Source organism: Peromyscus californicus, unplaced genomic scaffold (assembly GCF_007827085.1).
Source record: "Peromyscus californicus insignis strain IS unplaced genomic scaffold, ASM782708v3 Scaffold_5__1_contigs__length_169319896, whole genome shotgun sequence".
Lineage (NCBI taxonomy): Eukaryota > Metazoa > Chordata > Mammalia > Rodentia > Cricetidae > Peromyscus > Peromyscus californicus.
The window spans coordinates 62,085,920-62,158,008 of record NW_026294573.1 but is presented as its reverse complement, the minus strand read 5'-3'; the positions used below and the strand labels follow the sequence as shown (position 1 = coordinate 62,158,008).

The 72,089-nt window shown below is 44.1% G+C and overlaps 1 protein-coding gene across 1 annotated transcript; it reads left to right on the top strand.

Moving 5' to 3' along the window:
• Positions 1–21,796: 21,796 nt before the first annotated feature.
• Positions 21,797–62,698, top strand: Mtap (methylthioadenosine phosphorylase). The gene is made up of 8 exons (XM_052717753.1): positions 21,797–22,339; positions 34,722–34,808; positions 35,863–35,921; positions 39,315–39,482; positions 52,459–52,561; positions 53,395–53,634; positions 58,792–58,914; positions 61,850–62,698. Exons 1-8 carry the CDS (start codon positions 21,812–21,814, stop codon positions 61,886–61,888), a joined length of 1,347 nt encoding a protein of 448 aa, XP_052573713.1. The 5' UTR covers positions 21,797–21,811; the 3' UTR covers positions 61,889–62,698.
• The last annotated feature ends 9,391 nt before the right edge of the window (positions 62,699–72,089 follow it).

Here is a 72,089-nt window from a genome sequence, read left to right as displayed (position 1 = left end):
AATCTCACTCTACATGAATTATTTTACTACGTTTTAATAAATGTGTGTTGTACCAGCCCCTTCCTTATTAAATACATGAATTCCCTTTAATTCTTTTCCAGACATATCAATATCTGAATTTTAGTTCTTCATTATCAATTCCAGTGGAGCCATCTGTTGATGTTTAAAGGATTTGCCAAAGTAGAATGAGACTTCTTAAAGGGCTCACATCCATCTAAAGGTAATAAAACACACTTGGCTGAAACATGGATCACTCCTCTACAACAATATCAGAGACTGCAATTTCCCAAGAGTAGAATCTATTGTCTAAGAAAATTTAGCAGTAAAATGTAATGACCCTCAGTTGCCCTTACATGTAAACAGTCATAACTTATCATAAAGCTTTCATTAAAGGATTAAAACAATTTACTCTGTCTTCCTTTAATTTATCCTCTAGACAAAACTATAAATCGGAAGACTATAGAATCTACTGGCTAACGAGCATCCATTTTCTGCATGCCCTGGGGAATAAAAGCAGAGCTCCTTAGAGACATGTGGAAAGATCAGAGATGCCAGCATGTGTAGGACCCAAGGTAACATAGACAGCTAAATGAGTTGGGGACAATCTGGGGCCAGAAGGACATTGAGTGTCGTCCATGGAAACTGTGCTAGATTACAGAATGAAAGCATAGACAGTCTAACTTCCCTGGAAATCCTGAAAATTCAGGGTTTCTTACTTAAAAGATACCACATTTCAAACGCTGACATTTCTTTTTTGAATGGGGGGTGTTACACGTATGTGGGTGTGTGTATTTGCATGTGTGTGAGCATGTTTGTGTGCTGATGTGTATTTACTTTAGTACAGACATGTAGAAGTTGATGTCTCACATCTTTATCCGTCATTTTCCACCTCATATACTGAAGCAGGGTCTCTCAGTTGAACTCGGAGCTCACTGGCCATCTCGTCTAGCTGGCCAGTTTCGCCCCAGGGTTCTGCTGCCTCTGCCTCGGAATGACAGGTGACTACCCCATCTGCTCAGCATTTACATGGGCTCTGGTAATCCGAACTCCTGTCCTCAAACTTGCCTGGCACGGGCTTTATCCACTGAGTCATCTCCCCAGCCCAACATTATTTTTAAAACAAAAAACACTGGACGAGCCAAAGAAAACTTGTCTATTTCAAAAATTCTGCCCAGGGCCCTCCCACAGCACTGCACTCTGACCTCTGGCCACTTGCGGGACTTCATTTCTCACCACCCTCTACATATAAAGTCCATGCTCAAATCACACTCCAATAATGGCGGTTCTGTAACTCTAATGCGCTGCTTCACACTTGGGTGTCTCCACTTTATGCCCTCTAGCCTGGCTTCAGTCAGTGTGTAAAAGCCCCCTTTTTTGCCCCTTTCTTGTCTGTGAACATGTAGAAAGTCTCTCTCACCCCTAGCTGGGCTGAACGGACCATCCTTGCGCTCCTCGGCTGCAATCTCTAGAGCTCTGGAGTTCAACTATATATGATAGTTTGCTCTTACTTAACTGACACATGCTAAAAGCCACAAAGCCTCCCCAAAGTAGGGGAAGTGCTTTGTCATTCTCCATATTCACCTCTCTCTCTCCCCCCCCCCCAGTTGTTTGTTTGGTTGGTTGGTTTTTCAAGACAGGGTTTCTCTGTTTAGTCCTGGCTGTCCTGGAACTCACTCTGTAGACCAGGCTGGCCTTGAACTCAGAGATCTACCTGCCTCTACCTCCCAAGCGCTGGGATTAAAGGCGTGCGCCACCACCGCCAAGTCATATCCACAACTCTCTATGCAACTCCTGCTACGGCAACACTGTCACCACCACCACCACCACCACGACAGGTACTTATCAGGATCCCCGTGTCTCACACTAGCTCTGTAGACTCACCCTGGTTTCACAGATGAAGAAACAAATGGTCAATGTGATGAGCTTCAACAGCACACAGAGAGCACCAGAGACCATGGTTCTAGGCCAGGCTTCTGCATCGTACTTCCCCCCACATGGAACAATCAATCAATCGAATCCAAAGCTCACTCCCTAGAACCTGGCCATTCTTCAACATTGCTAGTCCCTTTCCTGTGTGTCTTTCTGTTGGTAATCAAATATAAGCCTCGGCAACAGTCTTTCCAGGAGTGATTTTATGAAAATAGAGTTCAAAGACTAACCCCAGCTAGCCTTCCTGAATCCACACTCACTGACTCAGACTCAGTGAAAACAAGCCTGAGAGGCCTGACCCTCTGATAATCCCACCAGGCAGTTTCTTTTGGTGCAAACAGCAGTTTAACCAAATACGCCCTTCTGTTTTTTCTAGTGCTTTGTCATTGCAGTGAGATCCAGGTTGGGCTTCCCAGGAGAAATCAAACAGCAAAGGCTGGGACATTTGTTTTTTGTTGTTTTTTTGTCATACATAAAAATGCACCAGAATGCCTTTTATTCCCATTCAAGCAGGTATTCCTTATCTAAAGAGAAGCTCAGTGCAGGTCTGGCCTCTGCTCCTGCACCCGGATAGAAGTTTCACAGGCATGTTTGAAGTTTCAGGTCAAGGGTGGTCACTCCCAGAAACCAGTGTGTCTGCATTTTCCTTTACACTACAAGGGCTCGGACTTCAGACACTGTTCCTCGTTTTATCTGATTACAAATATCCAACTAAAGTTGTTAAATGTTTAGAAAAGGTGAAGGCCTGAGAATACATGAGGTCCTCTGTTGACACGTGAATAATTTAGTGGGGGACGACAGAGAAGTCAGTCCACACCATTAATCACCAATGCGAGAGCATTGTGTCCGTGTGCATTGTCATTCTCTGGTTAACATCTATGAACTAGCCAGTCACAGTCTGATAAAGGAATGTTCTAAGCGTTTATTGTTGAACATACACGACTCCCATCAATCACAGTCCACCTTTTATAAGGATTAGACTTGACTTCTGATATCTTAGTTGTCACTTGCTTCAAAATGAATCATGTACTGTGGTTAAAATTCTACATCCCTTTGTCTTGCACTTGCAACATAAAAGGTTTAATCTTCTGTTTCACGTCGATTTTACCTCTCTAGTTTTTAAATAAAGTTTCATTCCCTAGACATGTTTTATTTCTCCCTCAAAATCTGTTTTTATGTTCCTGACTTGAGAGCGGTGCTGCCACCTGCTGATCATTGGGATGTAATGCCTTATGAACTTCGGTCAGGCTCAGTAAAGAACCATGGGACTGGAGCTTTACTCTACAACTAACTGAATGAAATACATTACAACAAAATGCATTTACCACTGTAGAACCAGCCTTTAGGTTAAGCACTTTTCACATGCGTTCTATCTATCTGCCTTTCTCTTTCACACAGGAAGCCAATATTACTGAAGTGCAGGACTATGTTGAAAGCCCATTGAGTAGGGGAGGAAACAAACAAAAAAAAAGCACACTTTACTGCCCCCTGCTGTTCAGGCTCCTTAACATGTCACACTATTTTTGACTGACATGACGTAATTGCGTATGTCTGGAGTTACAGTGTGATGTGTCAGTGAACCAGTACAGGGGTAGTGATCATATCATTGTGATTGGCAGGTCTACCACTCCGACGCTTGTCGTTTCCTTGTTAAGGACACGTAAAATCCTCTCTAGAAGCTATTCTGAATTATTTGATTCATTATCCTATCGTGCTGTAGAACGTCAGAAGCCATTTCTCCTAACCAACTGCACCAAAATAATCAATGGGTGCTTTCATTTTGTCATTTGTTCAATTATTCATTCGGTGAGTGAATATAAATTCTGCTGAGTCTATGAACCATTCAAGACTACTGAACTTCTAAATTGTGATCAATGTGGGGAAAAGAGGAAGAATTTCAAGACAAGATTACATGGAGATAAGTTTCAAGAGTTCCTGGAGTGACCTACTCAGTGGCTGAAGCAATGTCTGGAGACAGGGAAAGAGGACAGGAAGAAATAAGATGGGGAGAAGAAAGGAAGGGCAGGGTAGAGGAGGGGAAGGCAGAGGGAAGCCCAGGACCGATGAAGGGAGAGAAAGGAGGGCTGGGGAAGACATGATGCAGCCAGTCCTGGAGAGCACTGCTTGATGCTTCCCCTTCGTAAGTGCATTAAATGCACGAAACTCTTAAAATAAGGGCTAGAGAGGGGTAATGAGAGCAAGATCTGCCTAATATTTTAGCTTAATTATGGCTATTGCTGTCAGATGGTCTAGAATAAACTCTTGCATCTGGTCAAGATGTCTGGTAAGGCCTGGGAAACTTTTAGCAGCATCCCTTGTCTCTGTTTTTCATGTGTTGCCTAGAGGCCAAGTTACTACTCAGTTTGTGGTTTGGTGGGAAGAGGATACTGTTAACTTTTCAGTTAAAGACACTTGATTTTTTTCATAATCACTGGTCCCGTGTGGGGAAAATTGTACACACTATGAGCATGTACAAAGTAATTTCAACTTTAAAATTAAATATGCAACAAAAGCCAGAAAACATCCATAATGATAGCAAAATACTTTCAATAAAATGTGGGATATAAAATACTTTCAATAAAATGTGGGATATAAAATACTTTCAATAAAATGTGGGATATAAAATACTTTATATATATATAGTGTTCACCAGAAGAGGGCACCAGATCTCATTGCAGATGGCTGTGAGCTACCATGTGATCACTGGGAACTGAACTCAGGTCCTCTGGAAGAGCAGCCTGTGCTCTTAACCTCTGAGCCATATCTCCAGCCTGTGGGTTATATATTTTACAAAAAACAAAACCAAAAAAAAGAGAGAAAAAAACAAAATTACTAGACTAAATTCAATCAAGAACAGGTCATTTATACTGATATATCAATACTGATATATATATGTGTGTGTGTGTGTGTGTGTGTGTGTGTGTGTGTGTGTGTGTGTGTGTGTGATAAAATATACTGAGAACCATCAGACATTAGTGAAAGTGAAGATGACATATATAAACAAAAGTTTTTTGTGTGTTCTTGGATTGAAAGAATTAACATCACAGGTATGTCCATTCTACTAAAAGTACTCTACTAATTCAGTGGCATCCATATCAAAATCCCAACGACATTCTCCATAGAAAAAGATAATTTACAACTTTATATGAAAGTAAATACAAGACCCCCGAGTAGCAAAAACCAGTCTTAAATGAAAAGAAATAAAACTGGGACATCACAGTACTAAGTATAATTTAGTATAATTTGTTTGAATGTTATCACTACACACACACAGAGAGAGAGAGAGAGAGAGAGAGAGAGAGAGAGAGAGAGAGAGAGAGGTTGAAATCCATAGCTACATCAACAAAACACTATTCTCTTCTATTTTTCCCAGTGCTTCATAAGGACTACTGTGGTGTGTGTGGATATGGTATATATACATGTGTGTATGGGTGTTCACATTTGTGTGGTTATGTTGGGAGGTTGTGTGTGTGTTCATGACAGCATGCACATACAGAAGCCAGAGGTTGGACATTTTCCTTGATCTCTCTTCAACTGACATTTGGAAGCAGGGTCTCTCAATTGAGCCCAGAGCACAGATTCAGCTAGCTAGATTATTTTGGGGAGCCCATCTCTCTGAGTGTAGGCAGTCACCACATCAGCTCAGGTAGTATGTGGGCTCTGGAAATGTGAACTCTGGTCCTCAGGCTTGCATGGCCAGAAATTAGAAGACTGTAGGTTCTACACCATTGTTGCCTGTTTCTGAATCGGTACCATGTCTTTGTCTATGGTTTTGTACTCTATTTCAAACTCAGGTATGATAATGTCTTCAGCATTTTTCTTTCTGCTTAGGATTACTTTGGCTATTCTGGGTCTTCTGATTTATATGAATTTTCTCAATTTCTCCAAAGAAAAGTTAGTGGAATTTTGATAGGACTTTATTGAATTTGTATACCAACTTGAGTAATGCGTCTATTTTCACAGAATAGTCTGTTAATCCATGAGCATAGCAGGTCTGTTTCTCGTTTTGGTGTTTTAAAGTTTTCATCATAGGGATCTTTTGCCCTCTTGGTTAGGCTTATTCTTAGGTATTTTATTTTTAAGTTTTATGTTTATTTATGAACAGAATTTTTTCCTGTTTTTTTTCTCACCAAGTTCATTACCATATATAGATGAACTGTTGACTTCTGTGTATCAATTTGTATCTTAAACCTTGGCCTGAAAGTATTTATCAAATCTGAGAGCTTTCTAGTACAGTCTTTAAAGTTTATTAAGTATGGGCTCATCTTGTATGCAAATAGACACACATTGGTTTCTTCCTTTCCTTCTCTTTCTTGTCTTATTGCTACAGGTAAAACTTTGAACATTATATGTTTTGCTGCCTGGGGGGCCAGCCTCTAACAGCGCAAGTCTCAAAGGGAATCCACATAGTCTGTGTGTACTAAGACTTTTTTATCTGAAAGGGTAAAGGGAAAAGAAACACACTCTCTTGCTGGTTTCCTTCAGACCTTTTCTTTATTCTTCTTTTGCACTCTCTATTCTTTATTTTCCTGGTGATTTCCTTCTGTCATTCTTGATGTTTTCCTTCTAACTCTATCTTTATTTTTTTATTTATTTTTGTGTGTGTGTGTGTGCCTGTCCTGGATCTCGCTCTGTAGACCAGGCTGGCATTGAACTCACAGAGATCCGCCTGGCTCTGCCTCCCAAGTGCTGAGATTAAAGGTGTGCACCACCACTGCCTGGCTCAAATTGTTTTTCTTAATCATTAACCTAAGCCACAGTCTTTGTGGCTCCTCAGTAGAAACTCATGTGTTCTAGTTTGTGTAACACTTCCTCATTTTATTTTTTCTCATCAAAACTCTATTTAAACTAACATTATTATTATTAATTAGACAGTACAGTTTAGGAAGAAATCATCTTCATAATCCACAGGTAAAAGTGCCCAGTAGAATAGGATGTTTCCTTGAGATAAACACACTACATTACAGGCAGTGGGGATCTCCCCATACCCATTCACACCATGCCAGATACCAGAGGAAGATGGAAGCAGCAAACATGTGAAGACACGGCAGAAGCAAATAACATCCTGGAGTCTGTGGCCTTGGGGCCTTGCCTGTCTGAAATTCACCCATCAGGGATTCACCTCCTGGTGAGCTGACACTCTGAAGTCAACTGCCATCTGCTGCTCCCCTGACTTGGCCACTGGCAATATAGAATAACAGTGGAAAATGACCACCCTTCCCTTACTGATTTTAGAGGAAATGCTCTCACTTGTTCACCATTTAGTATAATGTAACTTGTATGCAGACTCTACCGTGTTGAGATATGTTTCTTCTATTCCTAGTTTCTTCCATGCTTTTGTGGGGAATGCATTTTGAACTCTGTCAAAGGCCTTTTGAGCTGCTCTTGAAATAATCAGGTGACTTCTGTCCCATAAGCCTGTTTATACCATGCATTACATGTACTGAAGAGATCTGCTTCCGGCAGTCAAGGGCTACTTTTCCATGTGTCCTTCACCAGTGGAGCCTAAGCCTCCGGCCAGATGCATCTCAGTTTATCAGTTTAGTCTCCTGCCCTCCTCACCTGCCTCCCAAGGCTCTCTCTTGCCTTGAGGCCATGGCAGATTAAATTCAGGTTCCTTGTCTCACAGAAGTTCTTCAAATCCATGCCCCTAGGGAAGCTTAGATTCACACAATAGATTCTTTCCTAAGGTGGTACCTAGCTCCCTGTGGTCTGAGTCCTACAGACTAAACATGGGATTTGGGTTCACTGCTGACTATCTACTAGAGGAATCATTGTCTGACCAACCACACAGTTGGCTTTGAAGCTGGTGAGGGCTGTGTGCTTGTCTTGAAGGTAGGATTTGCAGTCTCTTTTTGGCAGGGCTCTCTGGCTAACTTTTTGAAGAAGGCTTCTGATCCCCCTCTCAGACTGTGGAGAACAGTGTGGCTGGAATTGTGTTGCCCTTGGCTTCTTTTCCATGAATCTATGGTCTTTTTCTCTGTACTTTTCAGGTATCCAATCAACACCAGGCAATTTCCTCTTTCTCTCACTGACAGTCTATTATTTTTAAAATTCTGGTTTTCTTCTTTATAAGGGTGTATAAAATGATGACATGATCACTCCATTTTATGGTTAAGGGTAGGTTTTTATTATAGATATGAGAGAGAGAGAGAGAGAGAGAGAGAGAGAGAGAGAGAGAGAGAGAGAGAGAGAATAGTCAAGAGGCTTCTGGAGGAGTCCAGAGCAGAGAGAGAAAGAAGTAGACTGAACATGACCAGCAGATTGTACCTGGCCAGGGCTCTCTGTGAGAGAGGGGAGAATAGCAGGGCTATAAGGAGAATGAGTAGCTATGGGGAGGGAAGCCCATGAGCTAGAGGGAGTTCAGGGTAGGGGAGGAGGCGAGAAGGGCTAGGATGCTAGCTAGCATGGACTTTGAAATGTGTAACAGGTACTCGTGATACTGAGGGAGCCTGAAGGCCAGCATGCATTTTGATATGCTAATAGGCATAACAGGTAAGCCATATATCCCTTCTGCCAGAGGTAATAAATGATTCCTTTTGGTAGATGGGAAATGGCTTTACAAGTTCCTGAGGAATGCTGGCTTTTATCTAACCACCAGAAATCCTCCTATAGTCCAAGGTGAGGTCAATTCTGGATATTTGGTCTGCCTTTTGGAGTTTGGAAAATTGGGATTTGTCTTTGGGCCTGACAAAGAGAGAAGTACCTTCTAACCCTCCATCTTACCCAAAATTCTATTATTTGTGAGTTTTGGGGGGTAGGGGAGGTTGTTTGGGTGTGGGTTTTTGTTGTTTGTTTGGTTAGTTGGTTGTACTCTGCAACCTGGGATGGCCTGGAACTTACTATGTAGCTTAGGCTGGCTTTGATCTCCCAGCAGTCCTCCTACCTCAGCCTCCTAAAGGTTGTGATTTCATGTGGACATTTTGTACTACACTCTGCAATACTTAAGCATTAACAAATTCCACTACAACCCCAACCTTATCCCAGGTCACCCTTTCCACCTCCTTGCCTTTATTTAAGTTGCATCTGTCTTCTCTCTAAACAGCTCTATTGAAGCAGATATTCTTGCTCTCCTGACTTACCATGGGACAGCATTCTCCTGGTCCTCCTCTGCTCATTGGAGGCCAGTTTGCCTATATAACCTTTATAACTAATAGTATTAAGGAGAGCTCAGCCTGAATCAGAGTGTATCTCTTGCCCTAAATTGAACCAATCACAGTAACCTAGAGATGCTATGGCTGTGAGTATTAAGGAGAGCTCAGTCTGAATCAGAGTGTATCTTTTGCCCTAAATTGAACCAATCACAGTAACCTAGAGATGCTATGGCTGTGGACAGCACAAAGATACTATCTCCCCTATCTGATTATGTAACTCCGAGGCCCACTTCCTGTATCTTGCTGTAACTTTTCAGTACAGAATTGACTACTCATCTAAAACTTTGATCTCACTGGCTTTCCTCTGGGACCTCCTCTCTTTCTACCTTTCACATCAAACCCTAACCATACTGTTCTTAGATTTCTCTGAGTCCTTGTGTTCCTAGACCCTCCCTCCACTTTATGAATTACCCAACTTCCTCCTGGGCTCATTGTTCTCCTGAAAGTCTAGAGTCCTGAGATTGATAACATGAATTCGTACTTCCCCCAACAGCAAATTCATGTCACTTTAGACTCATGGTCCCTAATCTGACATGTCACACAACCATGCCATGCATCTACCATTTTTCCCCTTACCCAATTGTGTATCCCCTACCTCCTACTTTGTTTAGAAAATGGGGCCACCAGAACTGGTCTCCATGAGGTTCTCCACAACTGCTCTTGAGTATTCTGGTATTTCTATTCCTGCCTCCTTTCTTGTAGACTCAAGTCTCTGTCTGGATATAAGACAATGATCTCTGAAAGTGCTTCTGATCCCATTTTTCTGTGCTTCTCTGGGACCTCACCTCATTAGCCATACTTTCCTGTTGGTGTCATCCAATTTTTCCTCCACGGGTTTATTCTCTCCTGCATACAAATACATTTGAAACTCTGATCATTAAAAGGGGAAAATTCCATCCCACTGACTCCCTGTCTTCTAGTCATGTCCCAACATCTTCTCCCTTTCCATTAGACTATTTAGGAGGGAGTCTGGGTGTATAAAGAAGTGTTTTAAAGTATTTGGGCTATACATGGAGAGATAGCTCAGTGGTTAAGGGTACTTACTGCTCTTCTAAAGGACCCAGGTGTGGTTCCCTGCATTCACATGGTAGCTAACAACTCCCTGTAACTCCAACCCCATGCAGGCAAAATACTCATACACATAAAAGTAAAAAGAATAAAGATGTTTGGGTTTAGTGGCCTTCCTATATACCAAAGACAAAAAGATTGAGAAAGAAATCAGGAAAACAGTATCTTTCACAATAGCCTTAAATAAATAAATACCTTGGAATAAGACTACCCAAGGAAGTTTAAAAATATATATATATATATATATATACATATATATATACAAAATATGAATTTTAAAACACCAAAAAAAGATATTGAAGAAGACATCAGAAGATGGAGAGACCGCCCATGTCCATGGACTCGCAGGATTAATATAAAGATGGTCATTCTACTAAACACAATCTACGGATTCAATGCAATCCTCATCAAATCCTAACATGACTCTTACAAAAATTTTAAAAACAATCATAAAACTCATGTGGAAGCACAAAAGAGCCCAGAGAGGCAAACAAGCCGGAGCAATACAAACTCTGCTGGAGGCATCATCATAACTGATTTCAAATGATACCACAGAGGCATAGCAGTAAAAACAGCATTAGATTGGCACAGAAAACAGACATGATGATCAATGGAATAGAAGTGAGGACCCAGATGTCCTCACACCTACAGCCACCTGATTATTTATATACAAAGATGCCAAAATCATGCAAGAGAAAAGATGGCATCTTTAACAAATGGTATTAAGAAAACTGTATATCTACATGTAGAAAAATCAAACTTGATCCTTCTTTCTTGGCCTTACACAGATCAATTCCATATGGATTAAAGATCTCAAAGTCAGACCTTGAGTTTCTAGAAGGAAGAGTAGGGGGTACAGGTCACAATACAGACTCAGGTGAGAACTTTTTGAATAGACTCCAGTTGACCCAGATGGAAGATCAACAATCAACAAGTGGAATTTCATGACATTAAAAAGCTTCTGTACTGCTAAGGAAACTGTTCCGGCAGCCTACATAATGGGCAAAGAAAACAATCTTTGCCAACTATACATCTGACAGATGGCCAGTGTCTGGAATACACTAGGAACTCAAAAGCTAAACACTATGAAAATAAACACAATTAAACTCCATGGAACTGAACACAGAGTTTTCAAAAGAAAAAATATAAATGACTCGAAAAATTTTTTAAAGATGTTCTCACCCTTAACCAACAGGGAAATGCAAATAAAACTACTTGGAGATTTTTTTTTTCTGACTCCAGTCAGAATGGCTAAAATTTAAGAAACAAACAACAAAAATGCTAGTAAAAATGTAGGAAATAGGGAACCCTCATGCACTTCGGCAGGAGTGCAAACTGGTACAGACAGGATGGAAATTAGTGTGGTGGTTCTCCAGAAAGACAGACATAGATCTACCCTATGACCCAAATATACCACTCCTGGACATACAGCCAAAGACTGTTTCCTACTACAGAGACACACGCTCATCCAAGTTTGTAGCCTCTCTATTCACAATAGCTAGGATGTGGAAACAGCCTAGATGTCCATCACCTGAAGAATGGATAAGGAGGATATGGTACACTTATACACATTATATACAAAATGGATTTATATACAAAAATCTTATATTCAATGAATTTTTATTCAGCTGTAAAGAAAAAAATGAAGTTAGGAAATTTTCAGGTAATGGATGGAGGTGGAAAACATTCTAAGTGATATAAGGCGGATCTAGAAAGACAAACATCACATATTCTCCCTCAAATGTGGATCTTATCATGCAATCTTTAGATTTGTATGTTTAGTTTGGAGTACTTGTAGAATCCAGGAAACCAGAATGAGGTCATTGGTGGGGAGGGAAAAGAAGGATCTTAAGGGAATGTGGAAAGATGGGCATAGGTGATAGAACTGGGGAAAAGGAATACTGAGGAGGGATGTTTAAGTGGAGAGAGGGATGAGAGGGTAGGGAAAAGAAGGGGGTGGAGAAAAATAACTAATATTTTTAAATGTTTGATGTTTGAAAAAGCCATGTGTAAGCCTAAATTAATATATATGTGTTCATATAAAGAGTTTAATTACAGTTACCCTACATAAGGGATTATTCTCATCCAAGAACCATAGGTTGCCAAACAAAAATCTCGATGCCAGGTGTGGGATACTTCCCCTTGAAGTTGTTTCTCAGAGGTGCTCCCAGAGACCCCCCAAAAACAATATAAACTATTGTCACTGCTTTGGATTGCCCACCAGAACCTGATGGTAGGACCCTGTTGCTGAAGACACTACACATATTGGTCACAGGACATGAAGAAATCAAGTTGATGCTGATCAGGAAGCTTCCTCCCGACAGCTAGCTTCCATAGTACCAGGTTCCATGGAAGCTGTTGGGGAGCAGGAGGTGGTCAACAGTATTACCCAGCTGTGAACCCTGTGAAATGTAATAATGACCAATGACAAGATATGCCCCTGAGTGAAATGGTGGCACAATGTTAGTGTGATAACCAACTACTTTCTGTTTGAATTAAATGCCCACTCCACAGGAGGAAACACATTCATGAATCTGTCAATCTCGCCAAGAACCCATGTTTGGGAAACTCATGGGCCCCAGGAGAGAACCGATTACTTTCTGCTAAATGGACATAGTATCAAACTGTTCTCTTAATTGTATCTCTCTACCCATAGGTTAGTGCTGTGTAGCTAGAGTTTTCCTGCCTGGCCCACAGTCAGGACAAATCTCTGTCACCCGCAAGTCCCACAGCCGCTCAGACCCAACCAAGTAAACACAGAGACTTATATTGCTTACAAACTGTATGGCCATGGCAAGCTTCTTGCTAACTGTTCTTATATCTTAAATGAATCCATTTTTATAAATCTATACCTTGCCACGTGGCTCATGGCTTACCAGCGTCTTCACATGCTGCTTGTCATGGCAGCGGCTAGCAGTGTCTCTCTCACTCAGCCTTCCACTTCCCAGAATTCTCCTCTCTCCTTGTCCTGCCTATACTTCCTGCCTGGCCACTGGCCAATCAGTGTTTTATTTAAACAGAACGATATCCACAGCAGTGCTGCCCTAAGACCTCATAAGGAGTTTCTTTGTGCAGTGGACATTGGTTTACCATAGAAACTCACAACAGGTCAAAGTACAGAGGATGAGTGTCAGCAGAGTGCTCAGCCACTAATGGGACATCTATACTAAGTCCTCTCCCCAAGGCCCAGGAACTATCACAGAAGAAGGAAAGGAAGGATTATAATAGCCAGAGGTCAGCAAGGACCAGAGCAAAGCAATGTCTTCTGGACACGACAGGAACACTGCAATCATGAACTCACAGCAGCTGTGACTGTCTGTACAAGACCTGCACAAAATCAAGCCAGACAATATTCTAGCATGGGGTAGGGAAGGTTTTATGAGCCCCCACTGCTACCTGAGGTTCTACAGAGAGCTAATAGCTCCTGCAGGAAACAGAGTCAGTTTTCCTTAAGGGTGTGGTTTCTGGTAGGTTGACTACACCAGTGGATGGCCTCACACCCAGGATTATATGGGCAGCATAAACTGGAGTTGATAGCTAACTAATAAAAGAGAGGGCATGGAGTTGTGGGGTAGGGAGGTGGAATTGAGCCTGAGAGGAGTTAGGGGGAGAAGGAAATATGATCAAAACACATTGTATGAAATCATCGAAGAATTAATAAAAATATTTTGGAGATATTTAGATTTTTAAGTATGTTCATTTATTACTATTGGGAACAAACCAGAGCTGTCCCAAAATAGACTGATGGTCACCCCATGATTATCCTAGCATAGAGATTCACTTGTAATTTGAATAGAATTTCCTCAGTCAACTCTTCTTGATCGCTGTCTGGTTGTATGGAGATTTGAGGCCAGGACACAGCACCTGAGGACGACATGAGGATTCCATCCATGTCACACACGGATGTACAGGGTCTTTCTAGAGTTTTACCAGCCAGAGAGCTCTATTTCACATACTTTCCAGTGACTTTGTCACTTAATTCAACTTCAAGACAATGTTCTCTCTCCCTCTCTTAGCCTGATTTGAATAGGAATAATTCACCATCATCACCATCTTGGATTCTTTCCAATGTTTCCATCTGGCCATACCTTCAAAGTCATTTTAGTGCTATCTCATTGGCATTAGCATTTTGGTTATCCTGCATTTTTGTTTTTCTGGCTCCAAACGTTTTTTGTTAATCCTAAGAATTACAGCTCCTGTCTACAGAGAAGAGAGCTGGACCAAGATGTAAGAATCTACTGACTTCCTGAACTCTCCAGGCAAGAAGCTCTCCCAGTGCCTGCAAATACCCGCTGTGCTCCCCGCCCCCTCCCCCACGCTCTCTGCTCCCTCCCCCATGCAGCCATGTCTCTAAATGTACCCAGGCTCCACAGTGCATCCAGGCTTCCAAGATTACCCATATCCCTCAAGTTTACCATGTCTCCCAAGGCCCCCGTCTTTCCAGGATCCCCACTGCCCTCCAACACTCAGATGGCAGTGGCAGGAACACAATCCATACAACAAGGAGCAGCACCAGCTCAAATAATAATTGAAGAAATGCGAGTACCCAACCTATGATTTCTCCTGCCACTAGCTTTGGTGATATATTGTGTCCCCCAATATATTGTGTACCCTAATAAAGCTTATCTGAGGATCAGAGGAAAAAGCCAGCCACTATATTAAACATATTAGTCAGGCCATGGTAGCACACGCCTTTAATCCCAGCATTCAGGAGGCAGAGATCCATCTGTGAGTTCAAGGCCACACTAGGGAACAGAGCTAGGCATGGTGACACACGCCTTTAATCCTAGCACTAACCATAGAGGTCTGGAGGCCTGTACAGACAGACAGGAAGTGATGTAGCTGGGCAGAGACAGGAACTGAGATGGTAGAACAGAAAGGCATATAGGCGTAGGTATACAGGAAGTAGGTCTCTTTGGCTGAGTATTTCCAAGTGGTAAAAAACGTGGCTGGCTTCTTTCTGATTTTCTGCTCTCTCAGATTTTACCCCAATATCTGGCTCCGGGTTTTTTATTAGTAAGACTGTTTAGCAATTTGTCTTACAACTAGCAGTTAGGATTAGCAAGAACAAGCACAGGCCCAGGGCTGGTCCAAGAATGCTAAGCACAGTCTCTCCAACATCTAGAACTGTCTGCCTGGGTTGGTCATCTGCAAGGTGAGGAAACAATGTCAGTCACCCTTGCTGCCCTCAACATATAGGGAGGCTTGCGTGTCCCACAGGCCGTGTCCCTGAGCAAGCCCTGCTAAATGCAGATCCCTGCAAGGCCTGGCAAGCCAGCTTCAGCTTCTCCCACTCAGCCCCTCAGCTATCTTCCCAGCTTGGGAACCCACCTGATTCAGCTTCGATCAGGCCTGGCGGAATCCAGATGTGGTGTCCAGGAGGCATGCTGGCTGGCCATGCCTCAGAGGCTGCGCTGCATCCGTCACTCCTTATCACCAGGGAAGAGCTGCAGGCCCAGGTTAGCCTACAGTTACAACAGACCTAACCCTAACTGCCACTCCAGATGCTGCCCTAGCTCTCAACACAACTAGGGCTACAACTGGCATCCCAGCCTTATAAGGAACTCCGGGCTCAGCAGCAACCCCAGACCAGCTCTGAGCTCAAGGCTCTTGAGCCCTTGTCTTCTTAAGTATATTGTTGGCAATGTTTGGCTTCATCTAGAATGGCTGTTTGCTAACAGAATTTGAGCTTTTTCACGAAATTTTCAGTAAGACCCTAATTCAACACATGTACTATAAAAAGGTCCAGTGAAAATGGCGGCCTGAAATGCTAGCACTTAGGAGATGGGAGGCAGGAAGATCAGGAGTTCCAGGCCATCTTCATCTATATAGTAATTAAGGATAGCCTGTACTACCTTAGAGTCCATCTTAAAATGCCAAAAGTTAATTTTAAAAATAGTGAAATGCGCTGGGCGTGGTGGCACACGCCTTTAATCCCAGCCCTCGGGAGGCAGAGGCAGGCGGATCTCTGTGAGTTCAAGGCCAGTCTGGTCTACAGAGCGAGATCCAGGAAAGGCGCAAAGCTACACAGAGAAACCCTGTCTCAAAAAACTAAAAAAAAAAAAAAAAAAAAAAAAAGTGAAATGCAATAGAAAAATCAGTCACATGGAAATAGGAATCTGCAAGGACACACCCATGTCATCAGAATTATTATTTTGGTCCAGATAACTATGAGGCTGTGAGCTATTTCAGTTGGCACAACAGCATTAACACCTCCAGAGGCGGAGGCTACATGCCAGCTGATCCATCCTGCACCTACACACTGGGCAGAGGCTAAGGTTTATAATTCAGCGGCAAAGCTGATGTAGGAGACACATCTCACTTATTTTATGAACACGGCCTCCCAAGTATTTGATAGTCATGGAATGGTTTGAGACTGTCAAACACGGTATGCAACTTAGTTGTGTTTAAAGAAGTATCTACTGTAGCTTCTCTCCTACAAGGGACTGTGAGACATTGAAAGACTATTGCTTCAGACTTGAGTTGACAGCCTCTCACGACACCACCCAGTGCCTTGTGGGCTAGCACCTGGAAGCTGGGGAGGCATTTATAAAATATTAAAACAAAATTATATAAGTCAGGGCTGGGGGAACACCTCGGGGGTAGGAGCACTTGAGATGCAAGCATGAGGAAGAACCCAGATTTGAATCCTCAACACAGTTTGTCCATGTATATACTTGTAATCCTCGCATTACCGGGTGGAGACAGGTAGCTCCTGGGAGCCTGATGGCCAGCCATGCCAGCCTAGTCAAAACTTTCAGCTTCCAATTCAGTGAAAGACCCTGAATCAGGCAAAAAGGCAGAAGGTGATAGAGGATAACACCTAACATCCTCCTCTGGTCTTTGCATGTACGTGCAGAGGCACACTGGCACAGACACATGCATGCTCCATACACACACAACACATCAAAAGGATAAGTCACTGGCTATCTGAATAGCTTCACAAACAGAACTGTTGGCTGGGTGTGGTGGCACACTCCTTTAATCCCAGCACTCAGGAGGCAGAGTCAAGTGGATCTCTGTGAGTTCAAGGCCAGCCTGGTCTCCATAATGTCTTCTAAGACAGCAGAGCTACGTAATAGAAGGACTCTTTCTCAACAGGAAAAAAAAGGCGTTGTTATTAGATGGCTTGGGTACTTGTTTAGAATTATCTTCATAAAAATAAGCTTATAGGTTAATGGGGGGAAATGCAACATGAACCAAAACAAGGTAGAACAGACATTAATTACTTTCCTAGATTTGTCCTTGGGATTTCTTGTCTCACAGTATTCCCTATAATAACCCAAAAGGGAAACCACTTACTATTTAAATTTTTGCCTTTCTTTTATTACCAACTTGCTAAGAAAAAAATTAATCCAAAAACTGGAAAATAGGGCAAAGCTGTTAGCACCAACCTTTTCACATCACCACACTGCAGCATGAGCCAACACGTCTTCCTAAGGGCTATCTAACTCATTCCCATACTCTGAGCAGCAGGAAGGAACTGCTCCATTTGCTTTCTACGGATCTTCAAGGTGACCAGTGGATTATATCATCCTGAGTGGCTGGAAGAAATCAGAAGGAAAAAAGGATTTTGTCATGTGTGAAACTTAAGTGTTAGTGTCCACACATGCACCCACATGAGGACACAGCCACGGTCATTCCTTCAGTTACTGCCTGTGCCTTTGAGTTCCACAGGCTGCTCGATTTTTGCCCCTTAAAACAGGTAAGGTTTGCCCATCCCTTTCCCAAGGGATAAAACTTGCTTGATTGTCTCTTATTGGTATGAGTTCAGCAATTATGGTTATTAGGTGTTACCTTGCAGATTGTTGACATCACAGGCTGGTGAGATAGTTCAGTGGGCAAGGGAGTGTGACATGAAAGCCTAGTGACCTGAGTTCAGTCCAAGGAACCCCATACAAGCAGGAGAGGAATGCCTTCTTCAAATTGTTCCCTGATCTACACACACACACACACACACACACACACACACACACACACACACACTAACAAATAATAAATAAAAATTGGTGTCCCACTTTTCCTCAGTGACAGATGTGAATGGTATTTGTTGAAAGGAAAGGATTCCACAGGATATTGATTTATTGCCTTGTAAAAAATATGAACCTAATTTTGTATTTCACTCTTTATTTTAGCATTTTTTTCAGCTCATTATTTCATTTTTTTATAAGCATTTTTTCAGCTTATTATATTTCCTTCCTTCTGATTATTTTTATCATTCAAGCATATTTCTTAAAAGGCTGGAGTGGGTTTGTTAGAATATTGTGGTTTGGTTTCTCTTTTTTTCCTTTTTTTTTTTTGAGAGTCTTACTATGTAGCCCTGGCTGGCCTGGAACTCACTCTGTAGACCAGGCTGGCCTTAAACTCAGAGATCTGCCTGCCACTGCCTCCCAAATGCTGGGATTAAAGGCATGCACCACCATGATTGGCTCAGAATATTGTTTCTAACTTCTAAAAATTCAGTTTGACATGGTCTTCTAGAATCGATTATTTGACCTAACAAGGTAGCACAGTGGATAGAGGCCCTTGTGTGCAGAACTGATGACCAGGGTTGGATCCCAGTTCCCACAGGTGTGGAGAAAACCATGCCTCATGACTCCTGCGAGTTGTCCTCTGACTTCCACAGGCACAGCCAGAACTTGCAAGAGCCCACAATCACAAATGTATGTGCGCACGCCTTTTTAAAGTAAAATAAATTGTTTTATTTGGTAAAATCCTATGGTTGCCATCGGAATGCCAACACCACTGTTGCCCCTTTTCTGTTATGTACACCGAGGGAAGCTGCGAGTCCCCTTGGTGGGTAGACTGACTTTTCTTGGACCACACATCCCCACACACAGCGAACAAACAGCACTAGACAGCTTGTAAGGGGGTGCCTCATTTCTCAGAACAGTAGAGAATGAATGGTTTCAGTTTTGTCTAGAAGTACACATGTCTTCCCTGAGATGTAAGCTCTGTCACTGAGAAAACCTGAGCAGACTAGGAACGAGTCCATCGTCTTCACAGACGTGCCCTGCTCACGACAAAGGGAGAGCCTGAAGGGCAGTCTAGTCCACCTCAAGCTTCTCCTCTGTCTAGGGATCTTTTATGTTTATAGGATCCAACTTGTCTACGTAGAGCCTAGACCTGCTGCACAAATTTGTTAAGATCCCTGCTTGTCTACGGGCCATAAAGCTCACTGCATCCTTCATGCTCTGCAATGAGTCCACACTGAGTGGCTGCTTTCAATGGCCCAATAGATCCACCAGCAGGGATGGAAAACTACTTTCATCCATCAGCTATTCTCAAGCTCCCGACTTCTTTTCTATTTCTGAAGTAAGTTAATTTATTTATTGTGTGTGTGTGTGTGTGTGTGTGTGTGTGTGTGTGTGTGTGTGTGTGTGTGTATACATGCCTTCAAGCATGCACGAGGAGGTCAGAGAACAGTCTGTAGGATTTGATTCTCTCCTCCCACCCTGTGGGTTCTGATATCAAACTCAGGCCATCAGGCTTGGCAGCAAGCTCCTTTATCCACTGAGCCATCTCACCACCCCATCCTGACCCAATCTTTCGTATTCCTTTTTCCATTATGTTTTAGTTTTTAGTTTCCGAGACAGTGCCCCACTATGCTCCATTGGCCACTATGTGGCCTCAAACTTACAATCCTCCTGCCTCTGAATGCTAGAATCACAGACCAGCACCACAACACCCAGCTTCCATTGTATCTTATAGATAACCTAAAGTAGGATGGATGATTGTAACAGAAAAAAAAAGAAAGAAAGAAAGAGAAAAAAAAAGCTTTATATTTTGAGAAAACTTAGACCCAGAGCAAATAGTGATAAAAAGTGAGTCTATACAGCTTCCGGGAGCGTCCATGCTCACAGCAAATGGAAATGCTGTGAATGGAACTGCACCGGTGTTACCTTGATGACACAAACACCAGCTCTCGCCTCAAAGGAGGTATGAGAATTTATTTTGGATCCAAGCATGAGTGGCCATGGCAGGGAACCAGATTAGGTTTAACCCATATATCGTATTCCAGGACAGTGACAGTTTCGCTAAGGTTTCCTAGGGGCAGAACAAAGAAAATCATAAAGGAAGACACTGAATGTATTTGTGAAAACATCACATAGGTGATCTGCAAAGCAGGGAAGTCTGAATATGCTAGTTGATGATTCTCAGCTTTGGGGATTGGTGGGACTAGCTTTGTACATTCCAAAAAAGATGGACCCCACATAGGCACAGGGTGTTAAGGCACACAGAAAGTTAGGCAATAAATATTACTTCAGTGGATCAAGACAGCCCAAAATAATTTGGCTCTGAGCCTGCAACTTTCCAGCTCTCCACAGTCACCCAAGTTCCGATTAGTCAATCAGCCTTGTAGAATGTTATGTAGGCGGTACTTTTTCTCTGGAACTTCAGTGAACACTGGTGAAAGGAAGAAGACAGTATTTCCTTCCTTGACTCCCATCCCCACCACAGAGTAATTTGTAATATTTCTACATCTCAGGAATCACCCTTAAGAGAGCTGTCAGATGAACTGCTAAATGGTCTTATTAATAAAAAAAAAAACAAAACAAAAAACAAAACAAAAAAATGGAGCCAGATATTGGGGTTAAAACTGAGAGATAGCCGGGCGGTGGTGGCGCACGCCTTTAATCCCAGCACTCGGGAGGCAGAGCCAGGCGGATCTCTGTGAGTTCGAGGCCAGCCTGGTCTCCAAAGCGAGTTCCAGGAAAGGCGCAAAGCTACACAGAGAAACCCTGTCTCGAAAAACCAAAAAAAAAAAAAAAAAACTGAGAGATCAGGGGAATAGGACAAGCCACAGCCAACCTCACCTTACTGACTCCTCAGCCTCCAGAGACCTACTTCCTGTATACCCACACTATATGCCTTTCTGTTCTGCCATCTCACTTCCTCTCAGCCCAGATTCATCACGCAGGGTTGGAGAGATAGTTCAGGGGTTAAGAGTACCTACTGCTCTTGCAGAGGTAAATTCGGTTTCTACTACCTATGTCAGGTGGTCCAGTCACCTATAACTCTAGCTACAAGCTGGATTCTGCAGACATACACGTGCGCTGACACACACACACACTTAAATAATGAAATTAAGCTTTAAAAAAATGACAGCTGCCTCTCAGCACTTTGTTTAGGACAGTTTATTCCATCAAAGGCTATGGTGAATTATCCTAGTGGGAAAGGGATGGGGCCTCTGAGAATGAGTGAGTATCCAGGGGAAAAGGTCCCTGAGGATCAGAGTGGGTCCTGCTAGTATTGCATCATGGAGACCCAGGTTCTGATTCTGAATCCTGCTGTATTGTATGCTGCCCTGGCATAGGAAGATTTGTTTTGATTTTCTGTTTGTTATATTGGGCTGAGGATTGAAGCTAGGACTTCCTTGGATGCTAGATAAACACTCTAGTACTGGGCTAAGTACCAAGCCCTCTTTTTACTTTTTGAGATAGGCTCTCAATATAGCTTAGGATGGCCTTGAACTTACTCTGTAGCCAACCCAGACCTTGAATTTGCCATACTCCTGCTCCGACCTCATGAGTGACTGGGATTACAAATCTGCACCACTAGGCATTGTAGGAAGTATTAAAAATGCCCCTTCCCTAGTAGTACCATGTTGGGTGTTGGGCAGAGTCCTGTCTCCTTAAAAGCTTCCCGCCAAACAGAAGATGAATAAACCAGTTTGTATATCAGAGCGCGGGGGGCGGGAATCTCAGCTAGCACCCTTCAGCCTCCCTTCGCCCACCCAAAAGCCCGGCTGGAATGCGGCAGGGCCTGATGTTACAGCCCAGGCCACCGAGGCAACCAATTCGGTGCAGAGCTGGAAGTATTGCACCACCTCACTAAGTTCTTATGAAAGAGTTAAAAGACAAAGTGCCAAGCACGTCCTCAGTGGTTTCATTTCTACCTTGACCATGGACCCGCCATCACGCGGTAAGATAAGAGAAGCACCGAGAACCCGAAAAGTCCGCAAAAGGGTCGGGAGGCGGGAACCTGATTTGAGGAGGAGGGTACCAGGAGAGCAGCCAATCCCGCGCTCCCGGGGAGGAAGAGGAGGAGCCAGGGCCCGCGGGCCCCCCACTGCTCACTCCCGCGCTGCGCCGGCTCCGCAGTCTCCTCCCGGTGCAGCGCTCCGGCTCGCGGAGGACTCCTCTGGTGCAGACATGGCCTCGGGCGCCGCTTGCGCCGCGGTGAAGGTGAGATCACCCCACAGGCTGCAGATGGGCCCGCCCTCTCGCCCCTCCGCAGCGGCCGCGCCTCGGGGCTATATCCCCAGCCCGGGCACCCCCATCCCCGGCACAGCGGAGAGGTGCAGGGGCGCGGCACTCGCCCCCAGCACACTCCCATGTCCCCAGCCTTTGGACTCATCTGTATCCCGGGCCCCACGGCGGTAGCAGGTGCTCTGGCGGGGGGCGATGGGTGAGCTGCTCCCCGCTGCCACCCTTCTTCAGTACCACTCCCCTCTGGAGATGCTCCAGGCGGGAGCTGACACGTGGCCCGGCTGCTGCGCTTGTCCCTCTAGCCTTGCGGGATTCGCGCTTCCGCTCTCTTGACTCGGCCCACGTGGGAGAGCTGTGCACTTGCTCTTTTGCATGCTTCTGGTCTCCCCCTTACCCTCCCCGCGCGCGCTCCCCAAACTTAAATTTCCCTTTGCTTTGTTTTATCCAGCTAGTGTAGAGCTGTGGTTGCTCTAAGACTTTTCTAAATACTGAAAAGGAGTGCAGACCTCGGGTTAGGGCCTCCCTGCCCGGAGGCCTCTGTTTAAACGGCTTTGTAACCTTGAAAGTTAGAGCTATTTTCTCGGGCCTCGGGTCCCCAGAGAGCTCGACACAAGGGATTCTTGTACGCAGGGAACCGCTGGCCAGAACAGAGCATGAGTTCTGAGAGTTGCTTGTGAGTCTCCCCTGGGTCTTTTAAACACATCCTGATTGAAGGGTGGAGAGTGAAAGAGGAATTGCAGAGAACAGGAAAACTGGTGGAAAAAGGCTAAGTCCTTTCTAGGCTGTTTATTATTAGCCAAGAATCAGTTAACTTCATTCACTTTAGGAATTTCTGGCCGCTGGCACAGGAAGTGCACCGTTTTCTCCACGGCATCTCGTTGGATTCCCCACAGCTCTGTTTGATTGCCTTGGAAGAGGCAAATCTCTGCAGTTAGTGTGCTGCCAACCTGGGCTTGTATGCTGGGGCCTTGCAGGGCTTCTCGAACCACTCAGGAGAGAGGAGAAGGATGCTGCGCTCAGACTTACCGCCCAACTTTTTTTTTTTTTTTTTTTTTTGCCATTTTGAAAAGGATTGTTTACATTTATAGAAAGCCTCCTGAAGTAGGGATTTTACTACAGTGTGGTCTAGGAAGGCTAGAATGAAGTCTGGATTGGGCATCTTTGAATTTTTAGGAGTGGAGATCATTATTTCCAAAGGTATCATAAAACGACAGCTTTATACCTTTCCCTTAACACCATAGTAGGTGTGGGCCAGATACAATCATTTTACCTTGACAGAAGAATCTGTACCTTGGCATGTAGAATCCAAGAAACCTCCCCGGGGTATAGATTTTTTTTTTCATCTCTGACCCACAATGTGAGTAAAACCAGCATAACTGGCTGGTACTTCTCACTCACTTAGCCCAATCAGGATAATACTATCCATGCAAGGACCAGCATATCTCAACAGAAAGAATTCGGTTTAATCTGGTTAATATTCTGCCTGACACACAGTTTCCTTGTAAAAATGAATGTGGTACACTTAAGAGCAGAAAGAGCTATGTAAATATTGAATGATATGTATTTTCTTTTATCTTGGCAAGCTTTTGAAATAAAACTTAGAGATATAAGTGGTGCTGGCAATGCCTGCTGACTGCTCTCCCTGAGACTGGGGCAGGTGGGAGCATTGCTAGTGAGAATTCGTGATGCCTCCACCATATTCCACAAACGGCTCAAGCAGTGTCTTATCTAGAAAATAGGAAGTACACACTGTTATGCCCAGATCTCGGGGACCCCCAAAAGACCACCATGGAGACTGAATCCTGCATGTAAAAGCAAAGAGCCTTTATTTCAAGCTCTGGAGCTTGGTCCCTCTGTCTGTCCAACACAGTGATGAGAGCAGAGAGCCCTGAGCTCAGGTGGGGCAGAGGTTGGGGTGAGGGGATTTCCAGGGTCCAGGAACCTGATTGGCTAACAATTATCTAGGGGTATCTGTAAAACAAAAAATAGGTGTGTGCTAGACTCAAGGGCATCTGACTACCTTATCGAATGGTTGGAATGTTTGGGATGTCAGGCACTAGTTCATCCCTGGGTGGATCCCTGGGTGGTATCAGCTTAAGGCTTTTTCTGGATCTGGGTGTTGCCTGCCAGTAAGCCTGTCACAGAAGCTGTGTCTAGGCCGCTATGCCTGTCATGGCTGCTGTGTGGTCAAGCTATTTTGGAGCCCCTTCACACCCACATCCAGAGCAAAATAACCTATTCAAAAAAGTATATTGTAAGGCTGGAGAGTGGCGTGGGTCAGTCTCTATCTAGAGTGCTTGCTACCAAGTGTGAGAATGTGATTTTGGACCCTCAGCGCCCATATGGGGGGGGGGGGGGGCAAGACTGGTTACAGAAGCCAGCATCTACAATCCGGGCACTAGAGAGGCAGGCATGGGTAGGTTCTTGGAGCTTGAAGACTGGCTGGTCTAGCCAAATTGATGAGCTCCCAATTCAGTGAGAATGCCTGCCTCACTGAAAGATAGATTGCTATTAACTGAGGGAGACACTTGATGTCAACCTCTGGCCTGTACACACACACACTTGAACATGTACACAACACCCTCGCAAACTACTTTCTCTGCATATCATCTGGTAATAGTGTTCTTACAGATGTGAAGCTGAGGCCCAGAAAGGTGAACTAAAGTGTCCCATATAGCAAACCCTGCCTTTTTCTGCTGATACAGCGGCTGCACCTGAATCTACTGCTGTTTCCGCCAGTAATTGTGACTCTGCAGTCACTGGCCGGCCCCAGAGATCCGCCTCCTGCTGCTGCCACCAAATGTAGTTTTTAACTAAATCTCTATCGTTCTATTTACCGATAATACTCGCCTCGGGAGTCGGAGGTGGGCTGAAAACGTGCTAGCTCAGAGAAGTTGAAGAGCAACTATCTGACCTTCCCGCTGAAAGCATGTCCTTCCTCTCCATCAAACCAAAAAATGGCCACACTCCAAGTCCCACCCTACTACTTCCTGTGCGTCTCTCTATCCTTCCAGACTCCCTCTGACTCTGATTACTTTCTGTCAACCAGTTGCTGGCTCCGCCTCCTGACCCAAGGTTGATTTTATTCAGTTAACACAAATGCAAACTCAGGGTTCTCAGTGTGATCGAATGTCCCGTGACAAAATCTAGATAATAACAGACCTAAAACCTGGCCTTCCCATTAAGTAGATGTGAGACATTTCTCAGACCTGACACGCGGTCTCTGCTTTACTGTCTGAGTGAAGAAGGCATCCTACCTTAGGACATAGGCTGGCCACCTCTGCCAAAACCACTGGGCATTTTCCAAGTGTGGGTGTAGGAGGCACATTTGTGTCTGGCCGGAAAGGTCTGCACCATTTCCTCTGGTACTGAGAAGCAACAGTTTGGTTAGGTACAGCAGTAGGACTATTCCCACATTGGTGTTGGGGTCCAAACTCCGGAGCTGGAGAGTCCTGACCTCCTATTGTAATGCCCCCACCTTTCTGTCAGCGGTGTGAGCTCAGGGCTAATCACACCTACTGGAGAGTTGTTAGATTTAAACACAATGACATGCTGCACACCCAGCTCGGTGCTTGTCCCATTAATGCCAGCCCTGGTACCGTCCTCTGTAAGGTGGAAATATCACCAGCGCTCGAGCTTCAAGTTGATACCCTAGGTTTAAGAGATGCAAATAGTGTTCAGATGAAAAGCCTCCGGTTTTGTATGGACAGAATGATGTTCGGCATCTCAATGAAACCTGGCTGTCTACTGGTAGAATCCTACCCAAAAGTACTTAGCTGAAAACGTGCCAAGCTCTGGGAATACATATAGGAGTGAAACAATGTCTCTGTTTATCTTGCATTGGGGCTGAAAGATTAATATGAGTGAACTAGTAAGAGTTATGGAAGGGGGCCAAAAAGGCCTTTAGGCGGTGGTTTTTAAGCTGCATCACCAATATGGTTGTTGGAGGAGATGGGGTGGTTGGAGGTGATCAAGTCATAATCCTAGAGCTTCCATGGTGGCAACAGCATCAATCCGGCCTTTAGCGTCACATGGTTTGCCATGTAAGAGACCATCTATGAACCAAAGAGCAGGCTCTCCCAGACACTGAATTGGCCTTCGGGCCTGCAGATTGTGAGAAATGAGCTTGTAAGTCTGACTTTTATTATAGCAGCTTGAGCACATTGAAGACAGGCTTAGAGTTGAAATGGTGATAAAGAACCTGAGGTTACAGTGGCCGGCTAGGGCTTAGGAAGGTCTGGGGAAGAACTGAGCATGATGGCCTTGAAATAGAAACCTCTATGCTTATGATTACGAGAATTAGCTGGGTGTGGGCCTTCAGGATATAAACCAAGATAGAGAAGTTGGATTTGCACACGCCTTTAAACCCAGCTCCCTAGAGGCAGGCACAGGCAAATCTCAGAGTTTGAAGCCAGCCTGGTGTGCATAATGAGTTCCTGGTCAACTATGGCTGCATATTAAGACCCTATTCCAAAAAGGAAAAAAAAAAAGATTTTAGATTTGATTCTAAATGCTGTGGAAGCCATTTAAGGATTCTGAATAGAGAGGTGGCATCTGATTTATATTTTTAAGTGATTGCATGGCTGCTCTGTACAGAATGGCCTGTACTGGGTGAAGGACTACATCTGGCCAGAAGCCATGGCACTTGTGGTCCAGTCTAGGCTGGCAGCCATAGAAACCGTGAGGCTCTGCAGGCAGAAGAATAGAGGCAAGATGTGGGCAGTGTAGCAAGAGGGAAAGGGGCGTTTCTGTGCTGACTTCCAACCCCAAAGGTGCTGAGGAATCCTTTTCCGAACAAAAGCAGGAAGGATAAATACGAGATCCCTTCTGCTGATCGGGGGCTAAAGCATGGGGTGTGAGGGGCCTCTTTACTGTGGCAGGAGGGTAGCTGCTGAGTACATCCATGTTCGGGGAGGGTGGAAGATAATGGAGACAGTCTTAACGGTTCCTGCATTTCTGCATGCCCCATGAAGCAGCCATGGGGGGAGGCAGGCCATAGATTAGTAGCTGGCATTGTCCAGGAAGACTTCAGGAAACATTGTCTAGCTTCAGCCATGGGCTGGTGGTGCACTTGACCATACAGAGGGCAAAGCAAACCTTTGACATCCAGAGAGGGCGTATTTGGAGAGCTGCTTTGGTGATCTGTAATGCCTCTGGCTAGTTTCTGCTCAGGGAGATTAGGAAATAATGTTAGTCATGTTAGAGTGATAGAGGGAATAGGGCCCCACTGTAGGTCGCTGGGAGACTCCCGACAGTGGTATAAGGGAGATGACAAGTCAGAGTGTCCTGGTTTGGAAGATGGCCTTTAAACCTCTCATTCGGGCTTTCTCAAGCATGGGTGCCACAGGTCTTCTGTAGGATTGTCCTAAGCTTTGCAGCACACAGAATGAATGCATTTCCATCCCTCCCCAGAGTGCCAGCAGGTCCTCCTTCCCTGTCACTGTGGCAGCCAGACTCTCAGGCGCCCCCAGGAAAGCTGTTTCATACTTGGTTAAAAGACCCCTGGGCTACTGATAAGGAGAGGTAAGACATACCTCTCCACTGGGAGTGGGGAGGCTTGTACCTGCCTATGCAAAGAAAAGTGGGAAATGGGCCTAAGTTGCCTTAAGGAAGTTACTTTGGGTGTGTTTTGCTGGGAGTGATAGAATATGGAATAGGAATTACTCCTTTTTTTTGTTTGTTTGTTTGTTTTTTTGAGACAGGGTTTCTCTGTGTAGCTTTGCGCCTTTCCTGGAACTAGCTCTGTAAACCAGGCTGGCCTCGAACTCACAGAGATCTGCCTGCCTCTGCCTCCCAAGTGCTGGGATTAAAGGCGTGCACCACCACCACCCGGCTAGGAATTACTCTAATGCAGTAGTACATTTGATTTCCATGCTGGTTCTACAGGCTAATTAAAAACCTGGCCCACGTAGAAAAAGTTGAGAAAACAGACAACATAAATATTTATATGTATGTGACGGTCCCTAGATCCTTAGCTGTGGTTTTCAAAGAATGCAGTGCATCTGCCTCATCTGGTACCTTGTTAGAAATGCAAAGTCCTGGGCCTCAGCCCAGTTCTGCTGAACCATACATACATTTACGGTCCAGCATATTAAATGTGCATTGACTTTCAGCCCTGACATCAGGAGCTTTGGGAAGTATGGACATGGTTCTTTCTCATGTTTGTTCTCTGTGGCTGCAACAGGATTAGTTCAAACTGAGTGCCTTCAAATGCCAATGTATTCTCATAGTCCAGGATCACAAGTCCAAAATGAGTCTTAGATCAAGAAGTCAGTAGGTCCGGCTTCTCTTGCAAGATCTCAGGTAGGAAGAATCCATTGGCTTGACTCTGTAGCTTCTGGAGACAGTCTCATACTTGTCTCCTAGCCCTACAGTCACACCCTCTATCATCACGTGACCTCTTTGACGTCCTGTCATCAGAACCCTGGAGTCCATTTAGGACCCATCCAGATAGTCCAGGGTAATCTCCCATCTCTTTTTAATTTATTCACATGGAATAACGTTTATGGGTTCTGAGTGTTGGGGTGTAAGTATGGGGTTAAGGGTTTCATAGGTTCTGGGGGTTGAGGTGTGAGAATGGGGGCAAGCATCTCATCTATCGCTTTAGAAACCGCATGTGTAGGGTTAGGTTTAGGCTTATGCTGTTCGGAGAGAAGGTTAGCCTTGTTCTGGAAGTTGAATCGTGTTGTTTACTGCAGACCTTCCCGGTTTTGCTTCCTTGCTGCTGTGAGCAGTTTGACTCTGTCCTCTGCACCCAGATGCTCTCTGCCTCACCACAGGCTCAGCCATGGGGCCAACTGACCACAGACTAAAACTGGGAGCCAAAGTAAACATCTCCTCAAGGTTGGGTTTTCTCACGTGTGTTGTCTCTCAGTGCCAGAAAGCTGGCCAGCTAGCGAAGGGGTCATTATACAGCCTGCCACACTCAGCTAGCTCATACTAGAAATTTGTGTTTGAAGTGGAGCCACACACTAGAACCAACTCAGATCCTCTGCAGTTTGGGACCTGACTTTGGCATTTGGGGATACTGATAGCCATCAGCTGAGTAGGGAGGAACTTAGGCCACACTGTACCCTTGTTCTGCAAGCAAGATAGTTGGAGCGAATATGGTGAGCTTTGAGGAAAATGCTCCTCAGAAACTAATAATTGATTTCAGGTGTGAAATGTATGTCGTCGTCGTCGTCGGGGTATCTAGAGGCTTGTGACATTAAAGCCATGGCTGTTCTGATCTTCCAGGCCATCCATACTTCTCTGAATATAACACCTGCATTAGGTTACTATGATGGCCTCAGCAGAGCTCAGTAGACCAGAAAGCCTGAGCAACAGACACTACCTCACAGTACTAGAGGCTGCTTGTGACAGATAACATGCCAAGAAGGTTGGTTTTTGTTTTGTTTTCCTGTGGTAATCTTCCTTGGGTTTTGGATTTGGGATGGCCCGCATTTTCCACATATTTTGACAAAAAATCCTCAAAGAGAATAAGATATATTTGAGCCAAGATGAGTTATATTTACGTTGCCCTAAAGAAAACAGATAAATGGTTTCATGAAGTTTATTTCATTATAGACTGTAGTGAAGTCATAATGGAGGCATTTTTAAAATGCTTTGGTGGGAGCTCAGCTTAAGCAGCTTACAGCAGAGCAGGAAGTCTCTCAGATTCTATCTGACGTCCTTAGCTTCAAGCTGGTAGAACTTAGTGGTCTGCTGAATTAGTAGATTCCAGAAGGTCTTTCCTGCTGGTAGCTAGGGTGTTTGTTAGATAAGAGACGGGTGGGCAAGAGGACCAAAGGTTCGGCCTGAGATTTGACTCAGGATCTGCAATATCCCAACTTTTTACAGTCCAGAAGTTCTAATGATTCATCAGCTAGAGCTACCCGTGACATGATCCCTTTGGTTCATATTGCAGATTTTGTACAGACCTCCCAGGCTGAGGCATTTGGCCTCTGGGTCCCCATGAATCTGGGCTTCTATGGGATCTTAGAAGACCACACACATGTCCAGGTTGGCTTAGTGGTGAAGGCTTCAGTCAGCAGTGCCTGCCATATTTGTTGGTAGTAACCAAAGCTTCAGGTGTGAAATCCCAGATCCTGCCCTGGCTGTCTTTCCTCATCTTGAGCTTGAGGAACTCAGAAGCCTCCCATCTTCCTGACGTGAGCTCCTCTCAGATGTTCTGTCTTTGGTGTTGGAGAGTGCATCTGGGGACATCTGTGAGGCAGGACATCCAGGGCTCAGAAGGATGGCTCCTGAGACCAAGTGGGGTAGGTGAAGCCCCTGGTTTTAAGGTACCAGAGGAAGTGCATAGGGTAGGGAATAGCAGGCACCTTTCCCACCTTGAGACAGATTGGATAGGAAACATTTCCTGTTTCAGATGCAGGGAAGTAGCTGTAAGGTGCGGCCTAGCAGGCACCTCCAGCCTTGCTGGAAGCAGGCATTCTTTTTGAGGTGACTGTGCTGGAAAATTGGGGCGAATGACAAGCAGTAAGATGTATCCCTGTTTCAGAACCTTGTTTCTTTTTTTTTTTAATTTTATAATTAATTTAATTTTGCATTTCAGCCACGGATTCTTGTCCTTCCTCCTCCCACCCCCATCCCCGCCCTCCCCTCAGTCCAGCCCCCATTCCCACCTCCTCCAAGGCAAGGACTCCCCTGGGGACAGAAGAACCTTGTTTCTTGTAGTAAAGACTTCCTGGGTGTACAGATTTGACCCATCAATTCTGTCTCAGCACTTGAACCCATTTCTTAGGCTTTCTAGAGTTGCCTGGACTTGGGGCCTGGCAGGGTCTTACTGCTTCCTGAGTGTGGATGGAGCTATAAACAGGCTCCTTAGATCAGTGGTTCTCAACCTGTGGGTCACAACCCCTTGGGTTGCATATCAGATATTTATAGTATGATTCAAAACAGTAGTAAAACTACAGTTATGAAGTAGCAAGGAAATAATTTAATGGTTGAGGGCCACCACCTGTATTAAAGGATCGTCGCTTTAGGAAGGTCGAGAACCACCGCCTGAGATGCTCACCTGGCTCTCCAGAGGCTCTGTATAGTGTGTGGTCTGTAGTGTGTTCTCTCACCTTGGGCAAAAGCTTGACCTGACCAAGGAAACCAGTTTTTTTATATCATAGAGACAGTGACTCTTTCGAGTAGACTGAGCTCCGGGAAGACCCCAGGGGCATATTGGGAGTTTAGCACACGGTGCTTAAGTGGGAAAACAACAGCAGTACATTTCTTTCATCATTTGTAAGTGGGGCTAATACCACAGGGCCTGTTTGACAGAGTGGCAGTGAAAATCGGATAAGGGGAGCCCTGTGGAACACTCAGTCCTGGCCTGTGGAGTAGCGCCACCTGTGCTTGCGAGCTCCATCAAGCTGTACTTTGCCTACACAACCAGCAGATGGTGACATTGGCCACATATTGCCACTGCAGGCCTCTCTCCTCAAGGTTCCGTTTCCTGGTGTGGCAGTCTATTCGATTGCTGCTCTGGTTTCCTGACCTGACCAAGGAAACCAGTTTTTTTATATCATAGAGACAGTGACTCTTTCGAGTAGACTGAGCTCCGGGAAGACCCCAGGGGCAGGTTTCCATTAACAATGTGAGGCAGCTGAATGACTGGGTGGGCTTGTCTGTAGACTGCTGTAGCTTCCTGGGCGATTTGCTTTCGTTCAGGTACTGTCCACTCCTTCCTGACCGGCTGAATTGCCAGCTACCTAAGGAAGGGCCCTCATGCAGCCAGGAGGGTTTGGACTGAAGTTCCAGCTGGGAACTAAGGGAGCATGAGTTTCAGGAGCTAGTCTGTTCCAGTTGCTGCTTTCATGCCGTACTAATTGGTCTTCATTCTGAGGGGGATTGCAAAACAAAACGAGATCTGTTTGGCCTTCGAGCCTGAAGGTTCAGTGTGGACTCCAAGTCTGAGATGCTGTGGCCCAGGGACCCTCTTGAAATGATGCAGCAAAGGGGTCTTAAGTGAAAGGTCTGAGGTGTTTTTACTTATTTGATTTTGGCTTTTGTTTCATGTTGTGTAGCTCAGGCTGGCCACAAACTCCCAAGAGAGCTGAAGACAACCTTGAACTTCTGGTCCTCCTGCCTTCCAGCCTTCTTTATGCATCAGGTAGCTAAATTCCCAGAGTCAGGTGATGGTCTTTTCACATGCTGCTCTTTCTGTTGCCCAGTGTGAGAACATGGGCCGGACGGTGTGTTAGCCAAGCTATGTAAAGTGGAGAGGCCACACCAGCCCAAGTGCTAGAGTTTTGTAAAGCAGAATGATTTGTATATACATTTGTTGAACTGAAGAATTTAAGTAACTAGCATGTTTGAAACAAATAAGTGTTGTTGATTTTTAAATGCCAATGTTCAATTTTTACCTGTAGTGTTCACTTGATATAAAATACAAAACCTAGCCAGGCGGTGGTGGCGCATGCCTTTAATCCCAGCACTCGGGAGGCAGAGCCAGGCGGATCTCTGTGAGTTCAAGAGTTCAAGGCCAGCCTGGGCTACCAAGTGAGTCCCAGGAAAGGCGCAAAGCTACACAGAGAAACCCTGTCTCGGGAAAAAAAAAAAAAAAAAAAAAAAAATTACAAAACCTGTTGTAACTTTAGGAATGTACCACAAGGTGGCACCAACGTCAATTGTCTTAGCCACCAGGAAGTGTAATTCCGCCATTCTATAGCAGAATTTCACAAATTCTTTATTTTGGAACTTTATTCTCTGGAGTCAGGAACTTCTATTTTACTTTGTAGAAATTTGATTCAGTGACAATATGTATGCACCTTTTCATTTTAAAAAGTGCTGAGGTTGTCTCTGAGGTTTCCCCTAAAGCCTCATGTCATAGCTGTCTATTGACCTGTTTAAATCCTGTTTTCTGTAGGGGGTACAAAGGAAAAATTTCCTAATGATAATGTTGCTTAATTTTTTTTAAAAAGTTTATTTATTATGCATACAGTGTTGTGGCTGCATGCCAGAAGAGGGCACCAGATCTCGTTATAGATGGTTGTGAGCTACCGTGTTGTTGCTGGGAATTGAACTCAGGTCCTCTGGAAGAGCAGCCAGTGCTTTTAACCTCCGAGCCATCTCTCCAGCTTCATGTTGCTTAATTTGAATATTAAGACTTTACTGTTTGTCTTTGTATTTCTTCTTGTTTGTTTCCTAAACTTCAAATTAGATCAACTCAGTTTTTTAAGATTTATTTTTCGGCCGGGCGGTGGTGGCGCACGCCTTTAATCCCAGCACTCGGGAGGCAGAGCCAGGCGGATCTCTGTGAGTTCGAGGCCAGCCTGGACTACCAAGTGAGTTCCAGGAAAGGCGCAAAGCTACACAGAGAAACCCTGTCTCGAAAAACCAAAAAAAAAAAAAAAAAAAAAAAAGATTTATTTTTCATGTGCATTGGTGTTTTGCCTGCATGTGTGTCTGTATACCACATATGTACATTGTCCTCAGAGGCCAAAAGAAGGTGTTGGATCTCCTGGAACTGGAGTTACAGATGGTTGTGAGGCACCATGGGATTGCTGGGAGTCCTCTTAACTGCTGAGCCATCTCTGTAACCCTAGATCAACTCTTAAAGAATTAGGTTTCTTTCTCTACTTTTTCCAAGAACATGAATTTCTAGATAATCTCGGGAAACTGAAATAAAATGCTTGAACTTAAAACTACTTTTGATTCGCTTATTTTTATGAACATTTGAATTATGCTGTGTATGGACTACTGTCTACTATATATGTGTACATTGCTTACTTTTATGAATATTTGAATTAAGCAGTATATGAAGTACTGTCGCTGTATGTGTGGACACATGAATAGCAGTTTGATTTAGTGAATATATACATCAGGGAGGGCTTGTCATGTCACTCGTCTTTACCTTCATTCTCTCCTAGTTCTGTGACTGGTGGCATAAAAAGAGAATTTCTTGCTTTGTATCCTGGTGTAGTGAGAAGAAACCATCACCAAATAAGCAGACCCAAGTTTTTATATCATGCTCTCTTTACTCCATAGTAAATGTGGTAGAGAAACAACCTTGGTCAGTCTTTCTACAACCACGTTTGGGCTCAATTTCCAACCGAAAATTAATTCTATTTGTAATTCAGTTGGGAGTAAATGTGATGCAGTAGAAGACAATGGCCAATATCTGGCTATTTATTTCTAGAATATAGAAGACCATCAGGCTTTGTTCTTGTTATTTTGTTTGAGGTTTTTGATTTTGATTCTTTACTTCTCTTTTTAATAGCAGGCTTTTAAATGTTTTCTGATCAGAGTCCCTTTTTTGTGGGGTTTGGTGGGGGTGGACAGGGCCTGTGACTACGGATAAATGTATTTGCTTAAGATGCAGCATGACCAGATGTGACAGCCTTCTTCCTTCTCCTTTCTCCCTTAGATTGGAATAATTGGTGGAACGGGCTTGGATGATCCAGAAATTTTAGAAGGAAGAACCGAGAAGTATGTGGATACTCCATTTGGCAAGGTGAGTGTCCGGCCGACAGTGTTGGCTTTGGCATTGCTAATTACTGGCTTGATTTTAAGTCAAGAAGAGTAGTTGGTTTTGTGTGGACATCCTAGAGACTGGTCCAGGCTGAGGGCCCCCGGTGCTGCCACTGGGTTTCATCAGCTGAGTTGCCCATAAGAGTGCACGAGGCTACTGTTTTGATGACATGGCTTTTGAACACACAAGGGGCTGGCTTCTCAGTTTGCATTACTAGAAATCAAGAATGCTGGTTTTAAATTCAAATCTGTTTCTAATTTAGAGCCCAGGTCACACCACAGTAACTTAGCAGACAGGCTGGTGGCAGGTAGGATGAAGAGTCGTTATGAAGTGGTATCTTCTGGCCCAGATGAGTCCTGGGATCTGGAACACAATGTTAGGATTGGGAATAAATGGATTCTAGGGAAGACTGCTTATTTTCCGACCGGGGCCAGGTGAGGAGGTATCTACATTCCTAATTCCACATCGCCTCTTCCAAACAACACTGGCATCCCTCCCTCTGAGAAGAGCTTGCATCCTGGCCCAGCCCTCCTTTTCAGCTAAGTTCTTAGCCTGACCTGGGGTTTTCCAAGCCCTTTCCCATCTCACCCTTAGCCTCAGGGTTGGTTCTCGGGTTTTTCCCAGCATCTCTTCAAGGCGTCTCACGGCCTTCTTTAGCCTGGTTGCCGCAGTAGGCCGTTCTATCGCAGAGCTCTTGGTGCCCCACAGTGACCTTTTAGCTTTTGACTCACAACATTTCATGAACCTTTCAAATGCCCTTGACACGTGTAAAGTTGATTAGAGTCTCCCGGAACACTTGCAGCAAAGCCCCTGCAGCCTTTCATAACCTGCGGAGTCCGTGCTCGCAGAGAGCTCAGTCAGTACTTGTGGATGATAATGTTGATCAGTAAAACTTAAGCTCCTTTCCCTGAGCTGTATCTCCAAACTCCAGAATTCCACCAGTTTGTTGTGGTTTCATTGACTCAGATTTTTAAGGACTGTTTATACGTGTTTTAAAATTACTAAGCTGCGACTGTTCGTTTTTTATTGCATGCAGCCATCTGATGCCTTAATTTTGGGGAAGATAAAAAACGTTGACTGTGTACTTCTTGCAAGGTAAAGTATTTTAAGTTTGTTGTTTAATATTACTACTTCAGAAGAATTTAAATTTAACTTAAAAGCCCATAAACAGGTAATAATGTAGGTCTGAGATAGGTGTCCGCAGAGTCAGACCATGCTGGCCCCTTCTGAGACAAGCTCGAATTATAAGTATTTAGGAAATCAAAGATCTCATTCCTCTCTTTGGTTTGGAAAATAGGTCAGTTGAGTGACACTGAACCTCCAGTTTCTGTTCTAGCTACAAAAATATTTCCTTTGTTAATTTTCTTTCTTTCCAATTATCAGATAAACAAGATGCTTTGTTCATGACATCCTTGTCTAGTGGCAGTCACATTTTGTGGGGAGGAGGTCTCAGTCCCTGAACTAACCTGGATGACTTCTTGTGTTTACACTCTTGTTCCCTAAACAGGGCTAGTGGTAGAAGCTGCCGCACAGAAAGCAGCAGGGTTAGGAATTCCCCTGACCCCAAGTGGCCTCCACTGCAGTTAATGCAATAGCAAGCAGGTTCTCGTGCCCACAAGGTGGCACCTAGTCACAGGAGTAGCTTCTAGAAGCTATACATAGCCTAGTGTTGGGGAGCAAGTCTCAGGCCGAGCCACACAAGATGTGTGGACTCTATAGGACATGAAAGGGGGACCTAACAAAGCTTCGTCCACCACGGTGATGTGGAAAGTAGGTTCTTGGGAGCCAGCAAAACGAAAATGTAGTTTTAAGTGGTCCCCTGCTGTGGGTTTCTTACAAGTCTCCTTTCTTAGTCATTACTGGAGAAATGCCTGCTTTTCTTTTCTTTTCTAAAGCTCAGGGAGGAAACAGTTGTTTAAATTACACAGATGTCCAGTTTCTCCTGAAAAACCTGCTGAGTGCTTTGGAGGCCAGGCCCTGGAAAATATATGTATCTCTGAATAATGAGGGCTCCTACTTTCTTAGAGGCTGTCTATGAACTCAGGGTGGAAACCTTAGGTGCTGTGTTAGTCTGAGGTTTGTTAGTTATCAAGATGAGACATCAAAAATTCTTTTTAAATACAAAGAGGATAATAGTGCGGTGTTATTTAACAACTCTGTAGAGCAGGTAGATATTTCAGTATGTTTTAATGAATTATGAATTAATGGGGGAAAAATCCTGGCTCCGAGTGGGTTGGGTGACTTTGGAAGGCCTCGGGGGAGGTAAACGAGAGAGCTTTGAACCAAAATGGTTGCACTCCAAAGCCCAAAGTTTTTATTTAAATGCTTAGATATATTTCCACTCTTTTGTAAATGTGACTACTTGAATAAATATTAATAATACATGTATAGGTGGGTATTCAAATACGTATGCATATAGAATAGATTTTAAGTGTTCTTTCCAAAACTAAGTAAATATGTAAATTATATACAAACCTTTCAAACACTGAACAAAATAAAGCTCTGTGTTAACTTGCTTCCCGTGTATTTCTGTCTTATCAAAGGTAAAGAAATAAACTCTGGACAAAGCCACTCTGTGCTAGAACATCACGTGTCTTAGTTTTTCGGGAGGCCTAGATAGTTTTAGGCTTCTTCATGAAATACTGCTTATAAGAACCTAAGAAAGCCATGTGACCAATGTGAATTTTAAAATTCATTTTAGAAATTGAGCCCTTTACAGCTGTTGACTGGAGTTCCCCTGTGGGTATGGATAAGCAGGCTCATGCTTATGTGTTTCTAGTTCTTAAATAACTTTAACAAATGCAAATAGTGCATTTGTTTGTCCAACAGGGTCAACTGCTTACATGGTGGGTGCTACTGAGGAAGACAGGCAGGGGTATCGCCCTTGGGACAAATTATAGTTGTAGAGGTGGTGACCAAAGAGACATGTCCAGTTAGAGTAAGCATTAGTATAATAGGTAGACGTGCCGTAGATGCAGTGATGATGGCAGATGTGATGACTACAGTAGATGCTTCTTGGCCTTGGAGCTAAGCTCTAAAGAGGGTCAGAGGCCTAGGCAAGACTAAGCATGGAAGCAGAGAAGACTTTTTTGAGTAAAATAATGGTCTTTTTGGTTTTTTGAGACAGAGTTTCCCTGTGCAACTCTGGCTGGCCTGGAACTCACTCTGTAGACCAGGCTGGTCTCAGACTCACATAGACCTACCTTCCTCTGCCTCCGAGTGCTGGGATTGAGGGCATGCACCACCACTGCCCGCCAGTTCCCTTTTTTATTCTTAACCCTCTTTGGCCGCTGTTGTTACAGCAGCACATACAGTACTGTCAGTACTGTACGTACAGACGTGTCCCCATGTCTCGTTCCCCACTTCTCATTTCTACTAGCAGCTAAGAAATGTCCATGCCATTTTTCATATGGAAGCTGTGGACCTTCTGGGCCTATGATTTAAGTTGTCCTGCTTCTAGAAAGTTGTGCTTTTCCTTTCTATCCATTTACTACTTCCTGGGGAAAGTAGTAGCTCTCTGTAGCATTACCAAGTGTCAGCGGAACCAGATTTTTTTGCCATTAAAAACTGACACTGTATTGAACAATAAATTGAGAAATCAATCAAAATAAATTTTTCTTTCAAAAAAAAAAAAGCAAAGAAACCTGTCTTCAAGTACAGCCACAGCCTATAGCTAGAGTTTTCCTGCCTGGCCCACAGTCAGGACAAATCTCTCTCACTTGCCAGTCCCACAGCCGCTCAGACCCGACCAAGTAAACACAGAGACTTATATTGCTTACAAACTGTATGGCCGTGGCAGGCTTCTTGCTAACTGTTCTTACAACTTAAATTAATCCATTTCCATTAATCTATACCTTGCCACATGGCTCGTGGCTTACCGGCATCTTCACATGCTGGTTGTCATCGTGGAGGCTGGCAGTGTCTCTCTGACTCAGCCTTCCACTTCCCAGCTTTATTCTCCTCCTTGTCCCACCTACACTTCCTGCCTAGCCAATGGCCAATCAGTGTTTTATTTATTGACTAATCAGCAACACATTTGCCATACAGAACATCCCACAGCAACAGCCTGTGATCCAGCTTGGGCTTGGATCTCCAGTTCAAGAACTTTGATTCAGGGCTGGGCCATGGTGGTGCTCGCCTTTAATCCCAGCACTTGGGATGAAGAACCAGGCAGATCTGTTGAGTTTGAGGCCAGCCTGATCTACAGAAGGAGTTCCAGGACAGCCAGTTTCATACAGAGAAACCCTGTCTCAAAAAACAAAGAGAGAGAGAGAGAGAGAGAGAGAGAGAGAGAGAGATCGATCTTTGATTCAGTTAAGCCTGTAACAGTGGTCATGAAAGAGCTGGTCTGTCATCCAAAGCCAGCAGGAGTTAATAGATTGAACAGTTTCCTAGTTTATTCAGTTCGACTGAAGGGGTGGGAGGGGTCTGTTTCCTTGTAACTGCCTGCCCTGATCGCTGATGTCCTACCTCAATCTCCTTCCTTAGACATGGGAGACAGCATACCATCATGCCTTCAAAAGTCAACTACCAGGCAAACATCTGGGCTTTGAAGGAAGAGGGTTGTACACATGTCATAGTGACCACAGCTTGTGGGTCTTTGAGAGAGGAGATCCAGCCTGGTGACATGGTCATCATCGATCAGTTCATTGACAGGTAAGGGGTAAGTGGGGGATGGTGGGTGGGAAACATGGGCGGGGGGAGCAGGACACAGAATCACTGTAAGCTTTCCATTGTAGGGTTTGTTTGTTGTTTGTTTTTTAACTGAACTGACAAATAGTAGTTATATATTGGTGAACATAATTGATATATGTGGACATAGTGTGGTTCACCTACCACCTCACATATACACCTCACAAATCAGTTTGGATGCAAACATTGATTTTCACTACGTAATAGATATGCATGTCACCCTGCCATATAGGAGATCTCCAAAACTTACTCTTTCTGCTTAATTGAAAGTTGACAACCTTTGGCCAATTGTCTCCCAAGCTTCTGGTAAGCACCGCTTTATCCTCCGCTTCTGAGTCTGCGTTTCAGATTGTTCGTGTGAGTTCATGTGCATTGTCTTTCGGTGTCACCACACCAAATTCCCCCGGGTTCACTCACTTTGCTGCAGTTGACCATTGTCTTTTTTCATGGTTGACTGTGTAGGTTGTCAGTATTTTACATTTTCCCCATCTGTGGATGGGCATCAGAGTTGATTCTTTGACGTGGCTATAGTCAGTGATAAAGCTGGGTGTGCCAGGGTCTCAGTAATATGCTGACTTAGATACTTCAGATGCCCGAGGACAGGTAGGTGGGTCTTGCTGTTGTTGCTTTCTTTGAAGACCCTCCGGGCTGATTTTCATGTTGGCCGGACTGATTTACATTCCCACCAACAGTCAGGAAGGGCTTGTTTTCTCCCCTCTGCATGCATCTCTGCCAAGCTTTGTTGCCGGCTTTCTTGATGAGAGCTGTTCTGACTAAGGTAAGATGGAATCCCATCGTGCTTTTGATTGACATTTCCACAACGGCTAAAGATGTTGAGCGTGTGTTTATTAGTTGTTTCTACTTGAGAGAAGTGTCCAAGCAGTTCGCTTACCCATTTATGGATTGGATTATTATTTTAATTTTTTAAGTTCTTTGTCTATTTTCATTTTTAGTTCCTTGCCAGATGAATGGCTGGCAAAGATTTTCTCCCAATTTGTGAGCACTTTCTGATAGTTTGACTGTTGTATGTGTGCCTTTTTTAGCTGGATGTGGTCCTGTTTACCCATTGCTATGACTTTCTGAGTCCTGCTGAAGGAAGTCCTTGCTTTGCCCAGGCCTCTATCTCAAAGTGTTCTTCCTCTGCTTTCCTCCAGCAGTTTCAAGGTTGCAGGTCTGATATTGAGGTCTTAGATCCATTTTGAATGGAGTGTGTGTGTGTGTGTAGGAAGAGAAAGCGGGCTCTAGTTTCTGTCTTCTGTGTGGTTACATGTGACTGTCTCATTTTCTCTGCACTATTAGAAATTGTCTTTTCCATCATCACATTTTGGGCCCCTTCCTCAGGAATCGGGTAACTGTTTCCTCTGATCTTTGTTATTCCTTCCTTCTACTATTTTGGGTTTGCCTTACTCTCATTTTTCTAAGACACTGGTGTGTAATTGGGTTATTTACTTGATATCTTTCTTAATTTTTAATACAGGCATTCATGACTACAAACCCCTTTTTAGAACTTTCTCTGCTGAATCCCACAGGTTCTAGTAAGTTGTGTTTATATTTGAGTGTGGGAAATTTTTAATTCCGTGATCCCCGTAATGAACAACTGATTGTTGAAAAGTACGTTGTTCCATCTTTTTGTGGGTAGTGTTTCAGCATTTTCTTTTGTTGGTTTCTAATATTTTTTCCATTATGAGCTGATAAGATACAAAGAATTAGTTTACTTTCTTGGTATTTGGGGAACAGTTGCTCTGTGGCTTGAAATGTGGTTCTTGGGGAAACAATTCCAAGAAGAATGTGCATTCCTCAGCTGTTGGATCGGATGTCCTGCAGTTCCCTATAAAGTCTGTTTGATCCGTAGCATAATTAGCTCTGAAGTTTCTTTGCTGGTTTTTTTTTAAGGGGTTAGGGGCCTGCATGATGTCTGTTGATAAAACTGTTCACACCATCTGCTGTTTATGTATCTGGATCTGTCTGTCTTTTATGTGCAGTAAGTGTTTGTGCTATGCAGTTCGATATACCAACACTCAATGCGTATGCATTCACCGTCACTATATTTTCTTCATGGGTTGTTTCCTTTGTCAATATGTAGTGAACTTCTGGTAAACGCATTCTATCCTCTGTTTCTGAGTCTGCGTTATATAGTGCACGTGTGAGTTTATCTATTTAATGTTTGCTATCTGTTGGGAAAGGCATGTCTGCTTGGTAGAGTTCTCCATGAACAGTCATCTGTGCAGAGCTCAGTATCTAGTTTGATTCAGTGGCGAGAAAAACCATTTGAACGATATTAAAACAAAGACACATGTATCTGCAGCAAAAGAAAAAAATAATTTATTGGGCATACTAAGGAAATAAAACTTAGAAAGGTTAAAGTATATGGAAAGGGGGAGTGAAGAAAAACAGGACAGGAAGTAAAGGAAAACATGAGGCTAAAAATAAAAAAGAATAGCCAGGTCATGATGTGGTGGTGCTCACCTTTAATCCCAGCAGTTGGGAGGCCAGCCAGGACTACGTAGTGAGACCCTGTCTCAAAAAAAGGCAGCAGGTGGAATTAGGGGGACACACAATAGAACAGATCCAAGGAAAGGGTTTGAGGGTGATTCACACCAGTCACCTTGGTGTGTGGACCCTGGAAAGTAGACTGTAGTCCTTACGGCTTGCCACAAGTGTGGGTTGCTCCTCATATTCAAGGTGCCCTTTTCAGTGGATCTGTGTGTATGAGAAACCAGTGCATTTACACAGCCCTGAGCTTATGTGTGTGAGGATAGTGACCAGACCAAGGTATCCTGCACTGAGCAGGCAAGGCCTTACAGGCAAGGCATTGGCTGCTTTGCCAGCCCTGGCCACATTAGTCTCTGCCTAATGCACACATGAATGAGTCTTGACACAGTTCATCTCATGCCCAAACGTTCAACACTGTTTTTGAATAGAATTGCTTTCCACTTCCCTGTGCAGTGAAGATCATGCCTTACATCAGTAGCTAACATTGGGGAGTATAATTTACCATAAAGTCTCAACTTATGTTGCTTATATATTAGTGACTAAAATTACAGATAATTAAGTTTATATGTCCACAAACTTATGCAAGTCACGGCCAGTTTCCTGGATCTGTACACACTTCCAGGGGCTGGCTACCTGCTGAGCCATTAACAAGAAGCCTGAGAACTTGAGGTATAAAATGAAGGAGCTTTTGGTGTGCCCAGCCATAAAGACAGCAACCCCCTCTCAAGGTGTCTCCCCATCGTGGTACCTCGAACTATGTTGGGAAGTGCTGACCACTCCTCCAGTGCTGCCTTGCAGGGCATAGCACAGGTGGCCTGCCATGCGCTGTACTATTACAAGGTGCTAGATTCCATGCCTTGGAGCCCCCGTGGTCTTCCCTTCTGGAAGACCCTCCCTCCTCCTACCATGCAGCCGCACACTCTGATCTTGGGCTCCTGGTTTCTCCCACCATTTTAAAGTCCAGTATTTCTGAGTGTCTCATGGCCCCTGACTTCACAGCTGCATTGCTGTGCCTTTCCACTTTGCAGTTACATGCCTGTGGTTGTGTTTCAACCCCATGGCGCAGTGCAGGCAAGTGCTGAGAGTCTTTAATAACTGCCCTCCAGTCTCTGCATCCATTTGTTAAGAAGGGAGAATATTGGTAAAGGAATCTAGCGAGCATCAGAGGCTGATTTACAGTGAAATCTCAAGTGATTAAAATTTAGATCATTAAGTTTGATAAGGCTTTCTTTCTCTTTTTTAATTTGGCCACTGGAAATTTCTGAATTACGTTTGAGAATCACATCTGCCTTCTGTGAACCAGCTACACCTGTATCCTCAATTTGTCAGAACTACCTAGTGGGTTCTGGAAATGTAGGGTATGGGCAGGAGCTCACTTGGGGCAAGGGAAGCCTTCGACTTCACTTCCAAACATGGGAAATAAGGAGAGAGTAGGTTTCTTTGGTATTAAAGTTCTAGACAAATATTTTGCTTTCTGTGATCACCTTAGTGACATCTGAAGGGTGATTGTGTTCTCTTTAAATGCCTAAAGCACCTCCTCGGGTCCTGGAAGACACCTGGGCCGATCACACAATCCAAGCACACCCGGTTCTCGTGCTCTTTTCCCTTCCCCAGTGCAGTCTCACCCGGGCCTCCCTTTTCTCCTCCCAGACTTGACTTTGTGGGTTGAAATGTTATATGTGAGGGTGCGAAAAGAGTTTTGGAAAAGAATGACCCATTTTCTGACAAGGGCTCCTAACCTGTCAATCTCTTTCAAGGATGTATATTTTCTTCTTAGAGCAGAAATCTAATGCTTTTAAGAGGGGCTCACAGTCAAAGTCAACCTCACGCCTTCGTGTCCATGTCCTCTAAGGCATACATGGCACAGCTCCTGAGAAATGTTCCTCAAAAGCCAAAGACTGAAAACAGGGATTCATACTGATTGTATTAAGAACCCATATGAGTCTTGTCCCCAGTAGATCTCCATGGTGACAGCTTCCTGCTGTCTTCAGTTTGATGAATCCATTTCCTCTGCCTTGTAGAAAGTCCACATTGTCAGAACCACAAGTCATTAGACCATTGAAAACAGAATCTGTTCAAGTTGGGGCTTGTTCTATATCTTCCTTCCTTCCTTCCTCCCTCCCTCCCTTTCTTTTCTTCTTTCTTTCTTTGTTTTTAACACAACAGAACATTTAATTGTATCCGGTTCCCTTCAAGCCGTCAAAGACAATTGATTGTATTGGTTATTCCCACCAGTTGGAGTTGGGCTTTTCTGCTCAAGGCTCCCATGACCTCTTATTGTAAGTTTTTCTTACCAGACTCCCTTGTTTAGCCAACCTGGCACTGGTGGCCTTGGTTTTTAACATCTGTTTCTGCTCTGAGCATGCCCAGCTTCTCATTTATAATCTGTTCTAGATGATGGATTTTTAGGGAGTTGATCAAGAACATCAGAGGTTTTGTGTACAATGTTGGCAGCCTGTGTCGTGGAGTGTTGCGTATAGCCGGTCCCACCAGACCAGTGATCGTCTTCAGCATACCCACTGTGCTGTTTTCTTTTTCTTGGTAGTCTAATAAGCAGTCCAGTTGAAAGGGAAAAGAATAGGGCCTTTTACTTGGTCTAAGAGAATCTTGTCAGGCTTTTTTGTTTTTTGTTTTTTTAAGATTTATTTATTTGTTTGTTTATTTATTTATTATGTATACAGCATGTATGACTACAGGCCAGAAGAGGGCACCAAATCCCATTACAGATGGTTGTGAGCTGTCATGTGGTTGCTGGGAATTGAACTCAGGACCTCTGGAAGAGCAGTCAGTGCTCTTAACCGCTGAGCCATCTCTCCAGCCCGCATTTCTGTTTTAAAAGGACCTTACAGGGCATCCAACACCTATAATTTGAGGTTTGTCTCGTATGGTGCACACCCTCATGTGTGGGTGGGGAGTGGCCTTTATCCTGCCACCTGTGGGGAGCCAAAGCAGCCTGTTGTGTAAGTGGGGTGGGTGGGTAGCTGTCACACAGGAGTCAGCAGGCCTTCCCTCCTCTGACTCTGGCTTTGCCATGCGGATAAAGATGGCTCAGCTGTTCTCAAGGCTCCATTTGGGCTTTTAGATGCTGTTTCATCCTTGAATTCCATGTGTGCTTTCATCCCAGCGTCTGATCTTTAGTGTCACTTTGGCAAAGTTGTATGAACCCCACTTGCTAGCTGAAGGGGTCTGCAGCTACTTTCTCACTACCTAGTAACCATTCCTTTTTTCTTTTTACTTTATTTTTTTATTCTATATGCATTGGTGTCTTGCCTGCGTGTATGTCTGTGTGAGGGTGTCAGATCTTGGAGTTACAGACAGTTACTTGTAAGGTGCCATGTGGGTTCATGGGAATTGAACCCGGGTCCTCTGGAAGAGCAGTCAGTGCTCTTAACCACTGAGCCATCTCTCCAGTCCTGGTAAGAGTTCTTTTCACACATATCTTTGGAAATGCTGTGTCCTGAGCCCACCAGTGTCTATGATGGGGCCTCTCATGAAGTCCGACACGTGATGGTACCGCTCCTCCCTACCTGGGGCTTGGCAAGGGCCTTGTGTAAACAAGGCAGATTTCTCCGAAGAGACTTGGACAGATGTAGAGACCTAGCTGTGCAGTTGCTCAGCCCTTCTGTTGTTATTTAGTCCCTGGCGCAGCTTTCATCAGAGCCTGAGGCATTCTGTTGTCTCTTCCCGTGTCACTTGTGACACGCGTTCCCTCCATTTTCTACACTAATCACTGTGAGATACTATTACAGATCCTGCTGTCTGGGTAGAAGACATGTCACACAGTCCTGCCATTCAAGAGTTCAAGAGGCCCAGGGATGGTGACTTCCAGCAATTTCTATATGTGTCTTTTTTTTCTTCCCTGTGCCATCAACTGTGACTCCAAATACCAGCTGAAACAAGAGTGCCAGTGAGAAGGAAAATGAGGTGGTTTTCTTTTTTTAATACTTTATCAGGAGTGTTTTGCACTTGACGGTTTGTTTTGTTTTACAATGAAAAAAAAAAAAATAGCGCAGCCCCGGACCCCAAAGATCAAAGAAAGTAAAGCATGATTTACAGTGCCGCATGATTTCTTTGAAGTGTGGTTAGCATGTTGGCCAATAGGACCTCTGGACCCTGATTAGGTACTGCTTAAAGAACGCAAAGAGCTGCCCAGCGAGCAAAGAAGACGCCCAGCTTTTTGCTGTCTCTTCCCTCAGATGCCTTTGTCCTTCAGTATCCTCATCCCCTTCAGAATTCTAAGGGTGTTGGGTTTTGTGTGCTCTCGAGATTTTTTTCCAGCTTATCCTCTTGCAGGAAGAATAGGAGAGGCCTGGGTTTGCCATTGCGCTCTGACTCATCAGGAAAGTCCCGCAGTAGACAAACGGGCTGATAAATTATGCCTGTTTATTTCCCCCGCCCAGAGATGCAGCCCTGCCTTGGGCTTCCCCCATGATGTCACAGGTTAAGGCTATGGTCCTTTGGGGGTATGCTCTGGTGTCCGTTCCTGGTCGGGCCTCTTTTCATGAGAAGTGTAGATAGTTTCTATGATTAGAAACAGAGACTCCTGAGTTGAACATTGCAACTTGCACATGTGACCACAACCCTCAAGAGTTGGAAGATGATGAGTATGGTCTGGATACCTGGGTTACATAGTGAGACGGACCCTGTCTGAAACGAAAAAGGAAGGAATGGAGATGCATGAAGCAGAGTTCCTCAGGGATCCTTGCGTTGCTCTGTCCCACTCAGGCAAGGGCAGATGGGACCATCCTGTGCCTGCTGCTTCTTGTGTGTCTTCCTCACTCTGTGCTGAGACTGTCTCCTTTGATTTTATAAGGAAGCAGATACTATTGGGCATACACTCGCTGCCTGCCTTTCCACTCCCTTTCATCTGTAACGTGTGTCCATGTTCTCCTTTATCTAGATGTGCTTAAAAGTGAGGTCAACAGCTCCCCAGAAGTAGTTTGTCTTTATTCTGCTCTGGATCCTAGTTTAGCTCTTCACAGTACTACCACATGTCCTGTTGTAAAAACAGCTGTCGGGCTGGGTGCTGTGGTCAGTCAGTTGCAGGCACGCAGTAATCCTTCTTCGCCCAGTTATGCTTGAGGAGACCTAGGTAAATAGATGCTGTTCCATGCTAGCAAGTGAACCCTGGGGGATTTGAACTCAGGTGACTTTCAAGTCTGTCAACCTCATCCACGTGTTTCCAGCTCTGCCCACCCCCCTGAGATAACTCAGATTTTGTGATTGTCTTCTGGCCCTTTGTTCATTGGTGGCTCTCAGTGGTCCTTGCTGGGACCCTCTGTTACTCTTGCATCATTGAGTCTCTTTGTCACAACATCTTGTCGTCTCTAAGGGCTTGAGCACTCCTTCTCTCCTGCACCCTTTCTCGAGAGTACTCCCCTTCTCCGCCTGATAGTCCTTCATGTATCTTTTCATGTATCTTCCTGTAAGTGTGACATACGCCAAGAATCAGCCACAAGCAGACCCTTCAGGGCTTTGAGCAGCAGAAGCTTCACCAGGGGAAATGGTGATGTTCCGATTAGCTATTTTCTTAGACCTTCTTGTCATTGGATGTGACTTGTTCCAGCTTGTGGGTCTTGTGCTTCGTGATCTCTTGCACTTTTGAAGGAATGGTTTCGTCTATAAGTTTATCTTTAGAGAGCCCTGAACCTCTGCTTGTTCCCCTCTTTCCAAAAGAATATCAATGATGATGATGTGATCACATCTTGTCTTTGAACAGCAAGTCAAGTCCCCTGTGAGTAATTCCATATGAAAGGGTCACATCCTGCTCATGACCTGACAGTTACTTAAATTTAATCACTGCTGTTAGAAACAGACCTTTTAAAAAGGGCAATCTGACCCATTAGTAGAGTTTAAAATGCCAAAGCCTTTCCAGCCAGCTTTTTCCCGCTTTTACAGTTTGCAAATCCTAAGCATAACACGGGAGTGGTGCTTTTTCCTGCAGAGTATACCTGTGTGTGGCTGTTGTTTCTGAGTAAACAGCCCGGGGCAGGGATTACACAACCTGGTAAAATACTTCCATTGACCTGGACCAAGTCTGAGACATTTAGGAAACAATAACAGTATTAGCAAATGCATTCCTCTCTCCTTATTGTCCCTTACAGATGTACAGACTAAGATTAAATCACTGTCTGTGTCAGAGCCTTGAGCAAAATCCTTGTTGCTGTGGTCTGTTCTTCTGTGACCCTCGGACTTTGTGTTGAAATCCTAACCCTTAAGGAGATGGTACCAGATTTCTTTTCACTACCCCATCAGAGTTAAGATGTTTGTTGTTGTTTTTTTGTTTTGAGGTTTTGGGTTTTTTTTTTTTAATTTATTTTATGTGTATGGATATTTTGCCTGTGTGTCTATGTGCACCACGTGCATGTCTTGTGCCCTCAGTGGTCAGAAGAAGGAGTTGGATCTCCCGGAACTGGAGTTGTAGGTGGTTGCGAGCCACCACGTGGGTGCTGGAAACCAAACCTGATCTTCCATAAGTGCTCTTAACTGCCGAGTCATCTCTCCAGCCCCCTCCTCCCCAAAGTTAGAATTTTTGTACTGATTCTGTTGCTTAGTGAGCAAGATCTCCTAAGACATAACAGAAAAGAGAGGAACCATTCGGTCCCTTTACTGAAGTCTCTCATCGCTGAGGTGTAAGTATCCATTGGTTGTTTCTTCTTTCTTCCTTTTTTTTTTTTTTTGTTTTGTTCTTGTTGCTGCTGTTGTTATTACTATAATCAGTTAGGAGTGCTCCTGAGACTGGAGCAGTGGGATCATCCCTCATGAGCTGCGAGAATCCCTTCCCCAGAAACAGTCCTTGTTGCTTTGCAGCAAGTTAACTGACTCATGTGCACTGACTCGTGCTGGGGCTTGCTGGGCACAGAGGCTGTATTCGGAAACCACCACAGAGGCGTCTGTCCTAGAAGATGGGTGTTTTTCTTCAGTGTGTTTTTAACTCCACATTTCTTCAAGGGAGAGTATGATCTAACAAATATGCCCTCAAGCCAATCCAAGGGTCTCTGCTTAAGCAATAGGCTACTGGTCAGTTTTTCTCTGGGTTTTTCTCCTGTTCTGCGTCTGACTACCTTGAGTTCATCTCTCTTGACAGAGTTTATTTGCCTCCTTCACTCTTAAAGAGAAGCTTTGTTTGTGCACTTTTGTTGTTGTTTTTAGTGCCTGTGCTGGTTAGCTTAGTTTGAAAGGTCACCACAACTTAGAGTCATCTGGGAAGAGAGTCTCAATGATGTATTATCAAGGTTAGGTTGGCCTGTGGCTGGTGGTCCTGATTGTTGATTTACATAGGGAGAGCCAGTCCACTGTGGGCAGCACCATTCCCTAGGCAGGGGTCCTGAATAATATGAGAGGGGAAAGCTGCCCGAGAGCAAGCCGGTAGGCGTGCATTCTCTGCATCATTACGTGACTGTGATATGACCAGCTTTCCCAAGACTCTGTCACTGTGAGTCCCCCCACGGTGATGTATAACCTGGATTGTGAGCAAAATCCCCTTCTCTCCTAAGTTGCTTGTTGTCCGAGTATTTTGTTGGCAACAGAAACAAAGCCAGAATAGCGTCTACCCCTTCCTGGCAGCCTCAGGGAGTTTCAGAGGTTTCCTTGATTTGAGGCCCATCAAAATGCCAGGCTCCCATGTTGGCAGAAGAGAGTGCAGAAGCAGATGTTCCACAGGCAGCAGTGGCCAGTGCCAGCCACTGTGGTATCCCATTTCACCCTCACATTTGGGAGGAAGTGGCTTTGTCCCTACTTTTAAATACTGGAAGATCTAAGGCAAGCAGCTAGTGAGTAGTAGAGCCAGCCTGGTGGTCATTCCCTAAAATCCATGTGTAGTCAGGAGGCAAAACTAATCTAATTCTTTGGTAGAGGGAGCAGACCTTCTACAGCAGTGCTTTTACTGCTATAGAAGCCATGCCGGGTTGCTCTTCTATCAAACTATAGCTTATCAATTTCCTATTGCTGCCGTAACAAATTAATTGCAAACTGAGGGGCTTGCCACAAATGTATCGTCTTATTATTTGGTTAGTAGTTTAACATGAGTCTCACTGGACCTTTAAAAAAAAAAAAACAACTGTTAGCAAGGCCATACTGCTTTCTGCGAGGTGCTTAAGGTGGAGTCCCTGTCCTGACTCTTGGTCCCCTATACTCTTGGCTTATGGCCCACATCCATCCAGTGCCAATGATGATGGATGAGGTTCTTGTCATCTCTCTGACATTTACACATCTGCTGCCCTCTTGTAGGACTTCTCTAATGATGACGTTGTTGTAGCTGGAGTTTTCCTGCCTTGCCCACAATCAGGGAAAATCTCTCTCACCCGCCAGTCCCACAGCTGCTCAGACCCAACCAAGTAAACACGGAGACTTATATTGCTTACAAACTATATGGCCATACCAGGCTTCTTGCTAACTGTTCTTACAGCTTAAATTAATCCATTTCTATAAATCTATACCTTGCCACGTGGCTCGTGGCTTACCAGCATCTTCACATGCTGTTTGTCATCGTGACTGGCAGTGTCTCTGACTCAGCCTTCCACTTCCCAGCTTTATTCTCCTCCTTGTCCCGCCTATACTTCCTCCTGCCTGACTACTGGCCAATCAGTGTTTTATTTACTAACCAATCAGAGCAACACATTTGCCATACAGAACATCCCACAGCACTTCCCCTTTTCTTTCTTTCTTTTTTTTTTTTTTCAAAAAGGAAGGTTTTAACCTTAACAAAGTAAAATTAAATGTAATTTGGGGATTTGGGCATAGCTTCTCTTACTGCTTCCTGCTGGAGGGGGGCGCTGTATCTTATGGGGACACAAAGAAAATTTTAGGATTATGGAATAGTCCATGAGGCTGTATTGTCTGAGCCAGTTGCCTTCAAACCATTCTGGATGTTGGATCATCTGGGCCATGGTGTCATCAGAGACCTTTCAGGTGGTCTTGGCTGGTCAAACCTGATGTATCTTAATCTGGAACAAATCCATAGCCTCTTTCTTTCTGTGGAAACAAAAGCAGAGCCTGCTTTCCAAAGCAACATATCCTTACATCCAAATTTTGAAGTCAAGTTATCTTTAAAATATACATATTGGTTTAACTCAACATCTTTTACGATCAAATGTTTTTCTGCAGTTAAAAATCCCAAAGACAACACAATCCAGATTCTCTGTGTAATATTCATCTTTACGTGGCTTATTTTTTATATTAATTTTACTGTCTCTTTAAAGACTTTATTTTTTAAAACTATATATTTGTATAACTGTATATATCACCTTTTTTGTATCTTTTAAGCCTACGTGTATTTTATACACATTGTAAACTATTACATCTGAATCTGTCTTATTGTGAATCTATTGCTTTAAACTGCAGCATTTGTAAGACTAAAACAGCACTGTGGCTGCTGCCTCTGCCCACCTCAGCTTCCCAACATAGCGGTGGTGGTGCGTTTACCGCCAGCTCTGGGAGCTATTGTGGGTCTATGCTTTTATCCAAGCAGCGTGTAGCCCAGAAACCTCTTTTTTTGTTTTGTACTAGCAAAGGCTAAATCCACCACGCAGCTTAATGTGCCACTTGCAGAGGCCTCATTCCCGCCATAGATTTCTAGCAGGGCGGTGGTGGCGCAAGCCTTTAATCCCAGCACTCGGGAGGCAGAGGCAGGCGGATCTTTGTGTGTTCGAGGCCAGCCTGGTCTACAGAGTGAGATCCAGGAAAAGCGCAAAGCTACACAGAGAAACCCTGTCTCGAAAAACAAAAAAACAAAAAAAAAGATTTCTAGCAAAACACTTGAAATAAAAAAACTTGAGATCTTGTTAAAGTGGATTGAGAAGCAAGCCGAGCAAGGAGACAGGTTCCCTGTGGAGCAGGACAATCCAGCTGCTTTCTTCAGAGGATCAATGGCCTGGAAAAAATGTGACTAGGGTCAAAGCAGGAATTATTTTTACCTTAAATATATGACAGTCAAATGTGGGTTAGGACCTTGTATGGACTGAAACAAAGCAATTGCTTTAAAAAAATTTTTTTTTTAAAGATTTTAGGGAAACCTGGGTGTGGTTTGAGTCAATGCTAACAATTTACATTTATGCAGAAGCTAACAAATAGAATGAGTCTGACAGTTTGGGGAACTAGTGAGTCCAGGCAGCAGCACACTGAGCTCACTCTGCAGTCTTCTGCGTGTGTTGTGGTGATGAAATGTTTCAGGTTGACTTTGGGTTTTACCCACCCTCCCCGAGTTCCCGATGAGGTGTACTTAACAGTCTCAAATGGGTACACTTTTGTTCCTGGTTAGGAGCGTGTTACAGCCTGCCAGAAGCTAAAAAGAGCCCAATTCAAACCTGAAAATGCTCTGTGACAGTTACCTTCACTTATCTAGAGCTATTGGATGTGGAGTGACCCAGACACAGTGGCGTCACTCACCCTCAGAGGACAGAGACGGTGCTATGACAGAAGTCAAAACCTGACCACTTTCTCTTTCTAGGACATCCCTGAGGCCTCAGACCTTCTATGATGGAAGTCACTGCGGCGCCAGAGGAGTGTGTCACATCCCAATGGCTGAACCGTTTTGCCCCAAAACAAGAGAGGTTTGTAGTCTCTGAGAGATAGACCCGAATAAAGTATAAGGTCTTGGCGTGCTATCTATCTGCTGTAGTTGGCCGAGTAGGAATTCGTCTTCCTCCCTCAGCTTTAGTTTTGAAATGCAGTGGCTTCACGGGGAATTATTTCCCGTTGCTAATAATACCTCCACTCTCAGTTATTTTAAGCAGAAACATACTATCTGCCGAGCCATCTCTCCAACCCCAGGAAGGTTTCTAGTGAAACTTTAATGTTTCTTTAAAAGAAAAAAAAAAACAACTGTGTATGGCCTTACAGTAACAAGTAATGAATGCCCAGATAAGTCGGTCTCTGGACAGAAAAATTCAGGACAACCATTCTCATTTCACCATATGGCCTTGGAGGGGCAGCAAGCTAAAGAAAAATGACTTTCTACAAAGCTTTCCAGAAGGCCACAGAGTCTGTGGCTATACAGCCCTGCACCTTGGAACCTGGCACCTGGCCGACACTTTGATCTGTACGTGACAAGTGATACCTTAGCTGAGCAAGTGTGATGGAAATAGAAACCTATGACACACGTCCAGACTAAAGCCTGACTTAGCCTTTCTAAGTTCTTCAAAGGGGAATGAGATTCAAGTACATAAATCCAAATCTGCTGTTTTCTGTAAAAGCTATGAGCTATGTGTGCAGCGGACCTGGACAGTAGGAGTGTGTGGGTATGGAGCTAGACGGTATCTTTCTGTGATCTAGGTTTCCCCTAAGAGTCTGCTATAGGTGATTAGTTTGCTAAGCATCATAGAGAAATAAAATCTTATACCACATGTAGGTTTGTGTGGTTTGAGACTGGTTCTTCCTTTCTCAGGTCCTCATAGAAACAGCTAAGAAGCTTGGACTTCGATGCCATTCAAAGGGAACAATAGTCACAATTGAGGGACCTCGTTTCAGCTCTCGGGCAGAAAGCTTTGTATTCCGCACTTGGGGTGCGGATGTTATCAATATGACTACAGTTCCAGAGGTGGTGCTTGCCAAGGAGGCTGGAATTTGCTATGCAAGCATTGCCATGGCAACCGATTATGATTGTTGGAAGGAGCATGAAGAAGCGGTGAGTGGGAATCTCCTCTGACCATGTGTGGTATGGGCTTCTGGGTGCCGTGAGTTGTTAAAAGAATGTCTCGTTGATTTTCTTTGGATTCATCTTGGGAAGGGCCTTTCTACTACAGCATTTTTAAGTTTTCGTTAGGCTTTATAAGATATTTCCTGTAGTCCCTATTAGAAGATAAGATCTTCCATGGGGGGTAGGGGGGTGCTTATCTGAGAATCAATCATGATTGACATTGTAGGTATGTAGATGTGTTGAGAATCATTGAGGCTTGGGCCTGCCTTTAAAGGTAAAGATGTACTTTGAGTGTGATTTCCTTGTGCTATTGTTTATTCTGTTTATTTTCATGGAGAAAGAGATCCTAGTAAGAAAACCCCGAGTCCCTATCCTGTTCACTGCACTGTGGCTGGATGCTGTGCTCAGCCTGAGACTGTGCCAGCAAATACATGTTCTTTAAGGAGCCAACATCCTGTTTGTGGAAGATGGAGGTTATCTTAGTATATTCAGAGGTTTTGTCCATTGTCATCATGGTAGGGAGAATGGCAGCACACAGGTAGATACGATGTTGGCAGATAAATGCTGATCCCCAGGCAACAAGAAGAGAGCCACTGGGCCTGCCTTGGGCTTCTGAAACCCCAAAGCCACACCTAGTGGCACACTTCTTCTAACAAGGCCATACCTCCTAATCCCTCTCAAGTTCCACTCCCGGATGTCCAACCATTCAAATATTTGAGCCTATATATATATATATATATATATATATATATATATATATTCCTACTCAAACCACCACAGAGGCTAAGCAAAGGGTTATGAAGGAATAGTGCTGAGTTTTACGAGTTGCCTGGACCAAATATTTAAATTCTGTGAGTGCTGCTTGGAAGTGTGATGAGAAAGATGGGCAGGATTGAGAGGCACCCAGAGGAGGGAGAAGTGGGGAGAGGGCAGGATGAGCTATGGCAGGGCCGTGGACTGTGGTAAGGATTGCAAACAAGTTGATGAGGGATACTGGACAGGGAGCAGAGCAAGGCCCAGCCAGGACTTGAAGGTCCTAGAACTGATGTTGGGCCTCCCAAGACAACATTTTCATCATGGAAAGCGTCAGCTTCAGTGAAGCGGTAACCCTGGTTCCACCAACCATGGCCACACATGGCTCTACGCACTCCTCCCTCCCCACCCTCTTTTGAAGGTAAACATTTCCTAAAAGGTCTCTTAATTCAAAGCGAAAACGTAACTGTACCACGATTTGTTCAAAGAAGTGATATTTCTTACCGAATCTCTAGACTATTGGCAGTTTTCTTCTGATCACAATTTTTTTTATCAGCTTGATCAAATCAAGATCTCTTGTTTTGTCTTGTGTGTTAATGATAGGCCTGTACAATCTCCTTTATTAACTCTTTCCTCAGTACCGAGAATTGGGCCTAGGGCCTTGCATATGCTAAAGTACTCTGTCACTGAGCCATGTTCTTAATCTGCTTTTTTATTTTGAGTCAGGCTTTCACTAAGTCTCCCATCCTGGCTTGAACTTGGTACTTCCTCTGCTTCTGTCTCCCAAGTAGCTGGAATTACAGGCTCAAGTCACCAAGGCCCTGCCAGGCTTTTTAAAATGGAGAAGTTAAGAAAAACCATGAAAGAATTTTAGAAGTATAGGGGGTGGGTGAGCACATTCATTTGGAGGTGTTGACTCTTCTAGAGGGCTGCTGTCTCAGAGAGCACCTCTCTCTCCATCTAGTTATACACAAAACAGTGTCACATGGTCTTGTCATCTGTCTGCCCATGTGTGGGTGTTGGGCAGCATAAATGAATCCCACTTCTTTGGTTTTATCACTGTGTATTTATAGGAGAGTTTTGAGGCTGACTGTATCTGGCTTGGCAGCATTTCGAGCTACACCCAGCTTCACGATGTAGAGAAGCTGCTTCCAATTAATGGGGAACATTAGCTCCCATCACTTCCTGACAGCAAATTGCTTCCTGCCGGAAATGGTCTGCTCAGTCTCAAGTTAGACGCCTCCTCTAAGGTGGTTGTTATGCCAGCTGGGGGCTGGAAAGCAGAGGACTAAGTTCTGCATGTGGTAAGGACTGACAGTCATGTTGGGCGCCACAAGAAAGACACACACAAACACGGCATCCACTCAAACAGCCATCCATGTCATTGTGCTTTAAACAGATGTGCAGCTGACATGACAGGGTTCCGGAGTGGTCTAAACTCACCTCAGTTTCCTTGTGACACTCCACAAGTTATTTAACTCGATTTCTCTGAAATGAAGCCAGGACATGGAACAGGGGGGTGGGAGTGATTTCATTATGACTCTGACCTTGGACAGGAGGTTTCAGCTAGTCCATGTGGCAGGGAAGACTGTCATGGCAGCTCCTATATCACACTCAGGTAGCAAAGAGAGCTAGAGTCAACAAGGACGGGGCAGTCCCTTTCCAAGACCCTCATCCCAGTTACCCATCAGGCAGCAACCTCCTCGAGCAGTGGTTCTCAACCAGCGGGTCGTAACCTTTCATCAGGGTTGCCTAAGACCATCAGAAAACACAGATATTTACATTATGATTCATAACAGTAGCAAAGTTAACAGTTAAGAAGTAACAACGAAAATAGTTTCATGGTTGGGGGCCACCACAACATGAGGAACTGTATTAAAGGGTCACAGCATTAGAAAAGAGAGGTAACAACTGTTCACACTGAGGAGGAGCAGGAATCCAAGAAGGGTCAGAATTCAGGGCCTGAGTACAACCTTCAAAAGCCCAGTCCACTACTAGCCTCTTTTGTCCACTACAACCTGCCTCTTAAAGAGTCCACAGTCTCTCAAAACATGAGCCTGTGGGAGGCATGCCAGAGTCAGACCATAAGTGGTTAGGAGAGTGCTGATTCACAGGAGTGTGTTATCACAGTCACTCCATGGAGTGGGCGTGCAGAGAAAGTAACCTTGGCGGTTTGTGCCCCGCCTCTATGTGAGGGTTAGGTTGTTGCTGTGAGTCACAGGGTCAATAGGAAGGGGATTTTGAATGGAGCCCAGCAACAGGAACAAAGAAACGAGAGGTCAGAGTCCCATGAAAAGTATTTGGAAACGAGTATAAATAAATGGTAAGTCTCTGGCTGCCATAAGCCCCTGCATCTAATGGCTCAACTTAAAATGCACCTTCCCATGTGTGCCACACTGTAGCAGAGCTTCTGCTCCTGTGGTACCCACATTTTCTCACCACATTCTTGGTGTTTGTAGAAGCCATCTGGAGGAGGAGACACAAAGATGTAATCATGTGTCCCTGAATAAAGCAAGGCAAGGATTCTGGGCCTGATGGTCAGCTTCCCCTTTAGGAACCAGTCATTCATACACAAGGGTAGATAATAGCATGAGCACTTAGGAGCCCAGACACCTTCTTTAGTCATCAGGCCAGTTTATGCCCAGTACTGTTCATCTGTGCTTCCATAATTTTAATTCAGAAACATTGCAGGAAGTAGTTAAGTAATTAAATGATAATTGTTATTTCATATGCGCGAGCAAAATTGTAGTTCCTAGTTGAATATCCTAAGTGACATGCTCACACACACACTAGAGTTTCTGAGATCCAATTTAGGGCCTAATTTATTCTGGGTTAGCATTCTCCCACTGAGCTACATCCCTAGTCCTCAACATGATCTTTTTCTTGTAAAGAAACTAAGATGCCAAGCATAGTTGGTACGTGTCTGAATAGCAGTACCTGGCAGGGCAGAAGCAGGAGAATCATGAGTTTGAAACCAGTGGGAGCCTGCCTCATAAAATAAAATAAAAAACAAAACAAAACAGGGCGAGGAAGAGGTAAAAGGAAGCCAGGGACCAAATCAGGGCCTTGTCCTGTTGAGTCTCCCACACTCTGGTTGCTTCAAGCTTCATCTTGATAGCATGTGTCTCTGTCACATATTGGAAGCTGGGTCTAGACACGGAAGGGAAATTGAGCATCATGATACTATTTTGTGACAGGAAACACAGAATGGGTTAGAATTTTTTTTCTGTCCTGGTGTGTTTTTTTCCTGGTGTGTTTTTTTCTTTGGGCTCTTGGGTTTAGTTTGTGGTGTTAACTTCCGGTTCATGAACTAGGAGTCATAAAAATGATGATACCTTGATTCTTTTGATTTTTTTTTTTTTCCTTAAAAATAAAAAAGTGCTCTTAGAATACTTAGCTCATGTTTGGTTATCCAGTACAGCAAGTTTTAGGCTGGAATTAGTTTTTCTATGTACCAGAAACAGGGGTGGGGTAGGGGTGGGTGGGTGCTGCTGCTACTCCTGGATATCTGTGATGTTTCCTCAGGCTTTTCGGAAATAGAGTTGAGGTTCTCTAAGGCCTTTCCCCTAAGATGAAGAGCAGTGTTTGGGCTCGGGGGACTGAATTTGGAGTGAGCAGACTTTACAGCACAGGTCTGTTTTTGTCTGTTCAGGTAGCTATAAGAAAATCCCATTAAAAGTAGCTCTTAGACGGGGGGAAAAAAAAAAAGCCTTGTTTTTATAGTTCTGCAGGTTAGGAACTCTAAGAGCAAGACTGACTGGCTCTCTCTGGCGAGGACCCATCTTGTAGTCGTATTCTCACTGAACCTCACATGACACGTAATGTGTCTTAGTTACTTTTAAAATGCTGTGATAACCATAATCAAGACATTTTATAGAAGAGTTTACTGGATGTGTACACTTCAGAGGATGAGTTGCTGTCCATCATGACAGGAAGTATGGGAGCAGGCGGGTAGTTATGGCCCTGGGCCCAGTAGCTGAGAACATACATCTTGGTCTGAAAGAGTAAGGCAGGGAGAGCTACAGTGCCCCCCAGTGACACACCTCCTCCAGCAAGGCCACACCTCCTTATCCTTCCCAAACAGTTCCACCAACTGGGGACCAAACATTCCCAACATATGGGCCTATGGGGGCATCCTCGTTTAAGCCACAGCAGCTGGTGTGGGGGGCTCACTGTGATACCAGACCCCATTCCTAAGAGCACTGCTGGCCTGACCTAATCAGTTCCCGAGTCCCCCTTCCTGACACCCTCTCAAAGGAGGATGAGGATCCTAAAGAGGAGTTTGGAAGGGACGCAAACATTGACACCATAGCAAAACAGGGACTTGGTTGGGTAAGTTATTCTGTGAGAAGCAGTTCATGCGAATAAAATCCTGTGCTCTTCTTTCTCAAGGTGTCAGTGGATGGGGTTTTAAAGACCATGAAAGAAAATGCCAACAAAGCCAAAAGTTTACTCCTTACTACCATACCTCAAATAGGGTCAATGGAATGGTCAGAAACGCTCCGTAACCTGAAGGTGAGTGGCCTCACACCCGTAAGCAGCCACTTCTGTGGCTTTCACCACGTTTTCTCTTGCTTTCACTTCAAATCTGGGTCCCTCTCCTTGTGCAGCTTGTGCGAGTCAGCATTTTGTTGTTTTCGGCAATTTTTCATGCCTTGATTACTGCTGCCTCTACTGACTGGGAGTGCCTGCACCTGGGGTGGGAGGTTTGTTAGCTAGTGTCCCGGGTTCTGTACACTGTCCTGGAGTTGCCTTTATGTCTTGGTTCAGAAGGCTGGTGTGCTCCATATATATGGCTCCTAGCATTTTCGCCTCTTTTCTCTTGGGTAGGTTCGTACAGGGTGTAGACAGACAGGCCTTTGCTGCCAATACTTCTACTATGTCAAACAAAACGGTAGCGGGAAATGTGTTACATGAAACTAAGACAGTTAATAATGATAAGCAGATGACAAGTTGCAGATTGGTAGATTTTCAACTCCAGTATTCATCCTAAGGATATAATTTAAACCGACTGGGAAGCTTAGAAAGGGTCATTTTTATTTGGACGTTTTGTGATTCTTGATGAACCAGGGTAGCAAGGAGCCTTAAGCTTCAACTTCCCCTTATATCTAAAGAGGAAGTACCTCCAGGTGTCCTCAAACATATCTGTACTCTTAGATACCTTGACAGTAACTGACAGGGCATGGGACAGGTTGATAGAAGCTGTCCCTACCTGAATTACCACCTAAGAGCTCAGGAATGAGCCACAGTTTCAGTATGGTGGAAGCATTGTGCAGTGGTGAGTGATTAATAGTGTTTTCTGTCTCGCGTGGAATGCTTCAGAGCAGCCAACATGAAGCCACCCCGGAGTTAGAAAGTGGCACCCGTGAACTGGCGCAAACAGGCTGCAGCACCCCGCTGTGACCATAGGGTCTCAGACTTTAGGACTGGGAAAGCCAAGGAGGTTATAAATCATAACGTCTTCCCTGAGAGGAGACAGCCCTACCTGTTTCTACACTGGATACCTTGGAGATAAATGTTTATTTAATGAGTACGTAAATTTCCTCCCATGAAGTATTCTCTCACGGCTGAGGTAGAAAATGACCTTGTAATTTTCCTAACTTGAGGCGGGGCACAAGATAAAAAATCTACCAATTACAAAGTGATGGTTTGAACTACTAAACAGTTTCTTACAAACCAATGTCTGAGTGGCCTGACTTGAGTTCCTCTGTGGCCACTTCTGAGTCAGTGTTGGACTCACACGATAGAATCCAGTTTCGAACTTTGCCGTCTTCCTGCTGACCTTCCGCTCACTATGGTTTCACACACCAAGTCAGTTCCTTAAAAAGAAATCTGAGACATGCTCAGACATGTATAAATCTGTAAAACGAATCTTAAAAGGTCTTATTAATTGAAAACCTGGAGTCAGATGTTGGGGTAAATTCCAACATCTGAGACAGAATAAGAGAGACAGAATAAGCCACAGCCAGTCTCACTTTACCAACTCCTCAGCTGGTCCTGGTTCCTCAGACTGAAAGCCTCTGAGTCCTCATCCGCACAGATCTCAGCTGAACTGCTGCTGAAAGCCTCAAAGCTTAACAAACCCTAGTTTCTGGTCCTCAGGCCTTATATACCTTTCTGCTTCCTACCATTGGTGTGTGTCCTTCCCAAGCAAGACATGAGATCTCAAGTGCTGGGATTCAAGGTGTGAGTCACCATGCCTGGCTGTTTCCAGTGTGGCCTTGAACTCACAGAGATGCAGACAGATCTCTGCCTAACCTCTATGTTTAATGTAGTGGCTGTTCTGTTCTCTGACCCCCAGATAAGTTTATTGGGGTGCACACTATATGAACCATATAAATCAGTGATCTTTTTTGAAGCTGATGTATGGTTTTGCAAGTATGCACTTTAAAGTGGGTTAATAGACAAAACTGAGTGCTGAGGTCTCCATTCTGGAATAATAAGGAAACCAGTACTAATAATTCTTGCCCTGAATCATGTTTTCAGTCATCAAAGCACTGAAATGTGTATCATTCATTCACTCACTAGTTCATTTCAGAAGCGCCCGTTTACCTATTGTGTATCGAGCTCCAAATGAGAACAAACCCCGGCTGTAGGGCATGGCAGTATGTGCCTTTAATACCAGCAGAGGCAGGCAAATCTCTGAAGTCAGGGACAGCATAGTGAGTTTCACGGCAGCCAGGGCAACATAGTGAAATCCTATCTCCAAAACTAAGAAAATGTAGAATACCCCAAGACTCCCAGTGATGGTGAATTGCCAATTGAGACACAGTAAAACTTCAGTGAGCTTACAGTGATGTAAGGATAAGGGATAGGGGTTGTGTGAATGCTAATTCAGGCTGGGAGAGGGTGTATACAGTACGCCCTAATGCCTGTCAAAGTGGAGGGACATGGGTGATTCTCAGAGCAGTTCCCTTAGATGAGCAGTACCGACCTCACTTGTCGGGAAGAAAAGGAAAAACCAAGAGTTAAAAGTTGCTCCTAAAGTCCCATGTCTGGTTAGTGTTGTTGCTATTTTGTTTTGTTTCTCCGTCAACATTTTTAGAATGTATGTATGTATGTATGTATGTATGTATGTATGTATGTATGTATGTAGACGTTCATTCTATAATGAACATGTGGGGGTTAGAGAACAGCTTGTAGGAGCTGATTGTGGGGTCCCACTATGTGGGTCCCGGTGATTGAACTCAAGCTATCAGGCTTGGTGGCGAATACCTTTACCCCCGGAGCCGTCTGGCCCGTCCTCATGAGTGGTTTTTAAATTTTGGTGAACACAGGAATTATCTGGAGAGTTAAATCAGTATATGCCCCATGAATCCTTACTATACTCCACAAAAATCTCAATGTTTTTTCTTGTTGTTTTCATTTGTGGTTTCAACTTGTGTTGGGGTCGTTGGCATGCTCTCTACAGCCTGTAGCTCTTCATCTCTACTTCCTTCCTTCCTTTCAGAACATGGCCCAGAGTTCTGTTTTACCGCCAAGACATTAAAACAGCATGGCCACCACGAGGAGACTTACTACTTCTAGTCTTTGGGGGATTTTGCTTAAACAAAAACAGGGCAGCTATGTGGTCTTCATGCCTTTGCCTGGAAAGAAGAACATAGGAAGAGAGGCATTGCACTCCAAGATACCCACACCTCCAGAACCCAGAAGGAAGACAACGGCCTGCAGAAATGAAAGAGAACAAAGCAAGCCCAAACCTTGTCAATCTTGTTAAACTGACAACAGTGAAGTCTGGCGAGAACACCCATTTCCCTGCACTGCCGACGCAGGGATATGAGCTGGAATCGGGACTGTAGGGTTGTAAATTGGCGCCATCTTTCGGAAGGGCAGTTTGGTACAATGCATCTGAGGCTTAAACATACTTAATGCACTTTGGTACGCGAGGACTTTCTCTTTAAGGAGTTAGGGGAGATTCAAAGAATCACATGTAATGGCTGTTACCTGTCATCACAAAATACTCAAAACATTCTGAATATCGAGAAGTTGGGTGGATGTAACATGTTTCCGTTATACTTAAGCTATGAAGCAATCAAGTGGTAATCATGTTTTCTCATGAAGAAATGGTCACTTCATGTTATGAAATGAGGAAAAAAGGTATAAGCATTTATGATTCTGTTTTTTTGTTTTAAATGGTGTGTAAATGTTCAAAAAAAAAGACTAGAAGGGAATATACATAACCCTGTTACTGTATTTGTGAAGAGATACTGAGTAATTCTTATTTTCTTTTAATCTTTTTTCTCTACTTTTTTTAAAAGTACGTGTAATCAAATAATAAAGTTGTAAAAATTAAAATGGGCTTAGAGAAGTCAAATTCTTTGAAACTCTGGGTGGTGAAACAAAATGGCAATATAAAAGAAGCTCTGTGTGTGTGATTTAGGATATATAAGCCAAATCTCATGCACGCGCGCACGCACACATGCACTTAAAAAACAAAGTGCTATGTGAGGAACTTATATCTTTGCTTAGGATAGATCCTTGGGATTGTAACGGAGAAGGCGGGAGTTTAGTGCTAAGGTGCATCAAAGTCAAACTTCTTCAAGGATTAAGTTAGTGTGGTTCGTTACTGTATATCAGATATTTTTACGTTGCCATTTTTTCTACTCCTCTTTTAAGAGTTGACACATTATCAGTTGGCAATGTTTTGTTTTGAGAAAGAAAAAAAAATAAGGAAGGAACCGGAAGCCTAATGTTTTGTTTTGGGTGCTTTTTGTTGTCTTCCATGGGGAAATCGTAGTGTTTTCCTCAAGTTCCTACCATTAGAGGTGCCCCGGGACTCTTGTAAAGAGTCTGCAAAGTGAATGCGCTTGTGTCTGAAACCGACCTCAAGAAAGAAAGCTGCCGGTTATAGGCGATAAGTGAACCAGTTGCTCCAGCATTCATGTTGAGCTCCCGGTAAGTGCGACAGTAACCTGGCCATGTTGCAGAGCTTCCAGCTGGTGATTAGCAATCCATGGAGACTCCACGGGTCCTGACCAGGGCTCTTGGCTGTTTTTACTTCACTGCAGTGTGGACACTTCTTTCCTTCACTCTTAGCTGTCATCTGAAAGTGTCACGTTGGGGAACGGGCGTTTGTCTAGTTGCCTTTAGAAAATACGGTTCTCTCCAATGTGGAAAAGGGATTTTCTTCAGTGACCTTTTCTAACATCATCATAGCAGGCTCCTTTTCTTTTTCTTTAATCCTTCATTGTGATACAAATTGCTGTGGGATGTTCTGTATGGCAAATGTGTTGCTGATTAGTCAATAAATAAAACACTGATTGGCCATTGTTCATGAAGTACCCAGAACAGAAGAAACTGGGGCTTCCAGTTAGTAGATTTTGAGTTGTCTGACATATACCTAAAGGACAACTGTTTCGTTTTGAAAATAGGTCTTCTCCAAATTCACATATAGAAAGCTAATTCATTGTGCAGTAGTATCAAGGAATGGAGAGTTAGTAGGTCATGAAAGTCCTTAGATGCCCCCTGGGAAGTAGCAGGAGCCTTGATATTGGACTTAACCTCTCCATAACTATGAGCAATATGTTTTTATTTGTGTTTTCCCATGTAAAATATTTTGTTATAACAGCCCAAATGGACAAATTCACTGGCCAACAAAAAAGTTGCACGTCAGTTTAAACTGAACAGCCATGAAAAGAAATAGAACCACAGTTGTATTTTCCCATTTCACAGAATTCAACAGGGAACTGAAAAAGAGACTTGGTAGGTTTTTGTTGTTGTTGTTGTTGTTTGTCTTTTGTTATTTTTCCAAACGGTTTCTCTGTAACAGCCCTGAGTGTCCTGGAACTCACTCCGTAGACCAGGCTGGCCTTGAACTCACAGATCTCTGCCTACCTCTCTAACTTTGGAGTACTAGGATTAAAGGCGTGTGCCACCACAGCCCAGCCACTAGTTTAAGTATTTTAGTGCAAAGCTTTTTTTCTTTCCCAGAATTAAAAAAAAAAAAAAAGAAAGAAAGAAAAGAAAAAAACAAACAAACAAAACATGATTTAATTTCATCTGGAGAAATTTAAAAGAAAAATGTGTCACCGTTTTCCAGCTCTGCCCTCGGTTTTATGAATGATTGTAAGTCTTCACATCGGAATGTGATGATGTATTTGTTGGTGGTTCTCTTTGTAACTCCACTTTAGTTTAGAAACTCATTCCCTGTGAAAATCAGGATCCCAAAGCTAAAGCAGTAATAGGAACTTCAGATATTTATAAAAATTTCAAGACTGCTGTGCCAAATCCCAACTGTGCTGGTCAACTTGACACAAACCTAGACTTCTGGGAAGAGGAAATGCCCCCACAGGACCTGTAGGCAAGCCTGTAGGACATTTTCTTGATTGGTGATTGCTGTGAGAGGGCCCAGCCCACTGGATGGTACCGTCCCTGGAAGCTGGAGAACAAGCCAGTAAGCAGCACTTTCCCTGGCCTCCTTCACTTCCTACTTCTCCTTCCCCTCGGTGACGAGTGTGGCCTGTGAGTTAAAGCCTGAAGAAGAAAATCCTTTCCTCCCCAAGTTGTTTTTGGTCCTGGTGTTTTATCACAGCAACAAAAGAGTAAGGAAGACACCAACCTACTGCCCAGTTTGTTACATTCATTCATTTGTTTGGGAGGAAGAGAGGCATATGAAACTCAGGGCAACTTTCAGGAGTGGATTTTCTCTTTCTTTTTTTTTTTTTTTGGTTTTTCGAGACAGGGTTTCTCTGTGTAGCTTTGCGCCTCTCCTGGAACTCGCTTGGTAGCCCAGGCTGGCCTCGAACTCACAGAGATCCGCCTGGCTCTGCCTCCCAAGTGCTGGGATTAAAGGCGTGCGCCACCACCGCCCGGCTGGATTTTCTCTTTCTTACATGCCGATCCCAGGGATTGGTCTCAGGCTGTCAGGCTGAGGCCTCTCGCCATCCCTCATCACCCTGTTTCAGAAATTATAACTTTATAATCTATAATCCCACCTATCACTTCTATGTTAATTTGAGGTATTTTCATATGTTACATCTTTGAGGATTTCAATGCTACTTCTAAAGGACATATTTTTAAGGTAGTCATAGTAACACTAGCATAGAAATGTGAATTATAATTCTTTAGTCTCAGCAATTGTGGGGAGACCCTGTCTCAGAACAACAAACAACAGAAAGACCCAATAAGGACTGACTGGGCATGTAGCCCAGTGATAATACTGCTTGTGTGGCATATACAAAACCCTGAGTTCACTACCAGGACCCCCTAAATCTAATTAAATCCCACGAATTTCAGTTGGCCAACAGGTGTTTTGTTATTCTATCAATCTAGATTCTCTCTTCCCTCTGTTACATTAATTGTCTCTTTGCTGTCATCAGAGAAGCTTCTTATAGTAGGTGTCAGTTAACAGACAAAGTCAAGGGGCAGAGACTAAGACTGGAGTGCCCAGCTCATCATAAATGGGACATCTCTGACACACGCACGCATGCACGCACGCACCCCAATCCTCAGAATATGGTATTTGGGACAACCTGCATCCATGTATTTTTATTTGACTGCAGGATAAAATATCTCATGTTCTTTATGATACAGTAGAGTTCAGATGGCACTAAGATAATCCGTTCAGTACTCAATGAAAGATTGTTAGCTAAGATAAGATTCCTGTGTTCAGCTAATCTGCCTTGTGAAAAATTGAAGATATTCTGAGATAAAAACAGAAATTGTATTGCTTCCTGAGCCTCCTTGTAAGACATTCTAAATCAACATCCTTCAGGTTGAAGGTCAGTGAGTGACCCATCGAGTAATTCACCTCTACCCTCTACTAAACACTGGTGAAGATAATCATAGAATTATAAGACAGCATAAAATGCAGCCAATTTTAAATGAACAACAGGAAAAGTATGGTGTATTGTATTCTTCGGCCTGTGCCACATAGAAATGTCATTTATTTACTGATAACATAAAACGGCAGGAATAAAGTTCTGTGCACTTAGGACTGCTTCTGATGCTAACCCATATCCATAAGAACAAATGAAGACCACAGAAATGAGAAACACGAAGGTTAATACCACAAGAAGTGTAAATGTAAACGTCCTCTCCTCATGGCCAGCTTAAAAGATGGGCCATAAATAGTTCTAAAAATGTGCTGTTTAATTTGTAACATTCATTTCCCTATAAAACATCACATCCAGCCGGGCGGTGGTGGCGCACGCCTTTAATCCCAGCACTCGGGAGGCAGAGCCAGGTGGATCTCTGTGAGTTCGAGGCCAGCCTGGGCTACCAAGTGAGTCCCAGGAAAGGCGCAAAGCTACACAGAGGAACCCTGTCTCGAAAAAAAAAAAAAAAAAAAAAAAAAAAAAAAACATCACATCTGTGTTGAAGATTTGTGAACCAGTTGACTGATGAGAACTTCACGACTGGAAAACTGAAATGGTACAGATAATTATCAGATAGTGCCTGAAACCTGTAGCAGAAATTTCCCTGCCGCCTGTGACCCGCCCAGTGATGTGCCCGCTATTGTGTTTGGTAAATGCCTTAGCATATGACTTTTTTTTTCTGACACTATAAAGGTTCATGTATCCTCTCCCACAGTTGAGCCATGACATTCAAAGTAACCAGAATCCATGTTCCTAGGCCATGGCCATGGTCACTCATATTTGCCTTAAAACACTGATTCTCAACCTTCCTTATGCTGTGACCCTTTTAATACAGTTCCCTCATGTTGTGGTGACCCCCAACCACAAAATTATCTTTGTTGCTACTTCATAACTAATTTTGATACTATTATGAATCATAATACAAATATCTGATATGCAGGTTATCTGATGTGGCCCCTGTGAAAGGGTTATTTGACTCCCTCCAAAGGGGTCGTGACCTGCTGGTTGAGAACTGCTGCTTTAAACTTCCTTTTGAGGAAGAGCTGTGTCTTGTAATCAATATGTTTAACATATATAATGATAATGAATGATCAAAAACTAGAGTAAGAGTAATGTTTTGGCTATTTTATTTGGTTGGTTGGCTTTTTAAACAACCCAGGACTGCCTGCCTCATTAACCAAGAAAGACTTGCCTACAGGCCAAACTGATGGGGGCATTTTCTCAGTTGAGATTTCCTCTTCCCGAATAACCATATCCAGTGTTAGGTTGACAAAAGATTAAACTAAGTCCAGCATTATTCTTACTGGGAAACTGAAAAATCATCCCTGTCTTGAATAAGGCAGCCTGAGGTTCTGGATGCCTTCCCTAAAGTATCTTTTCCCAAGAATGAGGCAGAGGCCAGAAGTATAGATAAGCAGATTTTTGATAAAGTAGCATTAGAAAGATAACAGACTGGAGAGTCAAGGTGGGCACATCAGGAAAACTACAGAAATCAAAAAAATCGTGGTAATAGCATGAATGATCCTCAATAAGGGTGTCAAGACACTCCAAAGTCTCTTCAATAAATGGTGTTGAAAAAAAAAAAGGATGTCCACACTCAAAATGATGAAATTGGACCCTTATACCATAAACAAAAAGTTTTTAAAATTCATAAAATTCAAAGTTTTTAAAAAGTAAACAGTAATACCACTCTATAACAGGGTACAGCACCTCTTCTGGACACCGTAGGCTGTCAAACAAGGCCAGGTTTGTGCAACCTCTTCCCATACACCTCTCCCCACCAAACATGCCTGTGGAGACTTTTATTACTGTCTATGGTAGGGAGCCCATCCTACTGTGGGTACTGCTGGGCCTGGCCTATATAAGAAAAGTAGCTGAGCCAGCCACTGGGAATCAAGGAAGCAAGCAATGTTTCTCGATGGTCCCTGCTTCCGTTCCTGACTCGAAGTTCCTGCTTGAATTCCTACCCTGATTTCCCTCCATGATGGCTGTGATGTGAAAATGTAAGCCAAATAAACCCTTTCCTTCCCCAGTTGCATTTAATCAGTGTTCTATCACAGCAACAGGAAAGAAAACTAATACACCCCGTTATTAAATACATGGTTTACAAATGTTCAGCCTTTGTCTCTGAGTTTGGGTTACCAAATTTAATATAATCTTTTCTAGGTCCATCTGTTTACCTGAAATTGGTTTCATTTTTATCTTCAGCTGAATAGTATTCCATGGTGTACGTGTGGGGCCAGGGGACGGACCTCTCCCATGAGAGGTGGGGCCAGCTCTCTTGTTGTAGTGCTGTGGGATGTTCTGTATGGCAAATGTGTTGCTCTGATTGGTTGGTAAATAAATCACTGATTGGTCAGTGGCCAGGCAGGAAGTATAGGCGGGACAGGAGGAAAATAAAGCTGGGAAGTGGAAGGCTGAGTCGGAGAGACACTGCCAGCCGCCACGATGAGAAACAGCATGTGAAGATGCCGGTAAGCCACGAGCCACATGGCAAGGTATAGATTTATAGAAATGGATTAATTTAAGCTGTAAGAAAAGTTAGCAAGAAGCCTGCCACGGCCATACAGTTTGTAAGCAATGTAAGTCTCTGTGTTTATTTGGTTGGGTCTGAGCTGCTGTAGGACTGGCGGGTGAGAGAGATTTGCCCTGACTGTGGGCCAGGCAGGAAAACTCTAGCTACATTGCAGTGTCCGGTGACGGACAGGGCCAGCCATCCCAGGGCCAGTGAAGGGCAGGGTGGCTAAGCACGGCCCTCAGATTTCAACATGCATGGTTCCTATGGCCCCCTGGGTAACACGAGCCATGGATATCAACACAGACCGCAGCTACAGTAGGACCATATACCCAGACATGGCCCTCAGCTGCAGCCCAGGCCTGGATGGCACCATGGCACCTTGTAGCAGTGCAGGCCACTCAGATCTGTATGGCCTCAGCTGCAGCATGACCCTCAGACACCCACCTGGCCTCAGGTGACTGCCCAGATCCCAGGTATTTGCACAGCCCTTGGTGATAACAGGAGCCACATACATCAACCCAGACATGGCCCTTGGCAGCAGCTCAGGCACTGATGTCATCAAGGCCCTTGGTGACAGCACTGGCCACTCAGCATGGCCCTTGGACACCAACATGGCCACAGACAAGTAGCAGCCCAGACCCCAGGCATCCTTGTGGTCTTTAGTGGCAACATGGGTCATGGATGTCAACATAGACCCTGGCTGCAGTAGGACCATAGACCCAGACATGACCTTCAGCTGGAGCCCGGGACCGGATGTCACCCTGGCCTCAGGTGGCAAGGCTGCCACTCACTTCAGCCTGTTCCTCACCACCCAAGCTTCTTCAGTTCTGCCTCTCACCACAGCACATGAACTGTTCTGCTTCTCTGTCTCTCCTATTTGTTCACCATAAATTTTCTCATCACAATGGCACCTACCCACCCAGTATCACAAGGCGCTGGGCAGGGCCTGTGGATGCCTTCAGCCAGCTCAGACCATGAGGACCCAGGCTGGCTTGAGGGTGTCTTTCACCTGCCAGAGCCGAGTGGCACCAGGAGGGCCCCTACAGCCATTGCCACCAGATCTTATGGAGGTGTTTTCTCAGTTGAGATTTTCTCCTCTCAGACGAGACATGGTTCTCTCCTCCTACAGGTTGTGTCAAATTGACACTGCACTAGCCAGCACAGTGGAAAGACTGTAAGAGCCAGAATGCCAGAAAGTCTGCTGTGAAGCAGTCTCTCCTAAAACAAAGTAAAAATAAAACAATGGCAACATCAACAGAAATATTAATGTAGAAGGAAGAAAATCTGTGGAGGGGTCCCAGCCCCAGACAAAGAACTACAGGCAATTAGTGACTGCTGAGGGAGGGAGAATTAGCCTCTTGCAGGGATGAGCCTCCTTATTGACTGTCCAATACAGAGTGGTGAGCCCTGAAACTATACCTACAAGTAACAAAAATGGACTCAACAGGCTGTATTTATATATACTTGTGCATACACACACATATAGACGTATAAATGTATGTAACGACAATAATAAAAGGAAAGGAGGTGATCAACTTGAGAATCAGAGGAAACATGGAGAGGTTGGAAGGTGGACACCTAGGAGGGACTGGAGAGAGAAAAAGGAAGAGAGAAAATTGTAATTCTGTTTTTCTTTTTTCTCTATTTTAATTAAAAACATTTAAAAGGGGGGGGTCATATAATGGGGCTGGAGAAATGCCTCAGTAGTTAAGAGTTTGATTCCCAGCATACAAATCAGGTGGCTCACAGCCTCCTGTAACTCTGCTTCCAGGAGATCTGACACTCTCTTGTGACCTTTACGGATACCTGCCCATGTATGGTATACACTCCTACAGACATATAAATAAAAATACATCTTTTTTTTTAAAGATAGTGTGATGGTTAATCTTGGTTTGGTTTTTAACATCCTAGGATATTAGTTGTCTTAGGATTTCTATTGCTGTGAAAAAAACATTATGACCATAAAGCAAGTTAAGGAGGAAAGAGTTTACACTATCACATTGCTGTTTACTACTGAAGGAAGTCAGGACAGGATCTCAAACAGGGCAGGAACTTTACAGGCAGGAGCTGATGCAGAGGCCATGGAGGGAGCGGCTTACTGGCTCACTTGTTCAGCATTCTTTCTTATAGAACCCAGGACCACCAGCCCAGGAATAGCTCCACCCACAAAGGGCTGGGCCCTCTCCCATTGATCACTAATTTAAAAAATGCCTTACAGCTGGATGTCATAGAGGCTTTTTCTCAAATGAGGCTCCTTCCTCTCTGATGACTATCATGGGTCAAATTGACACACAAAACCAGCCAGTAGTTGCTGTGGGATGTTCTGTACGGCAAATGTGTTACTCTGATTGGTTAGTAAATAAAACACCGATTGGTCAGTAGTCAGGCAGTAGGAAGTACAGGCGGGACAAGGAGAATAAAGCTGGGAAGTGGAAGGCTGAGTCAGAGACACTGCCAGCCACCACGATGACAAACAGCATGTGAAGATGCCGGTAAGCCACGAGCCACGTGGCAAGGTATAGATTTATAGAAATGGATTGATTTAAGCTGTAAGAACAGTTAGCAAGAAGCCTGCCACAGCCATACAGTTTGTAACCAATATAAGTCTCTGTGTTTACTTGGTTGGGTCTGAGCGGCTGTGGGACTGGCAGGTAAGAGAGATTTGTCCTGACTGTGGGCCTAATAAACTTGCCTAAGGATCAGAGGACAGAGCCAGCTACTAGATCAGACATAGAGGTCAGGCAATGGTAGCACATACCTTCAGTCCTATCACTCCAGAGGCAGAGATCCGTCTGGATCTTTGAATTATTGGCCACAGTGGGTTACATGAGATTGATCCAGTACAGGAGAGAAACAGAGCCAAGCAGTGGTGGCACACACCTTTAATCCCAGCACTTGAGATCTCATGATTTTGCCTGAGAAGCACACACACACACCTTTGATCCCAGGAGGTAATATGGCAGGGCAGAGAAAGGTATATAAGGTGTGAGGAAACCAGAACTCACTCTCTTTAGACTGAGGGTTTTGTAGAGGCAAGAACTAGTGGCTGGCTGTTCTGCTTCTCTGATATTTCAGCTTTCACCCTGATATCTGACTCTGGGTTTTTTATTAAAAGACCATTTAAGATTCGAACAATAACTGTGAAGATGCTTATAGAAACAACTATATCAAGAGGGCTTTGGACTAATCAATGGATTGATTCCTTGATGGATTCATAATATGGTAACATTATTTGAAAAAAGAAAAAAAATACTGTGTTATTTCACTTAAATGAGGTAGCTGAAGTATTATAGCCAGATTTGCAAGATACTCTGGAGAAAGGTTTGTAACACAGTATATCAGTTACATTTCTCATT

What these genes read in the sequence shown, in the direction of transcription:
- Mtap (XM_052717753.1), top strand. Translation starts at nt 21,812, where the DNA reads ATGAATAAACCAGTTTGTATATCAGAGCGCGGGGGGCGGGAATCTCAG. An exon ending in GACTGTGTACTTCTTGCAAG is followed by an intron (nt 35,922 to 39,314) that starts GTAAAGTATTTT and finishes CTCCTTCCTTAG; the next exon opens with ACATGGGAGACAGCATACCA. An exon ending in ATCGATCAGTTCATTGACAG is followed by an intron (nt 39,483 to 52,458) that starts GTAAGGGGTAAG and finishes TTCTCTTTCTAG; the next exon opens with GACATCCCTGAGGCCTCAGA.